The sequence below is a fragment of the Salvelinus alpinus genome, chromosome 24 (assembly GCF_045679555.1).
Source record: "Salvelinus alpinus chromosome 24, SLU_Salpinus.1, whole genome shotgun sequence".
In the NCBI taxonomy this organism is placed as follows: Eukaryota; Metazoa; Chordata; class Actinopteri; order Salmoniformes; family Salmonidae; genus Salvelinus; species Salvelinus alpinus.
Window position 1 is genome coordinate 42,843,291 of NC_092109.1, and position 72,089 is coordinate 42,915,379.

Genomic DNA, 72,089 nt, shown 5'->3' on the forward strand with positions numbered 1-72,089 from the left:
CTTATATAAATGTATTTAAATATTGTATTCATACCCTTGAGATAATACTTTGTAAAAGCACCTTTGGCATTTGATTACAGCTGTGAGTCTTTCTGGGTAATTCTCTAAGAGCTTTATTTAACTAGTCAAGTCGGTTAAGAACACATTTTTATTTACAATGACGGCCTAGGAACAGTGGGTTAACTACCTTGTTCAAAACAACAGATTTTTACCTTGTCAGTTCAGGGATTCGATCTTGCAACCTTTCGGTTATTAGTCCAACGCTCTAACCACTAGGCTACCTGCCTCTAACAGCTAGGCTACCTGCCTCTAACAACTAGGCTACCTGCCTCTAACCGCTAGGCTACCTGCCGCTAGCCGCTAGGCTACCTGCCTCTAACCGCTAGGCTACCTGCCACCCCCAGACATTGTAATTATGTACAAATTAATTCACATACGAAATACGAATGGAACCTTGATACAACTCCTACTGAATGTGTCTGTTAATAGTAAAAGCTTAATTATCTAATTAGAAGTCCTACTGAATATATTTTACATTGACGTCATTGAGCAGACGCTCTTATCCAAAGCGACTTACAGTAAGAAGTGAGTTCATACATGTTCATATTAGTCCCCCCCCGTGGGAATTGAACCCACAACCCTGGCGTTGCCAGGCCCACGCTCTACACACCTGCTGGGCACAGGACAGACAGACCGCCACGGACAGAGTCCCAGCTGGTGGTGGAGTAGTCCGTAACAGGAGCGGAGGACTGATGCAGCTGGTGGTGGAGTAGTCTGTAGCAGGAGCGGAGGACTGATGCAGCTGGTGGTGGAGTAGTCTGTAACAGGAGCGGAGGACTGATGCAGCTGGTGGTGGAGTAGTCCGTAACAGGAGCGGAGGACTGATGCAGCTGGTGGTGGAGTAGTCCGTAGCAGGGGCGGAGGACTGATGCAGCTGGTGGTGGAGTAGTCCGTAACAGGAGCGGAGGACTGATGCAGCTGGTGGTGGAGTAGTCTGTAGCAGGAGCGGAGGACTGATGCAGCTGGTGGTGGAGTAGTCTGTAGCAGGAGCGGAGGACTGATGCAGCTGGTGGTGGAGTAGTCCGTAGCAGGGGCGGAGGACTGATGCAGCTGGTGGTGGAGTAGTCCGTAACAGGAGCGGAGGACTGATGCAGCTGGTGGTGGAGTAGTCTGTAGCAGGAGCGGAGGACTGATGCAGCTGGTGGTGGAGTAGTCCGTAGCAGGAGCGGAGGACTGATGCAGCTGGTGGTGGAGTAGTCTGTAGCAGGAGCGGAGGACTGATGCAGCTGGTGGTGGAGTAGTCCGTAGCAGGGGCGGAGGACTGATGCAGCTGGTGGTGGAGTAGTCCGTAACAGGAGCGGAGGACTGATGCAGCTGGTGGTGGAGTAGTCCGTAACAGGAGGGGAGGACTGATGCAGCTGGTGGTGGAGTAGTCCGTAACAGGAGCGGAGGACTGATGCAGCTGGTGGTGGAGTAGTCCGTAACAGGAGCGGAGGACTGATGCAGCTGGTGGTGGAGTAGTCCGTAACAGGAGCGGAGGACTGATGCAGCTGGTGGTGGAGTAGTCCGTAGCAGGGGCGGAGGACTGATGCAGCTGGTGGTGGAGTAGTCTGTAACAGGAGCGGAGGACTGATGCAGCTGGTGGTGGAGTAGTCCGTAACAGGAGCGGAGGACTGATGCAGCTGGTGGTGGAGTAGTCCGTAGCAGGAGCGGAGGACTGATGCAGCTGGTGGTGGAGTAGTCCGTAACAGGAGCGGAGGACTGATGCAGCTGGTGGTGGAGTAGTCCGTAACAGGAGCGGAGGACTGATGCAGCTGGTGGTGGAGTAGTCTGTAACAGGAGCGGAGGACTGATGCAGCTGGTGGTGGAGTAGTCCGTAACAGGAGCGGAGGACTGATGCAGCTGGTGGTGGAGTAGTCCGTAGCAGGGGCGGAGGACTGATGCAGCTGGTGGTGGAGTAGTCCGTAGCAGGGGCGGAGGACTGATGCAGCTGGTGGTGGAGTAGTCTGTAACAGGAGCGGAGGACTGATGCAGCTGGTGGTGGAGTAGTCCGTAACAGGAGCGGAGGACTGATGCAGCTGGTGGTGGAGTAGTCCATAGCAGGGGCGGAGGACTGATGCAGCTGGTGGTGGAGTAGTCCGTAGCAGGGGCGGAGGACTGATGCAGCTGGTGGTGGAGTAGTCCGTAGCAGGGGCGGAGGACTGATGCAGCTGGTGGTGGAGTAGTCCGTAACAGGGGCGGAGGACTGATGCAGCTGGTGGTGGAGTAGTCCGTAACAGGAGCGGAGGACTGATGCAGCTGGTGGTGGAGTAGTCCGTAGCAGGAGCGGAGGACTGATACAGCTGGTGGTGGAGTAGTCTGTAGCAGGGGCGGAGGACTGATGCAGCTGGTGGTGGAGTAGTCCGTAACAGGAGGGGAGGACTGATGCAGCTGGTGGTGGAGTAGTCCGTAACAGGAGCGGAGGACTGATGCAGCTGGTGGTGGAGTAGTCCGTAACAGGAGCGGAGGACTGATGCAGCTGGTGGTGGAGTAGTCCGTAACAGGAGCGGAGGACTGATGCAGCTGGTGGTGGAGTAGTCTGTAACAGGAGCGGAGGACTGATGCAGCTGGTGGTGGAGTAGTCCGTAACAGGAGCGGAGGACTGATGCAGCTGGTGGTGGAGTAGTCCGTAGCAGGGGCGGAGGACTGCTGCAGCTGGTGGTGGAGTAGTCCGTAGCAGGGGCGGAGGACTGATGCAGCTGGTGGTGGAGTAGTCTGTAACAGGAGCGGAGGACTGATGCAGCTGGTGGTGGAGTAGTCCGTAACAGGAGCGGAGGACTGATGCAGCTGGTGGTGGAGTAGTCCGTAGCAGGGGCGGAGGACTGATGCAGCTGGTGGTGGAGTAGTCCGTAGCAGGGGCGGAGGACTGATGCAGCTGGTGGTGGAGTAGTCCGTAGCAGGGGCGGAGGACTGATGCAGCTGGTGGTGGAGTAGTCCGTAGCAGGGGCGGAGGACTGATGCAGCTGGTGGTGGAGTAGTCCGTAACAGGGGCGGAGGACTGATGCAGCTGGTGGTGGAGTAGTCCGTAACAGGAGCGGAGGACTGATGCAGCTGGTGGTGGAGTAGTCCGTAGCAGGAGCGGAGGACTGATACAGCTGGTGGTGGAGTAGTCTGTAGCAGGAGCGGAGGACTGATGCAGCTGGTGGTGGAGTAGTCCGTAGCAGGGGCGGAGGACTGATGCAGCTGGTGGTGGAGTAGTGACATAGTTTATATCGTTTATATCTACCAAACATATATTTTGAGCGGTAGGTTATGGAACAAATAAGGCTTACAAATTTAAAAATATATATTTCTCAAATGTTATTTTGTCATGTTTTTGCAAAACAAATACAGCCAGTGGATGTTGTTGTTGTCATTTATAGCCAAAGAAAACATAAGCTATGTCAGCTGTCTATGTCAGCTGTCTATGTCATATGTCAGCTGTATCGTGTGTTTATTCCTGGTGGCATAACCTCGGCTGATGAGAGGATATCCTTAGAACAGGGGACTGACTGACTGATGGACTGGCAAGCACAGGTGTGGAGGATGTTCGACTTAATCCAGATAGCCTCCTGGAGCCTGGTTGGCTCCTTCGTAACGTCATTATCGCCAACCTACATGAACTAGCGGTTTGGAATGTAATGCGTAATACTACCAAGAGATGGCGCCACATTCTTGTTTATTTTTGGCTCCCATTTTTCCAATGTCTTGATTTTGTCATTGTGTCTTGACCGCATGGTCCGGTAGACAAAGCAAGGTTGGAGGCTGAGCTCACACTTTGCAGCGGACAGAACAATTCAATAGCTTATGTTTTCTTTGGCTATAAATGACAACAACAACATCCACTGGCTGTATTTGTTTTGCAAAAACATGACAAAATAACATTTGAGATTTTTTTATTTTATTTTAATTTGTAAGCCTTATTTGTTCCATAACATACCGCTCCAAATATATGTTTGGTAGATATAAACGATTATTATTAGCACCCAAGAAATACGTCTCTTCATGTCTTCCTGTTCAGGACAGAAATGCAAGAGATTGAATGTAAAAGCAACAGTTTCTTATGAATTCAACAGAGCGTTTGTCCTGTGTGTGTGTCTGTTCATAGACAAGATGCAGGAGAAAATGAGCTCATCCTCTCGTAATGGGGAGACCTTCAAAGCGGCGGCGCCACCGCGCTTTGTTCACTTTCATTGTCTTTAATTTATTCATTAAATCAGTTTCATCCACGTGGATGAAGAAAAACAGCAAAAACAAGGATCATATAAATACAGAGATGCCCGTTTTACCATGGAGACTGCGTGTTATTGCTTTCATGTTAAAGAGGTGTATCTGATGCAATAGCTGTATGGATTTGACAGCACAAAGAAAATCAGGCACTGATATAAAAAGAAAAAAGAAAATATCATTGTGTGAGAGTATAATTTATCCCACAGTCAGTTGTTTTCTTGACATGTTACAATATAAAAACGTCCATCAGACAAGCACGTGGGTGTGTAGCTCATTTGGTTATTGGCACGCAGAGACCGCTTGTTATTGTGGCAGCAGAACTCTTGGAATGGAGAGGAACAGCCCTTTTACGCAATATTCCACTTCATAAATCAACACATTTCTTTGTTCATGCAACACACGCCCCTACATTTGCATATAGCCTACATAAGGTAACCGTGCTGAACTGTAATCCTATCCGTTAAGAATATGAATGGTTAATAAAATAACCTCATGGTGTAGGCTATTCTGTCTATCTGTTTTTGGAGACAAGTCCCTTTAGGTGAAGGAGAAGGGTCAATATTTCTCCAAACAGCAAGAAAAATCAATAGGCTCATTAATCAAAGTCCGTGTTCTTTAACTACCAGGAGTCACCTTCCAATCAGGGCAGAGAGAAGGCATTATGATATCATCCCTATAGCCAGTCTCCGGGCGAGTTAGACCTGGCTTTGTTTGAGCTGCAGGGAGGGCTACTGTATTTGGAGATGAGGAGAGAAGGAGAAGAAGCATGGTCGTAGGGCGGGGTTTGGGTCTCATGTCTCCTCCCGCCGCCGCCTCTGATAGGATTACAGTTCAGCCCCGTTACCAAGTCGGGGAGCTTTTTCACACAAACAATTAACGCCCACCCACTGAACCGGGAAAGTCGCTTCGAACCAAACAGCGTGCTTCACATTCAACAGTCTATTCAGTAATCGCCCAACGCAAAGGAGCGCTCATTACAGAACAGTTTGAGAGAGTGACAGAGAGAGAAGTTGAATGAACAACACTTTCGTTTGTTTCTCACAGGACTTAAGGATATTTACACTGACTTCTAGTCTTTTTAACAACGTTCTGCAATATTTATATTTTTTCTTCAGTCAAAAAGCCAATTTTGAATTACATTCTCTACATGGGACCGTTACATAAAGTGATTGAAAACGTTTGGACGCGTCATCTCTGAACAATCTCAAGAAAGTGCTGAGTGCGCGCATACATGCCGACGCTTTAGGTTGAACAGGTTAGCTCGGATTTCCGTTAACTATTTACAATTATTTGTGACAGGGCACCGGACAGGCAGACTTTACTTCAGATGCACCTCACATACATGACAGACCCCGTTTAGAGCGCAGAGGAGAGCGAGGAACAAAAAACCTACTGGGTCAAACCAAACAAACCGTTTGTAGTTTGGCAGTTAGAAGCGGTTATGCCAGCCGCTGACTTCGACATGGTGGTTGACAGTCCCCGGTTACACGGGGGTAAAGCCCCCGCCTCTACCCCCAACAACGAGAACGTTGTCCCGGCTTCCCTAAGCAGTCCTGCCGTGGATATCCTGCGGAACTTCTACCATACCAAGCGTGTGGGAAACTACTTGATCGGGAGGAAACTTGGAGAGGGCTCCTTCGCTAAAGTCCGAGAGGGACTTCATGCCATGACCGGAGAGAAGGTAGGCTAGTTGACAGTTCTGGAACTTAGTTAAGTTTTTGTTGATGGATGGATACATTTGAATACATTTGTTGAGCTTTGTTTGGTTCGTTTCTCTAAAGTTACAATAGTGAGATAAATCGTCCCATTTTGCCATGCATGTGGAAATCACTATTTTGGATGTTGAAATGTAAAACACTTGGAATATTTTGCCAAGTGACCAATCTTACTATAGTTACAAGAAGATGTATTAGACATTTTGACAACTTTAGTATCTGCTTAAATTAGACTACTTAATTACCTAATTATAACGGGGCTACAATAGCCTCCTATTAAACACTTAAACATGTAAATAACCACTTTACATTGGAATGTGATGTCATGCCATTGATATTTTCTGTCACGTTTAATGTACTATGTGGAATGGCTAATCGCTGCTGACGTAGATGACGTAGTCACATACATAGTCATCATGTTTTGCCGGGGTCGATAATGATACGTTCCCCAGCAACAACAAAAAAAATGTCGCTGAAACAAAAGAGGGAACTAACAGAGTCACTGACCAACAATCAAAACGAAAAAGGTGGGGTTTTAGGAGGGGTTCTGAATGTTGACTTAGCAACAACAACTGGGACCTAAAAGACACCCACCATGAACATCCACTAAATTTGCCCAAGAAGAGGCAAACAAAAGAACCCCCCCCCCCACACCAAACTTAAAGACAGGAAGCAAACGTAAAAGGGATCGCAAAACAAAATAATATAAAGGATTGCTTTTCTAGAAATCAAAATAGGGAGAGCCAACTAAAAGTGTTGACCCTCCACATCTCTCAAGGCATTAACGAGATGACAACCAGCACAGGTGTAACACATACGGACTAAAGAGGTAACACCAATCGGTGCGCCCTATGTGCTAACGAGCTATTCGTGCTAACGAGCTATTCGTGCTAACGAGCTATATGTGCTAACGAGCTATTCGTGCTAACGAGCTATTCGTGCTAACGAGCTATATGTGCTAACGAGCTATTATTGCTAACGAGCTATTCGTGCTAACGAGCTATACGTGCTAACGAGCTATACGTGCTATCGAGCTATACGTGCTATCGAGCTATACGTGCTATCGAGCTATACGTGCTATCGAGCTATACGTGCTATCGAGCTATACGTGCTATCGAGCTATACGTGCTAACGAGCTATACGTGCTAACGAGCTATATGTGCAACCTCAAAACATCAATGGAAAAACCAAAACCTGTAACAATAACCCGATGCTACCTTATGTCACAACTCTCACAATGACACGAGGTATAATAATAATAATAATGATTCATTATGAATGGTCTCCTATAGTGTCGGGTGGGGACGTTAACCAGCACAGTGGGAGTGAACACACACACTCTCCTGCCCAAAACCCAGCTTGAATATTATCAATATTTACTCTATTGCATGTTCTGTACCATGTGGTGGGTAGTGGCTGTGCTGTGCTGTGTTGAGCTGTGCTGTGTTTTGTGTTGAGCTGTGTTGTGTTGTGTTGAGCTGTGTAGTGTTGAGCTGTGCTGTGTTGAGCTGTGCTGAGTTTAGCTGTGCTGAGTTTAGCTGTACTGTGCTGTGTTGAGCTGTGCTGTGTTGAGCTGTGCTGTGCTGTGTTGAGCTGTGTTGTGTGTTGAGCTGTGTTGTGCTGTGTTTTGTGTTGAGCTGTGTTTTGTGTTGAGCTGTGCTGTGTTGTGTTGAGCTGTGCTGTGTTGAGCTGTGCTGTGTTTTGTGTTGAGCTGTGCTGTGTGGTGTTGAGCTGTGTAGTGTTGAGCTGTGCTGTGTTGAGCTGTGCTGAGTTGAGCTGTGTTGAGTTGAGCTGTACTGTGTTTTGTGTTGAGCTGTGCTGTGTTGAGCTGTGCTGTGTTGTGTTGTGTTGAGCTGTGCTGTGTTGAGCTGTGTTTTGTGTTGAGCTGTGCTGTGTTGTGCTGTGTTTTGTGTTGAGCTGTGTTTTGTGTTGAGCTGTGCTGTGTTGAGCTGTGTTTTGTGTTGAGCTGTGCTGTGTTTTGTGTTGAGCTGTGCTGTGTTGAGCTGTGCTGTGCTGTGTTTTGTGTTGAGCCGTGCTGTGTTTTGTGTTGAGCTGTGCTGTGTTGAGCTGTGTTGTGTTGAGCTGTGCTGTGTTTTGTGTTGAGCTGTGTTGAGCTGTGCTGTGTTTTGTGTTGAGCTGTGCTGTGTTGTGCTGTGTTGAGCTGTGCTGTGTTGAGCTGTGTTGAGCTGTGCTGTCTTTTGTGTTGAGCTGTGCTGTGTTGAACTGTACTGTGTTGTGTTGAGCTGTGCTGTGTTGAACTGTACTGTGTTGTGTTGAGCTTTGCTGTGTTGAACTGTACTGTTTTGTGTTGAGCTGTGTTGTGCTGTGTTGAACTGTACTGTGTTGTGTTGAGCTGTACTGTGTTGTGTTGACCTGTGCTCTCTAGAGAGATCTCCTCCTCTGAAACAGACCGAGACTGTCCTAATGAATAGACCAGCCCATGAGAAAGTGGCTCGGGTACTTACATATGAAATGATGTCTTTGATAAGTGTATGTGTGTTTCGTCGTCAACGCAGGGCTGTGATATGGGCTACCATTGGCCACTGGTTGCCTTTGTCTCTCTGGCCTCTCTGTGCTTTTGAGGTGCAGCCAAATGCATTAGCATATTACAAAAACACATACCCCTTTTCCTCACTGTGTGTGTGCGCGTGTCTGTATGTGTTTTTCACTGTGTGTGTGTGTGTGTGTGTGTGTGTGTTTTTTCACTGTGTGTGTGTGTGTGTGTGTGTTTTTTTCACTATGTGTGTTTGTGTGTGTGTGTGTTTTCACTATGTGTGTGTGTGTGTTTTCACTATGTGTGTGTGTGTGTGTGTGTTTTCACAATGTGTGTGTGTGTGTGTGTGTGTGTGTGTGTGTGTGTGTGTGTGTGTGTGTGTGTGTGTGTGTGTGTGTGTGTGTGTGTGTGTGTGTGTTTTCACTATGTGTGTGTGTGTGTGTGTTTTCACTATGTGTGTGTGTGTGTGTGTGTGTTTTTTCACAATGTGTGTGTGTTTTTGTGTGACCTGAAATTCCTATTTAGAATATTAAAGAAATAGATCCTCCCCGCCTGTACCCCTTTCACTCTGTTGCTGTAGAGAGAGAAAACACTCCTCTCTTTTCTCCTTCCCTTGTTCCCTTTGTATGGATGATGCAAACACTTGGCAATCACAGTCAGGAGAGAGGAGGGGAAGGGAGGGGAGAGGAGGGGAGAGAGGAGAGGAGAGGAGGGGAGAGAGGAGAGGAGAGGAGGGGAGAGAGGAGAGGAGAGAGGAGGGGAGAGGAGCATCGCTGCTCTCTGGGTCGTCTACTACGGGAGGCAGGGGGTGGGGGGGGGAGCGGTATTACATCAGCGGCAGTAGTAAGGAAGGAGCGGTGCTTTGTGATAGGACAGGCACGGCTGTGAGAGACAGAGCAGAGGAGGTTGATACTGAATGGGAAGGGAAAAGGACGGAAGAGGATGGAGGCATCACTGGAAACAACGGCCTTATATGGTGGTGGGGGGGGGGTGTATTTGGGGTCAGTGTCTGGGGTGTAGAGAAACGTGTGGGGATCATATTATTACAACGGAAGGAGGGAGAGGGGGAGGTCAGGGAGAGGACAAGGTCAGGGAGATAACACATGTTGTGTATGAGGAATCTGTTTTGAATGTATGTAACCCACTTTCCCTGCATGACCTCATTCCCCCCTCTTCCACCCCTCCCTTCCCCCTGTGCCTGTCTGAGAGAAGGTAAACAACAGTTGTTCAGATGGCCCCTGGGCTGAGAACCCCCTCCTAGCTCGCCCTGTCTCCCCTCCTCTCCTCCTAGCTCGCCCTGTCTCCCCTCCCCCAGTATACCCCCCTCTCCGTCTCCCCTCCTCCAGTATACCCCTTCTCTCTGTCTCCCCTCCCCCAGTATACCCCTTCTCTCCGTCTCCCCTCCCCCGGTATACCCCCACTCTCCGTCTCCCCTCCCCCAGTATACCCCCACTCTCCGTCTCCCCTCCCCCAGTATACCCCTTCTCTCCGTCTCCCCTCCCCCAGTATACCCCTTCTCTCTGTCTCCCCTCCCCCAGTATACCCCTTCTCCCTGTCTCCCCTCCCCCGGTATACCCCTTCTCTCCGCCTCCCCTCCCCCGGTATACCCCTTCTCTCCGCCTCCCCTCCCCCGGTATACCCCTTCTCTCCGTCTCCCCTCCCCCAGTATACCCCTTCTCTCCGTCTCCCCTCCTCCGGTATACCCCTTCTCTCCGTCTCCCCTCCCCCGGTATACCCCCACTCTCCGTCTTCCCTCACCCAGTATACCCCCACTCTCCGTCTCCCCTCCCCCGGTATACCCCTTCTCTCCGTCTCCCCTCCCCCGGTATACCCCTTACAGGAGGGTATGGAGACAGACCAGTACAGGTTACTATATACAGGAGGGGCTGGAGACAGACCAGTACAGGTTACTATATACAGGAGGGGCTGGAGACAGACCAGTACAGGTTACTATATACAGGAGGGGATGGAGACAGACCAGTACAGGTTACTATATACAGGAGGGTATGGAGACAGACCAGTACAGGTTACTATATACAGGAGGGAATGGAGACAGACCAGTACAGGTTACTATATACAGGAGGGGCTGGAGACAGACCAGTACAGGTTACTATATACAGGAGGGAATGGAGACAGACCAGTACAGGTTACTATATACAGGAGGGAATGGAGACAGACCAGTACAGGTTACTATATACAGGAGGGAATGGAGACAGACCAGTACAGGTTACTATATACAGGAGGGAATGGAGACAGACCAGTACAGGTTACTATATACAGGAGGGAATGGAGACAGACCAGTACAGGTTACTATATACTATATACAGGAGGGTATGGAGACAGACCAGTACAGGTTACTATATACTATATACAGGAGGGTATGGAGACAGACCAGTACAGGTTACTATATACTATATACAGGAGGGTATGGAGACAGACCAGTACAGGTTACTATATACTATATACAGGAGGGTATGGAGACAGACCAGTAGAGGTTACTATATACTATATACAGGAGGGGCTGGAGACAGACCAGTACAGGTTACTATATACAGGAGGGTATGGAGACAGACCAGTACAGGTTACTATATACAGGAGGGAATGGAGACAGACCAGTACAGGTTACTATATACTATATACAGGAGGGAATGGAGACAGACCAGTACAGGTTACTATATACTATATACAGGAGGGATTGGAGACAGACCAGTACAGGTTACTATATACAGGAGGGGATGGAGACAGACCAGTACAGGTTACTATATACAGGAGGGTATGGAGACAGACCCGTACAGGTTACTATATACAGGAGGGGATGGAGACAGACCAGTACAGGTTACTATATACAGGAGGGTATGGAGACAGACCAGTACAGGTTACTATCTACAGGAGGGGATGGAGACAGACCAGTAGAGGTTACTATATACAGGAGGGTATGGAGACAGACCAGTAGAGGTTACTATATACAGGAGGGGATGGAGACAGACCAGTAGAGGTTACTATATACAGGAGGGGATGGAGACAGACCAGTACAGGTTACTATATACAGGAGGGGATGGAGACAGACCAGTAGAGGTTACTATATACAGGAGGGAATGGAGACAGACCAGTAGAGGTTACTATATACAGGAGGGGATGGAGACAGACCAGTAGAGGTTACTATATACAGGAGGGAATGGAGACAGACCAGTACAGGTTACTATATACAGGAGGGGATGGAGACAGACCAGTACAGGTTACTATATACAGGAGGGAATGGAGACAGACCAGTAGAGGTTACTATATACAGGAGGGGATGGAGACAGACCAGTACAGGTTACTATATACAGGAGGGAATGGAGACAGACCAGTAGAGGTTACTATATACAGGAGGGTATGGAGACAGACCAGTAGAGGTTACTATATACAGGAGGGTATGGAGACAGACCAGTAGAGGTTACTATATACAGGAGGGTATGGAGACAGACCAGTAGAGTTACAGGGGGGCTTCTCTCTGTCTCTCCCATCCACCGCTTCGTTCCATGCCTGTTTCACATTTACACCAGTCTCCTGGTCCATTCTCCATGGGTGTGGTTGTTAATGATATCTCACAGAGTGGTCAGGCTGCCCTGTGTCTATAGTCTAGAGACTGATCTTCTTATTTTTTCTCTCTATCCCTCCTTCCATCCCTCCTTCCTTCCCTCCATCTCTCCTTCCCTCTCTCCTTCCCTCCTTCTCTCCTTCCCTCTCTCCTTCCTTCCCTCCCTTCCTTCCTTCCCTCCCTCTCTGCTTCCCTCCATCTCTCCTTCCCTCCATCTCTCCTTCCTTCCCTCTATCTCTCTTTCCCTCCCTCTCTCCTTCCCTCCCTCCTTCCTTCCCTCCCTCTCTCCCAGGTTGCAGTAAAGGTGATAGATAAGAGGAAGGCGAAGAAGGACTCGTATGTGACTAAGAACCTTCGTAGAGAGGGTCATATCCAACAAATGATCAGACACCCCAACATCACCCAGCTGCTGGACATACTAGAGACTGAGAACAGGTACTATACTATACTATACTATACTATACTATACTATACTATACTATACTATACTGGAGACTGAGAACATATACTATACTATACTATACTATACTGGAGACTGCGAACATGTACTATACTATACTGGAGACTGAGAACAGGTACTATACTATACTGGAGACTGAGAACATGTACTATACTATACTATACTGGAGACTGAGAACATGTACTATACTATACTATAATATACTGGAGACTGAGAACAGGTACTATACTATACTATACTATACTGGAGACTGAGAACAGGTACTATACTATACTGGAGACTGAGAACAGGTACTATACTATACTATACTATACTGGAGACTGAGAACAGGTACTATACTATACTGGAGACTGAGAACATGTACTATACTATACTATACTGGAGACTGAGTACATGTACTATACTATACTATACTATACTATACTATACTATACTGGAGACTGAGAACATGTACTATACTATACTGGAGACTGAGAACATGTACTATACTATACTGGAGACTGAGAACAGGTACTATACTATACTATACTATACTATACTGGAGACTGAGAACATGTACTATACTATACTGGAGACTGAGAACAGGTACTATACTATACTATACTATACTGGAGACTGAGAACATGTACTATACTATACTATACTATACTAGAGACTGAGAACAGGTACTATACTATACTATACTATACTATACTGGAGACTGAGAACAGGTACTATACTATACTGGAGACTGAGAACATGTACTATACTATACTATACTGGAGACTGAGAACAGGTACTATACTATACTATACTGGAGACTGAGAACATGTACTATACTATACTATACTGGAGACTGAGAACATGTACTATACTATACTGGAGACTGAGAACATGTACTATACTATACTATACTATACTAGAGACTGAGAACAGGTACTATACTATACTATACTATACTAGAGACTGAGAACAGGTACTATACTATACTAGAGACTGAGAACAGGTACTATACTATACTATACTATACTGGAGACTGAGAACATGTACTATACTATACTATACTATACTAGAGACTGAGAACAGGTACTATACTATACTATACTATACTAGAGACTGAGAACAGGTACTATACTATACTGGAGACTGAGAACAGGTACTATACTATACTATACTATACTGGAGACTGAGAACAGGTACTATACTATACTATACTATACTGGAGACTGAGAACAGGTACTATACTATACTGGAGACTGAGAACATGTACTATACTAGACTATACTATACTGGAGACTGAGAACATGTACTATACTATACTGGAGACTGAGAACATGTACTATACTATACTATACTATACTAGAGACTGAGAACAGGTACTATACTATACTATACTATACTAGAGACTGAGAACAGGTACTATACTATACTGGAGACTGAGAACAGGTACTATACTATACTATACTATACTAGAGACTGAGAACAGGTACTATACTATACTATACTATACTGGAGACTGAGAACAGGTACTATACTATACTATACTATACTGGAGACTGAGAACAGGTACTATACTATACTGGAGACTGAGAACATGTACTATACTATACTATACTGGAGACTGAGAACAGGTACTATACTATACTGGAGACTGAGAACAGGTACTATACTAGAGACTGAGAACAGGTACTATACTATACTATACTATACTGGAGACTGAGAACATGTACTATACTATACTATACTATACTAGAGACTGAGAACAGGTACTATACTATACTATACTATACTGGAGACTGAGAACAGGTACTATACTATACTGGAGACTGAGAACATGTACTATACTATACTGGAGACTGAGAACAGGTACTATACTATACTATACTAGAGACTGAGAACAGGTACTATACTATACTATACTATACTGGAGACTGAGAACATGTACTATACTATACTATACTAGAGACTGAGAACATGTACTATACTATACTATACTATACTGGAGACTGAGAACAGGTACTATACTATACTATACTATACTGGAGACTGAGAACATGTACTATACTATACTATACTAGAGACTGAGAACAGGTACTATACTATACTGGAGACTGAGAACAGGTACTATACTATACTGGAGACTGAGAACATGTACTATACTATACTGGAGACTGAGAACAGGTACTATACAATACTATACTATACTATACTATACTGGAGACTGAGAACATGTACTATACTATACTATACTATACTGGAGACTGAGAACAGGTACTATACTATACTGGAGACTGAGAACAGGTACTATACTATACTGGAGACTGAGAACAGGTACTATACTATACTGGAGACTGAGAACATGTACTATACTATACTGGAGACTGAGAACAGGTACTATACTATACTGGAGACTGAGAACAGGTACTATACTATACTGGAGACTGAGAACATGTACTATACTATACTGGAGACTGAGAACATGTACTATACTATACTATACTATACTGGAGACTGAGAACAGGTACTATACTATACTGGAGACTGAGAACATGTACTATACTATACTGGAGACTGAGAACAGGTACTATACTATACTATACTATACTGGAGACTGAGAACATGTACTATACTATACTGGAGACTGAGAACAGGTACTATACTATACTATACTATACTGGAGACTGAGAACAGGTACTATACTATACTGGAGACTGAGAACAGGTACTATACTATACTGGAGACTGAGAACATGTACTATACTATACTGGAGACTGAGAACAGGTACTATACTATACTATACTATACTATACTGGAGACTGAGAACATGTACTATACTATACTGGAGACTGAGAACAGGTACTATACTATACTATACTATACTGGAGACTGAGAACATGTACTATACTATACTATACTGGAGACTGAGAACATGTACTATACTATACTGGAGACTGAGAACATGTACTATACTATACTATACTATACTGGAGACTGAGAACAGGTACTATACTATACTGGAGACTGAGAACAGGTACTATACTATACTGGAGACTGAGAACATGTACTATACTATACTATACTAGAGACTGAGAACAGGTACTATACTATACTATACTGGAGACTGAGAACATGTACTATACTAGACTATACTATACTGGAGACTGAGAACATGTACTATACTATACTATACTAGACTATACTAGAGACTGAGAACAGGTACTATACTATACTATACTATACTGGAGACTGAGAACATGTACTATACTATACTATACTGGAGACTGAGAACAGGTACTATACTATACTATACTGGAGACTGAGAACATGTACTATACTATACTATACTATACTGGAGACTGAGAACAGGTACTATACTATACTGGAGACTGAGAACAGGTACTATACTATACTGGAGACTGAGAACATGTACTATACTATACTGGAGACTGAGAACATGTACTATACTATACTATACTATACTGGAGACTGAGAACATGTACTATACTATACTATACTGGAGACTGAGAACAGGTACTATACTATACTATACTATACTGGAGACTGAGAACATGTACTATACTATACTGGAGACTGAGAACATGTACTATACTATACTGGAGACTGAGAACAGGTACTATACTATACTGGAGACTGAGAACAGGTACTATACTATACTATACTATACTGGAGACTGAGAACAGGTACTATACTATACTGGAGACTGAGAACATGTACTATACTATACTGGAGACTGAGAACATGTACTATACTATACTATACTATACTGGAGACTGAGAACAGGTACTATACTATACTGGAGACTGAGAACAGGTACTATACTATACTATACTATACTGGAGACTGAGAACATGTACTATACTATACTATACTGGAGACTGAGAACAGGTACTATACTATACTATACTATACTGGAGACTGAGAACATGTACTATACTATACTATACTGGCGACTGAGAACAGGTACTATACTATACTATACTGGAGACTGAGAACATGTACTATACTATACTATACTGGAGACTGAGAACATGTACTATACTAGACTATACTGGAGACTGAGAACAGGTACTATACTATACTATACTATACTGGAGACTGAGAACAGGTACTATACTATACTATACTATACTGGAGACTGAGAACATGTACTATACTATACTATACTGGAGACTGAGAACATGTACTATACTATACTATACTGGAGACTGAGAACAGGTACTATACTATACTATACTATACTGGAGACTGAGAACAGGTACTATACTATACTATACTGGAGACTGAGAACATGTACTATACTAGACTATACTGGAGACTGAGAACAGGTACTATACTATACTATACTATACTGGAGACTGAGAACAGGTACTATACTATACTATACTGGAGACTGAGAACATGTACTATACTATACTATACTGGAGACTGAGAACATGTACTATACTATACTATACTGGAGACTGAGAACATGTACTATACTAGACTATACTGGAGACTGAGAACAGGTACTATACTATACTATACTATACTGGAGACTGAGAACAGGTACTATACTATACTATACTATACTGGAGACTGAGAACATGTACTATACTATACTATACTGGAGACTGAGAACATGTACTATACTATACTATACTGGAGACTGAGAACAGGTACTATACTATACTATACTATACTGGAGACTGAGAACAGGTACTATACTATACTATACTGGAGACTGAGAACAGGTACTATACTATACTATAATATACTATACTGGAGACTGAGAACAGGTACTATACTATACTATACCGGAGACTGAGAACAGGTACTATACTATACTATACTGGAGACTGAGAACAGGTACTATACTATACTATAATATACTATACTGGAGACTGAGAACAGGTACTATACTATAATATACTATACTATACTGGAGACTGAGAACAGGTACTATACTATACTATACCGGAGACTGAGAACAGGTACTATACTATACTGGAGACTGAGAACATGTACTATACTATACTATACTGGAGACTGAGAACAGGTACTATACTATACTATACTGGAGACTGAGAACAGGTACTATACTATACTATACTGGAGACTGAGAACAGGTACTATACTATACTATACTGGAGACTGAGAACAGGTACTATACTATACTATACTGGAGACTGAGAACAGGTACTATACTATACTATACTGGAGACTGAGAACAGGTACTATACTATACTATACTATACTGGACATACTGAAGACTGAAAACAGGTACTATACTATACTATACTATACTGGAGACTGAGAACAGGTACTATACTATACTATACTATACTGGACATACTGAAGACTGAAAACAGGTACTATACTATACTATACTATACTGGAGACTGAGAACAGGTACTATACTATACTATAGACTACTGGACATACTGAAGACTGAGAACAGGTACTATACTATACTATACTATACTATACTATACTGGAGACTGAGAACAGGTACTATACTATACTATACTGGAGACTGAGAACAGGTACTATACTATACTATACTGGAGACTGAGAACAGGTACTATACTATACTATACTATACTGGACATACTGAAGACTGAAAACAGGTACTATACTATACTATACTATACTGGAGACTGAGAACAGGTACTATACTATACTATACTATACTGGACATACTGAAGACTGAAAACAGGTACTATACTATACTATACTATACTGGAGACTGAGAACAGGTACTATACTATACTATAGACTACTGGACATACTGAAGACTGAGAACAGGTACTATACTATACTATACTATACTATACTATACTATACTATACTGAAGACTGAAAACAGGTACTATACTATACTATACTATACTATACTGGGGACTGAGAACAGGTACTATACTATACTATAGACTACTGGACATACTGAAGACTGAAAACAGGTACTATACTATACTATACTATACTATACTATACTGAAGACTGAAAACAGGTACTATACTATACTATACTATACTATACTATACTGGAGACTGAGAACAGTTATCATCAGTTATTACCTGGTGATGGAATCTATCTGTTATCACCAGTTATTACCTGGTGATGGAGTTGTGTCCTGTCATCTGTTATCACCAGTTATTACCTGGTGATGGAGTTGTGTCCTGTTATCATCAGTTATTACCTGGTGATGGAATCTATCTGTTATCACCAGTTATTACCTGGTGATGGAGTTGTGTCCTGTCATCTGTTATCACCAGTTATTACCTGGTGATGGAGTTGTGTCCTGTTATCACCAGTTATTACCTGGTGATGGAGTTGTGTCCTGTTATCATCAGTTATTACCTGGTGATGGAGTTGTGTCCTGTTATCATCAGTTATTACCTGGTGATGGAGTTGTGTCCTGTCATCTGTTATCATCAGTTATTACCTGGTGATGGAATCTATCTGTTGTCATCAGTTATTACCTGCTGATGGAATCTATCTGTTATCACCAGTTATTACCTGGTGATGGAGTTGTGTCCTGTCATCTGTTATCATCAGTTATTACCTGGTGATGGAATCTATCTGTTATCACCAGTTATTACCTGGTGATGGAGTTGTGTCCTGTCATCTGTTATCATCAGTTATTACCTGGTGATGGAATCTATCTGTTATCATCAGTTATTACCTGGTGATAGATTCTATCTGTTATCACCAGTTATTACCTGGTGATGGAGTTGTGTCCTGTCATCTGTTATCACCAGTTATTACCTGGTGATGGAGTTGTGTCCTGTCATCTGTTATCACCAGTTATTACCTGGTGATGGAGTTGTGTCCTGTTATCATCAGTTATTACCTGGTGATGGAGTTGTGTCCTGTTATCACCAGTTATTACCTGGTGATGGAGTTGTGTCCTGTTATCATCAGTTATTACCTGGTGATGGAGTTGTGTCCTGTCCTCTGTTATCACCAGTTATTACCTGGTGATGGAGTTGTGTCCTGGAGGAAACCTCATGAACCGGATCTACGATAAGAAGAAGCTGGACGAGAGAGAGACGCAGAAATACGTACGGCAGCTGGTGATGGCTGTGGAACATCTACACAGAGCCGGAGTGGTGCACAGGTAGACACACACACACACACACACACACACACACACACACACACACACACACACACACACACACACACACACACACACACACACACACAGAGAGAGACATACACACACACACACACACACACACACACACACACACACACACACACACACACACACACACACACACACACACACACACACACACACACACACACACACACACACACACACACACACACACAAACACAGATCTTCAGCAAAGTATCAGCATGTGCCAGTTGTAATAAGATCCTTTAACCAGGGATGTTCTGGACCTCTCTGTGTCTCACAGTTGTAATAAGATCCTTTAACCAGGGATGTGCTGGACCTCTCTGTGTCTCACAGTTGTAATAAGATCCTTTAACCAGGGATGTTCTGGACCTCTCTGTGTCTCACAGCTGTAATAAGATCCTTTAACCAGGGATGTTCTGGACCTCTCTGTGTCTCACAGCTGTAATAAGATCCTTTAACCAGGGATGTTCTGGACCTCTCTGTGTCTCACAGCTGTAATAAGATCCTTTAACCAGGGATGTGCTGGACCTCTCTGTGTCTCACAGCTGTAATAAGATCCTTTAACCAGGGAATTTCTGGACCTCTCTGTGTCTCACAGGGATCTGAAGATAGAGAACCTACTGCTGGATGAACAGGACAACATCAAGCTCATAGGTAACCACCGTTTACCTAACTAACCCCGGCTTTGTCCCTGTGTGTGTGTGTGTGTGTGTGTGTGTGTGTGTGTGTGTGTGTGCGTGTGTGCGTGTGTGTGCGTGTGTGCGTGTGTGTGTGTGTGTGTGTGTGTTTTTTATCTAATCTAAAAGAAAGTCAGCTGCAGAAGGTAAATTCCCACGACAGAAAGAGATAAAGATTTAACTAACCAAACAGAGTCCACAGTAGCTAGGAGTAGAACAGAGCAGTACTTCTTCCAGAGTAGCAGCAGTACCTCTTCCAGAGTAGCAGCAGTACCTCTTCCAGAGTAGCAGCAGTACCTCTTCCAGAGTAGCAGAGTGTTTCAGGGGAGCAGAGTGTTTCAGGGGAGCAGAGTGTTTCAGGGGAGCAGAGTGTCTCAGGGGAGCAGAGTGTTTCAGGGGAGCAGCGTGTTTCAGGGGAGCAGAGTGTTTCAGGGGAGCAGAGTGTTTCAGGGGAGCAGAGTGTTTCAGGGGAGCAGAGTGTTTCAGGGGAGCAGAGTGTTTCAGGGGAGCAGAGTGTTTCAGGGGAGCAGAGTGTTTCAGGGGAGCAGAGTGTTTCAGGGGAGAAGCGTGTTTCAGGGGAGCAGAGTGTTTCAGGGGAGCAGAGTGTTTCAGGGGAGCAGAGTGTTTCAGGGGAGCAGAGTGTTTCAGGAGAGCAGCGTGTTTCAGGGGAGCAGAGTGTTTCAGGAGAGCAGAGTGTTTCAGGGGAGCAGAGTGATTCAGGGGAGCAGCGTGTTTCAGGGGAGCAGAGTGTTTCAGGGGAGCAGAGTGTTTCAGGGGAGCAGAGTGTTTCAGGGGAGCAGAGTGTTTCAGGGGAGCAGAGTGTTTCAGGGGAGCAGAGTGATTCAGGGGAGCAGCGTGTTTCAGGGGAGCAGCGTGTTTCAGGGGAGCAGAGTGTTTCAGGGGAGCAGCGTGTTTCAGGGGAGCAGCGTGTTTCAGGGGAGCAGCGTGTTTCAGGAGAGCAGAGTGTTTCAGGAGAGCAGAGTGTTTCAGGGGAGCAGAGTGTTTCAGGGGAGCAGCGTGTTTCAGGGGAGCAGATTGTTTCAGGGGAGCAGATTGTTTCAGGGGAGCAGAGTGTTTCAGGGGAGCAGAGTGTTTCAGGGGAGCAGAGTGTTTCAGGGGAGCAGCGTGTTTCAGGGGAGCAGCGTGTTTCAGGGGAGCAGCGTGTTTCAGGAGAGCAGAGTGTTTCAGGAGAGCAGAGTGTTTCAGGAGAGCAGAGTGTTTCAGGAGAGCAGAGTGTTTCAGGGGAGCAGAGTGTTTCAGGGGAGCAGCGTGTTTCAGGGGAGCAGCGTGTTTCAGGGGAGCAGCGTGTTTCAGGGGAGCAGCGTGTTTCAGGGGAGCAGAGTGTTTCAGGGGAGCAGAGTGTTTCAGGGGAGCAGCGTGTTTCAGGGGAGCAGCGTGTTTCAGGGGAGCAGCGTGTTTCAGGGGAGCAGCGTGTTTCAGGGGAGCAGCGTGTTTCAGGGGAGCAGCGTGTTTCAGGGGAGCAGCGTGTGTAAATAGACATAATGACATTTGTAATGTCTTTATTCTTTGGGAATTTTTGTGAGTGTAATGTTTACTGTTCATTTTTTTATTGTTTATTTCACTTTTGTTTATTATCTATGTCACTTTCTTTGGCCATGTTAACATATGTTTCCCGTGTCAATAAAGCCTCTCTCCCTCCTTCTTTCCCTTCCTCTCCTGTAGATTTTGGTCTCAGTAACTGTGCAGGGATCCTGGGTTATTCAGACCCGTTCAGTACGCAGTGCGGGAGCCCAGCCTACGCTGCTCCAGAACTACTGTCCCGCAAGAAGTACGGACCCAAGGTGGACGTCTGGTCCATGTGAGTACACAGAACCAAAAGGTTGCATACACAACAGTTTACAACATGTTTCATCCACAACAGTTTACAACGTGTTTCATACACAACAGTTTACAACATGTTTCATACACAACAGTTTACAACATGTTTCATCCACAACAGTTTACAACATGTTTCATACACAACAGTTTACAACGTGTTTCATACACAACAGTTTACAACGTGTTTCATACACAACAGTTTACAACGTGTTTCATACACAACAGTTTACAACATGTTTCATCCACAACAGTTTACAACATGTTTCATACACAACAGTTTACAACATACGTGTTTCATACACAACAGTTTACAACATGTTTCATACACAACAGTTTACAACATACGTGTTTCATCCACAACAGTTTACAACGTGTTTCATACACAACAGTTTACAACATACGTGTTTCATACACAACAGTTTACAACGTGTTTCATACACAACAGTTTACAACGTGTTTCATACACAACAGTTTACAACATACGTGTTTCATACACAACAGTTTACAACATACATGTTTCATACACAACAGTTTACAACATGTTTCATACACAACAGTTTACAACGTGTTTCATACACAACAGTTTACAACATACATGTTTCATACACAACAGTTTACAACATGTTTCATACACAACAGTTTACAACATACATGTTTCATACACAACAGTTTACAACATACATGTTTCATACACAACAGTTTACAACGTGTTTCATACACAACAGTTTACAACGTGTTTCATACACAACAGTTTACAACATACGTGTTTCATACACAACAGTTTACAACATACATGTTTCATACACAACAGTTTACAACGTGTTTCATACACAACAGTTTACAACGTGTTTCATACACAACAGTTTACAACGTGTTTCATACACAACAGTTTACAACGTGTTTCATACACAACAGTTTACAACGTGTTTCATACACAACAGTTTACAACATACATGTTTCTACATGTTGCTGTAAAGACAAACTACTAGATCACTTCTCAACAGGTTGTCTGTGATCGTTTACAGTCAGGTGTTATAGTCTACCAGACAGTGTGTAACGTCCCTGTTTCCATGACAGTGGCGTGAACATGTACGCCATGCTGACTGGCAGCCTCCCCTTCACCGTGGAGCCCTTCAGTCTCAGAGCTCTGCACCAGAAGATGGTGGACAAGGATATGAACCCTCTACCGCCCTCTCTCTCTACAGGTACACACACAGATACACACACACACACACACGTATATACACGCACATACAGAAACACACACACACACACACACACACACACACACACACACACACACACACACACACACACACACACACACACACACACACACACAGACACACACACACACATGTATATACACAAACATACAGAAACACACACACACACGTATATACACGCACATACAGATTACCATGGTGAATTATTGTAATGTTTGTTTATGTACCAATTAATCCCATAAGGGGTTACCTACAGGCGATTTGACACGAAAATAGCATTTCATTAATTTCATTAATTACACACACACACACACACACACACACACACACACACACTCACGCAAACACACACACTCACGCAAACACATATACGCAAAAACTCATGTTGCTCCTCCTTCATCTACGGGGGGGTTTTGATATATGACAGGCCAGAGAGTCTACTCATAATGATGAGTGAATGGAAACTACATGATGTATATTATCAGTGACCCCCCCCCCCCCCCCCCCAAAAGGACCGTTTTACAGTCTACAGTTCATGTTACACCTATAGTGACTTCTCCAACCATCCATTTTAACAACTAATCTTTGAACTAATGTACTTTAACCTATTGCTTTATCCAACGACCTCATCACAACTCCTTAAATCCCAGAGTGTTTTCTAAACCCTCAAAGCCATAGCTAACTTTACACCTGACATTTATCAGCTCTCATTCCCTCTGAGGTCAGGTGGATCCCACACAGTGACATTGATGCTGTAGCGTGTCTCAACATTCATTGGCACCTTGATTCATCTCTTTTTATAATAGAGGTGGGAGCGTGGTGTGTGTGTGTGTGTGTGTGTGTGTGTGTGTGTGTGTGTGTGTGTGTGTGTGTGTGTGTGTGTGTGTGTGTGTGTGTGTGTGTGTGTGTGTGTGTGTGTGTGTGTGTGTGTGTGTGTGTGTGTGTGTGTGTGTGTACCAGTGGAATGCCAAGCCAAGCACATCTGGCATCCCCACTTAATTGCAGGACCAACCGGTTCTCTGTAGCTCCTGCTGTCGCTCATAACTCATACGATTGGCTGTTGTAGTAGTCAAATTTTAATTAGAGGTTTGGAGGGGGCTGGGGGTGAAAGGTTACTGTAATGTTTCACCCCAACCGGTTCCCTTCCTCTAGCTCTTATCGTCCTCATTCCTGGCAAGGGAACAACAATCCCACCGGGCAAAATACTAGTTGAATCAACGTTGCTTCCATGTCATTTCAACCCCCCCCAAAAAATCTATGTGATGAAGCTGAATCAATGATCAATGTGGAAAACGGATTGGATTTGCAATAAGTCATCAACGTAAAAGGGCTTTTTTTATTTTCGTTTTTTTAGCCTCTTGTTGATTTCATGTTGAATTCACGGTTAGTTGACAACTCAACCAAATATAAATCAAAACTAGACGTTGAACTGACGTCTGTGGGAGAAGACTTGAGATGCTGCTAAACCAACCACATCTGATTCCAGTCAACACACACACACACACACACTCACACTCACTCACTCACTCACTCACTCACTCTCACACTCTCACACTCACTCACTCTCTCCCTCTCTCACACACACACACACACACACACACACACACACACACACACACACACACACACCTCTTGATGATGCAAAGTGTGTGAGCTCAGACAGAGTCAGGAGACAGAGTTATGTAAAGAGGAGAGGGGAGGAGAGGAGAGGAGACAGAGTTATGTAAGGAGGAGAGGAGAGGAGAGGAGAGGAGAGGAGAGGAGAGGAGACAGAGTTATGTAAGCAATTATTAATCCAAGCTGGTGACACAGAGCTGTCTTCTCATTCATCTTCTTATGTAAGGAGGGATGAGGAGAGGAGGGGGGAGGGGAGGGGAGGGAGGGGGGAGGGGAGGGGAGAGGAGAGGGGAGGAGAGGGGGGGAGGGGAGAGGAGGCGGAGGGGAGAGGAGGAGAGGGGAGGGGAGGGGAGGGGAGGGGAGGGGAGAGGAGAGAGGAGAGGAGAGGAGAGGAGAGGAGAGGAGAGGAGAGGGGAGAGGGCGAGGAGGGGAGAGGAGAGGGCGAGGAGGGGGGAGGGGAGGGGAGAGGAGAGGAGACCTAAGATTCCAGACACCAGACAGACATTATTCCCTCGTTTCCTAAGGAGAGGGAGAGAGAGAGAGAGAAAGTTGTTATTCTGTAAATAGCCCTGCTCTGAGAGGGACTTGTGTTTCCATCAGCTGAGACACAGTTAGAACTAACAGGAAACTATGAATTGCCAGTCAACAGTCAACAGAAAAGCACAAGGGTCAGACAGACATATGTGTCGTTTAACCTCACGGAGAATGTTGCCAATGGAAGTCTGAACACTGACACAGACACTGGGGTTGGCCGGGTTCACTTCCATATAAAATCCTAGTTCATTGGGCAGATTACACTGAAATTCCAATTGTCCCCAATGCTTTTCAATGAGGAACATTTGGAATGGGAAATTTGAATTTGGTTTACTTTCTGAATTGATTGTAATTTAAATTGAATTGACCCAAACCTTGATACACTCTGTCTGGATTAGTAAGTATTTTACGTCATAGTAAATATTTTAACCAATTCTCTCTCTCCCTCTCTCCCCCTCTGCTCTCCTCTCTCTCCCATCTCTCTCTCGTTCCCTTGCTCTCTCTCTCCCCGATTTCTCTCTCTCCCCCCTCTCCCCTCCTCTCTCTCCCCTCCTCTCTCTCCCCCTCTCCTCTCCTCTCTCTCCCCCTCTCCCCTCCTCTCTCTCTCCCCCCCCCCCCCCCTCTCTCCCCCTCTCCCCTCCTCTCTCTCCCCTCCTCTCTCCCCTCCTCTCTCTCCCCCTCTGCCCTCCTCTCTCTCCCCTCCTCTCTCCCCTCCTCTCTCTCCCCTCCTCTCTCTCCCCCTCTCCCCTCCTCTCTCCCCTCCTCTCTCTCCCCTCCTCTCTCTCCCCCTCTCCCCTCCTCTCTCTCCACAGCGGCCATCTGTCTGTTGAAGAAGCTGTTAGAACCAGATCCAGCTAAGAGACCCAACATCCACCAGGTCATGGTTGATTCCTGGCTTCAACTGGCTAACGCTAACACTGGAGCACCCTACCTCAACAGGTACACACACACACACACACACACACACACACACACACACACACACACACACACACACACACACACACACACACACACACACAGCAACACAGACACAGGTCTGATGGTTAACCTCTCTCTGTCTCTCCAGGATCCACATTGAGGAGATCAACCACATGGTATTACTCCATATGACAGAGAGGATGGGCTACAAACACAGCGAGGTGCTGAGCGCCGTGCTCACCAACAGAGCCTGTCACACCCTGGCCGTCTACTTCCTGCTCAACAACAAGATGAAGAGGCTCTCCAAGGAGTACAGGGTAGGTCGGGTTAAACAACACCACGGCAACCACGGAACTCAGGATGACAACATAATGTCACTGAGGCACCAGAGGTTCTGTCTGACCCAGCTAGGTTCTAACACACAACACATGGAGGATATTATAGACACCCTACATTACACCACCATGGAGAACAGGATATTATAGACACCCTACATTACACCACCATGGAGTACAGGATATTATAGACACCCTACATTACACCACCATGGAGTACAGGATATTATAGACACCCTACATTACACCACCATGGAGTACAGGATATTATAGACACCCTACATTACACCACCATGGAGTACAGGATATTATAGACACCCTACATTACACCACCATGGAGTACAGGATATTATAGACACCCTACATTACACCACCATGGAGTACAGGATATTATAGACACCCTACACTACACCACCATGGAGTACAGGATATTATAGACACCCTTCATTACACTACACCACCATGGAGTACAGGATATTATAGACACCCTACATTACACCACCATGGAGTACAGGATATTATAGACACCCTTCATTACACTACACCACCATGGAGTACAGGATATTATAGACACCCTACATTACACCACCATGGAGTACAGGATATTATAGACACCCTACACTACACCACCATGGAGTACAGGATATTATAGACACCCTTCATTACACTACACCACCATGGAGAACAGGATATTATAGACACCCTTCATTACACTACACCACCATGGAGTACAGGATATTATAGACACCCTACATTACACTACACCACCATGGAGAACAGGTTATTATAGACACCCTACATTACACTACACCACCATGGAGAACAGGATATTATAGACACCCTACATTACACCACCATGGAGAACAGGATATTATAGACACCCTTCATTACACTACACCACCATGGAGTACAGGATATTATAGACACCCTACATTACACCACCATGGAGTACAGGATATTATAGACACCCTACACTACACCACCATGGAGAACAGGATATTATAGACACCCTTCATTACACTACACCACCATGGAGTACAGGATATTATAGACACCCTACATTACACCACCATGGAGTACAGGATATTATAGACACCCTACACTACACCACCATGGAGTACAGGATATTATAGACACCCTACATTACACTACACCACCATGGAGTACAGGATATTATAGACACCCTTCATTACACTACACCACCATGGAGTACAGGATATTATAGACACCCTTCATTACACTACACCACCATGGAGAACAGGATATTATAGACACCCTTCATTACACTACACCACCATGGAGTACAGGATATTATAGACACCCTTCATTACACTACACCACCATGGAGTACAGGATATTATAGACACCCTTCATTACACTACACCACCATGGAGTACAGGATATTATAGACACCCTTCATTACACTACACCACCATGATAATAGAATAGTTGAATATCTCTGTGAATAACGTTGTAATAAGGTCTCTGTCCTCCAGGAGAATAATAGAATAGTTGAATATCTCTGTGAATAACGTTGTAATAAGGTCTCTGTCCTCCAGGAGAAGAATAGAATAGTTGAATATCTCTGTGAATTTACGTTGTAATAACGTCTCTGTCCTCCAGGAGAAGAATAGAATAGTTGAATATCTCTGTGAATTTACGTTGTAATAACGTCTCTGTCCTCCAGGAGAAGGTGTACCAGGAGAAGGAGAAGAAGACCGAGAAGAATGAGTACTTCCAAACCCAGTGGAGGAAACACGTAGAGAAGGTCACCATCCCTCCTAAACAGACTCCTGTCTACCTGGCCGTCAGCAAGGGGCCTAGCAAGGAGAAGAAGCACAGGAATGGTGAGAACACAAACTCGCAGCACTCTGTTCCCTGTCTGTTCCCTCTACGACAGAAATCCTTTCACACTCTGTGTTATCTGGAGAGCTGATTTACTCTCAACAACAACGGCAGATGTCACTATGCTTGGGCGGTGTACCGTGTGTACCGTATTTACCGTATGTACCGTATGTACCGTATGTACCGTATGTACCGTATGTACCGTATTTACCGTGTGTACCGTATTTACCGTATGTACCGTATGTACCGTATGTACCGTATGTACCGTGTGTACCGTGTGTACCGTGTGTACCGTATGTACCGTATGTACCGTGTGTACCGTATGTACCGTATTTACCGTGTGTACCGTGTGTACCGTATGTACCGTGTGTACCGTGTGTACCGTATGTACCGTATGTACCGTATGTACCGTGTGTACCGTGTGTACCGTATGTACCGTATGTACCGTATGTACCGTAAAGCCACGGGATTGTTTTTCAATACTGTCATCACCGTTTAAAATATTTTTTTTATATACATTTGAATATTTGTATTTAATAATTTTTAAGTAAATAGCCGTAGTCAACTTGTGAAATACGTTAGTAGATAAAGTGTGTTTGGTGTTTGTTTACGAGCACACAAGTCATTCACTGTTGTGCAGCGTGCGCCAGGTGATCTAATTCACAACTAAATGTTTGCCAGCTAGATATATCTTATAACTATTACTATTAACTATCAAAAATGTGTTAAATACACTGTAGTCGTGTGTTTGGTGTAGCTAATTTAGTTGCTAGTTAGCTATCTAGCTAAGTGGTTAGCTTCTTCCAAAAATCAAGCGTCGCTTGGCAACAGCAGAGAATCCCCTCCTGTATCCAGAGTCTTGTTGGCTAATATTAGTTTTGTGCAGCAAACTGTGTAGCATTTGTACTTGTACAGTTTAGGTCAGAAACTTTACAAAATGTTTGCGATGCGCTCGTTAGCATTTAGTTGGCATTCTTTATGAGAATTCCTTAGTATCACTCGGGCTCCCAAGTGGCGCAGCGGTCTAAGGCACTGCATCTCAGTGCTAGAGACATCACTACAGACCCTGGTTTGATTCCAGGCTGTATCACAACCGGCCGTGACTGGGAGTCCCCATAGGGCGGCGCACTATTGTCCCAGCGTCGTCCGGGTTTGGGTTTGGCCCGGGGTAGGCCGTCATTGTAAATAAGAATTTGTTCATAACTGACTTGCCTAGTTAAATAAAGGTTAAAAACATTTTTTTTAAAGTATTGGTTAGCATTTTGTTAGCATTTTGTTAGCATTTTGTTAGCATTCTGTTAGCATTTTGTTAGCATTTTGTTAGCATTCTGGTAAGTGACGTTTTTTTGGGGATTATCTTCCTTTGAAAAGAAATAGCGGCCGTTGTGTGCACTGTCGGTAATACCATAAAACCCGGGATGACACGGGCACGATATGAAGATATGGAAATCTGGATACAATCCAACACTAGATGTCATCCCTCCATCCCTCCACCCCTCCATCCCTCCCATCCCTTCATCCCCATAAAACAGGTGAGACCACACACACACACACACACACACACACACACATACAACACAGCCAGCATAGTACTGGGCATACCTTGAAATGGGCCGTTGGCGAGTGTATGTGTTCATATGTACGGTATATCATTATATATATCATACCCCCGGTACCCAAAGGACAAGGACGGTACATTTTCATTTTACGAGAGAGAAGACGTTTTCCTGACATATCTGAGCAGATCAGTTGATGCAGTGTTTAAAATCTGTACAGGCCTGTTCTCTCATCTCCCAGGTCACCCTCCTGTGTTGACCCAATTAACAGAGGAGGGTGACCTGCTCATCTAACATCTCATTCCACAATCATGGGCATTAATATGGAGTTGGTCCCTCCTTTGCTGCTACAACAGCCTCCACTCTTCTGGGAAGGCTTTCCACTAGATGATGGAACATTGCTGCGGGGACTTGCTTCTATTCAGCCACAAGAGCATTAGTGAGGTCGGGTACTGATGTTGGGCGATTAGGCCTGGCTCACAGTCTGCGTTCCAATTCATCCCAAAAGTATTCAATGAGGTTGAGGTCAGGGCTCTGTGGAGGCCTGTCAAGTTCTTCCACAACGATCTCGACAAACCATTTCTGTATGGACCTCGCTTTGTGAACGGGGGCATTGTCATGCTGAAACAGAAAAGGGCCTTCCCCAAACTGTTGCCACAAAGTTGGAAGCACAGAATCGTCTAGAATGTCATTGTATGCTGTAGTGATAAGATTTCCCTTCACTGGAACTAAGGGGCCCGAACCATGAAAAACAACCCCAGACCATTATTCCTCCTCCACCAAACTTTACAGTTGGCACTGTGCATTCGGGCATGTAGCGTTCTCCTGGCATTCGCCAAACCCAGATTCGTCTGGCGGATTCATCACTCCAGAGAACACGTTTCCACTGAGTCCAATGGTGGCGAGCTTTACACCACTCCAGCCGACCGCTTGGCATTGGGCATGGTGATCTCAGCCTTTGACTAAATTTTGAAGAACTGACTTGTGGGAAAGGTGGCATCCTATGATGGTGCCACGTTGTCACTGAGCTCTTCAGTAAGGCCATTCTACTGCCAATGTTTGTCTATTGCATGGCTGTGTGCTCGATTTTATACACCTGTCACCAACGGGTGTGGCTGAAATAGACGAAGAGACTAATTTGAAGGCCATGCTGTATATCTTCCTTTCTCCCTCCTGAGAAATATATTGTTCAACCCCCCTTGTCCTACTCTCTGTCTGTCTGTCTGTCTGTCTGTCTGTCTGTCTGTCTGTCTGTCTGTCTGTCTGTCTGTCTGTCTGTCTGTCTGTCTGTCTCTCTGTCTGTCTGTCTGTCTCTCTGTCTCTCTGTCTGTCTCTCTGTCTCTCTGTCTGTCTCTCTGTCTCTCTGTCTCTCTCTCTCTCTGTCTCTCTGTCTCTCTCTCTCTCTGTCTCTCTGTCTCTCTCTCTCTCTGTCTCTCTGTCTCTCTCTGTCTCTGTCTCTCTCTGTCTCTCTCTCTCTCTCTGTCTCTCTGTCTCTCTCTGTCTCTCTCTCTCTCTCTCTCTCTCTCTCTCTCTCTCTCTCTCTCTCTCTCTCTCTCTCTCTCTCTCTCTCTCTCTCTCTGTCTCTCTGTCTCTCTCTGTCTCTCTCTGTCTCTGTCTCTCTCTCTCTCTCTGTCTCTCTGTCTCTCTCTCTCTCTCTCTCTCTCTCTCTCTCTCTCTCTCTCTCTCTCTCTCTCTCTCTCTCTCTCTCTCTCTCTCTCTCTCTCTCTCTCTCTCTCTCTCTCTCTCTCTCTCTCTCTCTCTCTCTCTCTCTCTCTCTCTCTCTCTCTCTCTCTCTCCGTCTCTCTCCTTTTGCTTACAGGTTGTCTGCGTTCAGTCTCAAAGGAGCTCCTCAAACTCAATCGGTGTATTTATGTTTAGTCTAAAGACATCTACCACACACACACACACACACTCACCCATTTGGAAATTAGTATTTGAAATAAGTATTTGATAATCCTCTTAAATACAAATAACCATTAAAATACTAAAGTAAAAGTACTTGTTTTGGTCTACCCAAATACACAGAAAATAAATACCAGAAACACCAGTATTTGAACCCAGGTCTGGTAGATACATGTCAGCCCAGAGGGTAACACTGTTATAGAATGTGGTCATTAACATATTCTCTCTCTCTCTCTGTCTCTCTCTCTCTCTCTTTCTCTCTCTCTCTCTCTCTCTCTCTCTCTCTCTCTCTCTCTCTCTCTCTCTCTCTCTCTCTCTCTCTCTCTCTCTCTCTCTCTCTCTCTCTCTCTCTCTCTCTCTCTCTCTCTCTCTCTCTCTCTCTCTCTCTCTCTCTCTCTCTCTCTCTCTCTCTCTCTCTCTCTCTCGCTCGCTCTCAGTTCTTCTGCGAGCGGTGACAGGTAACTTCCACCGTGCTTCTCCTCTCGCCCCGTCCGGCACCGTCGCCTCGTCCTCCATGGAATACCTAGAGATCCACCCCCTCTTCCCCCGCACGCCACAGCCAATCAGGCGCCTCGAAACTCTCCAGGCGGCCAATACTAGCCCAGACCACATCCCTGCCCCCCCGGCTCCCTCTCCAATCGGTATGCACTCCTACGACTCCCTCTCCAAAGCCGAGCCAATCGACGACGTTGTGGTTCCTGCCTCGGCCACTCCCTGGTACAAACTGACCAATGGGACCTTCTCACCTCCACGACACGTCTCCGCCTTTCACCCTGACTCCTCCTACTTAAAAAAGGCAACCATCCCCAGCCCCCCCGTCCTCATCGTCAACCCCCAGCCTAAAAAGTCCTCCTCTAACTCGGGTGACTGGTGCGGGTCAGACACCAGCTGTAGCCCCCCCAGCACCTTCGGCAGCCCCCCAGGAGGCTCAGCCTTCTCCCCGCCCAAATCAGCCTTCTCCCCCCTCAACCCGTCATCTGCCTTTAGTCCTCCGTCCGCCGGGGGCAGCGTTGAGTCAGACAGCCCCTATCACCGCGGCAGTAAGTTCCCCTCTATGGGCATCGGTCAGATCCTGAAGAAGAAGACTCCCTTCCAGCCGTTCAGTTTCAGGGCGGAGCAAGCGGTGGAGGAGGATCTGGTGTCTCCTCCCCCTTACCACATGCAGACGCTTCTCTGCGCCTCCGGGGCGCTCAAGACCCTCTGCTGAAGCATTGTGGGTAACGGGACAACGACGATGATCAAAGACCATGTGGAGGATTATGGTCCAAAGTTATTGCCCAATGAAACGAGGGGATAAGATGTCGTCGTTTCAGACAGTTTTGGATCTCGATCCTACTTCCTGCGTCCTGTTTTGGGGCAGGAAGTGGGCGTGGTTCTTCCTGAGCGGCCTTGTAACTTTTGTGAACTTTGACCCTGTGAACTGTCCTCTGCTGAGGCAGTCACCATGACGACACTATGACTCTAGATACACAGAGACACTCTGGCTGTTGGCGTGAAAGACTATAAAATAAAACACTGAAGACTAAAGGTGGTTTGAAATGAAATGAAAATGTCTCTTTGTACTGTCAACGATTGTTTCTGCTGGTGAAAGGCCTTTTTGAAGACACGTTGTGACTCCATTGACTGGAACATGTGAAACTCCTACAGTGTCGGAGTTTCACCTGTCGTTGTTACATATTGTGTTGTGAGAGAGGGCTGAGTGACACACACACACACACACACACACACACACACACACATACACATTCAGGGAAATTAAGATGAGGTTTTTACAGTGGAAGTGGTTGTATAATCTAACTATTGTAAACCATTTCCCTGGAAGACTGTTATGTCATTGTGTTATTCTAGGAAGTCCCTTCAGCTTGACATGACTGTGGTTGTGTACGTTAAGACACATAATTACAGTCGAGCCATACCAACAGCTGCCTGTCAGTCTGTCCTTTCTGCTGTCACATTCATTAAAACAAAAACATTCTAGGACCTGTGGTTAAGATCAGTCCATTACTTATGTGGAATTTCTGCTTTGGTTTCATTCCAACAGAACCTGACCATCAACCGTGCGTTCTACCGTAGAATTAGAACACGTTCTAATTCCACGGTATCCACGGTGAATTGTGTTCCACTGGAACCCAACACTGCAGAATCCTAGTTAATTCTACGGTATCCACAGTGAATTGTGTTCCACTGGAACCCAACACTGCAGAATCCTAGTTAATTCTACGGTATCCACGGTGAATTGTGTTCCACTGGAACCCAACACTGCAGAATCCTAGTTAATTCTACGGTATCCACGGTGAATTGTGTTCCACTGGAACCCAACACTGCAGAATCCAAGTTAATTCTACGGTATCCACGGTGAATTGTGTTCCACTGGAACCCAACACTGCAGAATCCTAGTTAATTCTACGGTATCCACGGTGAATTGTGTTCCACTGGAACCCAACACTGCAGAATCCTAGTTAATTCTACGGTATCCACGGTGAATTGTGTTCCACTGGAACCCAACACTGCAGAATCCTAGTTAATTCTACGGTATCCACGGTGAATTGTGTTCCACTGGAACCCAACACTGCAGAATCCAAGTTAATTCTACGGTATCCACGGTGAATTGTGTTCCACTGGAACCCAACACTGCAGAATCCTAGTTAATTCTACGGTATCCACGGTGAATTGTGTTCCACTGGAACCCAACACTGCAGAATCCTCGTTAATTCTACGGTATCCACGGTGAATTGTGTTCCACTGGAACCCAACACTGCAGAATCCTAGTTAATTCTACGGTATCCACGGTGAATTGTGTTCCACTGGAACCCAACACTGCAGAATCCTAGTTAATTCTACGGTATCCACGGTGAATTGTGTTCCACTGGAACCCAACACTGCAGAATCCTAGTTAATTCTACGGTATCCACGGTGAATTGTGTTCCACTGGAACCCAACACTGCAGAATCCTCGTTAATTCTACGGTATCCACGGTGAATTGTGTTCCACTGGAACCCAACACTGCAGAATCCTAGTGATAGTCTGTTTCTTAGCCAGTCACGTAACCTTCCATACCGCTCTAACTTCCCTATAGCCCTATAAGGTACTGTTCTGAGCCCAACTGTTAACCTGTTATACAATCAGCTTCTATATGACAGTGGAAATATACATCATTCTATATGACAGTTGAACCATTCCTTAGGGTGCGTTCCGAATACTATTCTATTCCCTACATAGCACACTGCTTTTAACCAGAGCCCTATGGACTATAGAATGTGTAGGATACCATTAGGGACTCTGTTAGCAGATCTACCTGTTGAGACAGACAAGTTCTATAAAAGTGTCAAAGGATTACAATGAGTTGCTGAGTGTTGCAACCCTGCCCTGCCTCCGACTGAAACAGGAGGAGGAGGAGGAGGGGGGAGGGGAAGATGAGGGCATAACTTCCACTATCACGGCACGTAAAAGTGATACATTTCATATCGTCTTTAAGTGATACTGACTGTCGTTTGTGCAATATTGCTATATGTGTGTTTTCTGCCTGCCGTAAACGACGGTATTGCCAAGGTGCTTTCTGAACGAATGGACACGATTGTGTTGTAGTGCCGTGACAGTTTGTTGTGTTGTATGATTCCGGGGGTTCTAAAGGTTCTCGATGATGGATTCTAGTGTTCTGTATTCTATGATTTTTTTTTTAACTGTCTTCTTATACATATTGACTGTGACGTTTTGACATTGTCACATTATTGAGTTCACCAGACTGTATTGGACGAGCAAATGCTTCCACTTTACACAATGCTTCTCCCTTTTGACATAGAATGTCTTTCATATCTGTCAACACTTGCATGCAAAACTGTTTTTAATACACGATTTTAATACGAAAATGTCAAAACTTTTGAACTTTTTGAAAATATGAAATGTCTTTGTAAGTCTTTTTTTTCTTTTCGATATTGCGATTGAAATGAACGGACTTGATTCGACGTTCTTTTGTAATAAATAGCTTTTTGCTTTTGAGTGTCGAGATTTTTACGATGGCTTGTAAAATATTTTAAATATTTATACTAAATCCATGAAGTCTCTGTCTGATCCTTTTACTGCACCTGCTGCCCTGTGTGTGTGTGTGTGTGTGTGTGTATATATATATATATATATATATATATATATATATATATATACGATACTCAAATACTTTGCCAATATAAATCAGATAATCAAATGTATACATGGTAAACCATCAAACTATACATTGATCAAATATTACATTAGTAAGTCCTAAACAAAGACCTGTGTCTCTTCATCTAAAGAAGAATGTGAACTATCTCCCTCCCAGCAAGATGGACGCCAAACCATCCCTATACACACCCTACACACACACCCAACACATGGTGTATCCATTTCCAACAAGACAGCTGTGGTAGTCATGAACACCAACACGACAGCTGAATGACCCCTTCGTAATGCCACACACAATCACGCACTCACACAATTCACACACACACACACACACACTGTTAATCCACTCAACTATGGTACCCGGGTCTCGTCCGTAAACCGTTCTCCGTAACACCCCGCCCTCTGACCAGACAAAGAACAGGGGTCCTCAAAGCTCTGTGAGACATACACGTCACACACAACAACAAAGCCCCCTGCTGTGGGGCGAGAGAGGAGGGGGGAGGGGAGGAGGAGAGGAGAGGGGGAGGGGAGGAGAGGGGGTGAAGTGTATTAAAGGCCTTTGTTTACCAGAGACAGGGCATAAGTCCAAAATAGCACCCTATTCCCTATGTGGTGCACTACCTTTTCTACAGAGCTCTGTGGGCCACGATCAAAAGGAGGGTGCAATTTGGAACGCAGTGTGGGCAGTTAGAGCCAAGTCCCCCCCGTAGCACCAGAGAGACAAACAGACTATGACACAGACCCCTCTAGCGTAACCACGAACCCGGAGAGAAAGGGTGATACACACCAGAGGCCAGCTGGAACAATAACTCCAGTCAACAAGCCTGAAAGTGTACATCCACGTCTACTGTATATGGATCTTTCCAGAAGCTACGGTACCAGTGAGCATTTCCTACACTGGACAACTTGTTACAGCCGTTGATAAGTCATTGATAATAATATGCAAATAAATTTTTATGTCATTACATTTAAGATATATAAAGGGGGGGAATCATAGATACAGTGGGGAGAACAAGTATTTGATACACTGCCGATTTTGCAGGTTTTCCTACTTACAAAGCATGTAGAGGTCTGTCATTTTTATCATAGGTACACTTCAACTGTGAGAGACGGAATCTAAAACAAAAATCCAGAAAATCACATTGTATGATTTTTAAGTAATTAATTTGCATTTTATTGCATGACATAAGTATTTGATCACCTACCAACCAGTAAGAATTCCGGCTCTCACAGACCTGTTAGTTTTTCTTTAAGAAGCCCTCCTGTTCTCCACTCATTACCTGTATTAACTGCACCTGTTTGAACTCGTTACCTGTATAAAAGACACCTGTCCACACACTCAATCAAACAGACTCCAACCTCTCCACAATGGCCAAGACCAGAGAGCTGTGTAAGGACATCAGGGATAAATTGTAGACCTGTACAAGGCTAGGATGGGCTACAGGACAATAGCCAAGCAGCTTGGTGAGAAGGCAACAACTGTTGGCACAATTATTAGAAAATGGAAGAAGTTCAAGATGACGGTCAATCACCCTCGGTCTGGGGCTCCATGCAAGATCTCACCTCGTGGGGCATCAATGATCATGAGGAATGTGAGGGATCAGCCCAGAACTACACGGCAGGACCTGGTCAATGACCTGAAGAGAGCTGGGACCACAGTCTCAAAGAAAACCATTAGTAACACACTACGCCGTCATGGATTAAAATCCTGCAGCGCACGCAAGGTCCCCCTGCTCAAGCCAGCGCATGTCCAGGCCCGTCTGAAGTTTGCCAATGACCATCTGGATGATCCAGAGGAGGAATGGGAGAAGGTCATGTGGTCTGATGAGACAAAAATAGAGCTTTTTGCTCTAAACTCCACTCGCCGTGTTTGGAGGAATAGAAGGATGAGTACAACCCCAAGAACACCATCCCAACCGTGAAGCATGGAGGTGGAAACATCATTCTTTGGGGATGCTTTTCTGCAAAGGGGACAGGACGACTGCACTGTATTGAGGGGAGGATGGATGGGGCCATGTATCGCGAGATCTTGACCAACAACCTCCTTCCCTCAGTAAGAGCATTGAAGATGGGTCGTGGCTGGGTCTTCCAGCATGACAACGACCCGAAACACACAGCCAGGGTAACTAAGGAGTGGCTCCGTAAGAAGCATCTCAAGGTCCTGGAGTGGCCTAGCCAGTCTCCAGACCTGAACCCAATAGAAAATCTTTGGAGGGAGCCGAAAGTCCGTATTGCCCAGCGACAGCCCCGAAACCTGAAGGATCTGGAGAAGGTCTGTATGGAGGAGTGGGCCAAAATCCCTGCTGCAGTGTGTGCAAACCTGGTCAAGAACTACAGGAAACGTATGATCTCTGTAATTGCAAACTAAGGTTTCTGTACCAAATATTCAGTTCTGCTTTTCTGATGTATCAAATACTTATGTCATGCAATAAAATGCAAATTAATTACTTAAAAATCATACAATGTGATTTTCTGGATTTTTGTTTTAGATTCCTTCTCTCACAGTTGAAGTGTACCTATGATAAAAATTACAGACCTCTACATGCTTTGTAAGTAGGAAAACCTGCAAAATTGTCAGTGTATCAAATACTTGTTCTCCCCACTGTATATTAAATTACATTCACAAGTTAAATTAAATTGTATGTTTAACCCTTTGTCATGGTTGGTTTCTTGATGGACTTGCATGTATGGCAGTGTAAGTTTGTGGTTATATTAAGCATTAATCAGTTGAAACCTGTAAGAATCGTGGATCTAGCTGTTTTTTTTGTAAAGATATCTCCGAAATGCAGTGTAAATGTAACATTTTGTTGTCTCATGTTAAGCGGCGAAAACTGTTTTCATTGGCACACAAATCCAAAATAATAATAACTGCAATTGAAAAATCGAATGCTTCTAACCGAAAAAGTCACCTTAACTTGATACTTACAAACCTGAATCGATACTCATTAATAATTATACATAATAATTGTTGGAATGCGCATTTGGTGAAAAGCTGTTGAATTACTCCATGATATTTTCACAGTTCACAAGTCATCATCTGATCCAGGAAGTAATTTTCTGAATGACAGTCAAGTGTTGAACCGCTGCTGTGATAGCAACAACAGCCCAAGTGTTTGAGAGAAATGTTCCAGAATATTTTGATGTCTCATTTGTTACGCCGGTAAATATTATTTACCGGCGTTACCGTCTTATTTACAATGACGGCTTACACCGGCCAAACCTGGACGACGCTGGGCCAATTGTGCTCTGCCCTATATGGGACTCCAAAATCACGGCCGGTTGTGATACAGCCTGGAATCGAACCAGGGTGTCTGTAGTGACGCCTCAAGCACTGAGATGCAGTGCCTCAGACCGCTGTGCCACTAGGGAGGCCAACTCGTTGTGCCTGGATCAACATTGGATCTAACATCCCTAGAGAAATCAAATCAAATCAAATCAAATTAGTCACATGTGCCGAATACAACAGGTGTAGTAGACCTTACAGTGAAATGCTGAATACAACAGGTGTAGTAGACCTTACAGTGAAATGCTGAATACAACAGGTGTAGTAGACCTTACAGTGAAATGCTGAATACAACAGGTGTAGTAGACCTTACAGTGAAATGCTGAATACAACAGGTGTAGACCTTACAGTGAAATGCTTACTTACGAGATCCTTAACCAACAATGCAGTTCAAAAAAATACGGATAAAAAAAAGTAACAAGTAATTAAAGAGCCCCTTTTTCTCTTCCTCCTCTTCACGCAAATCACGGGGATCTGGGCCTGTTCCCGAGAAAGCAGTATATCGTTCGCGTCGGGCTCGTCAGACTTGTTAAAGGGAAAAAAAGGATTCTGCCAGTCCGTGATGAGTAATCGCAGTTCTGATGTCCAGAAGTTATTTTCGGTCATAGGAGACAGTAGCTGTATATTACTGTAAATTACTGTATAATACTTTATAATGCTGTATATTACTGTATATCTCTAATACTGTATAATATTTTATAATACTGTATATTACTGTATAACTCTAATACTGTATAATACTGTATATTACTGTATATTACTATATAATACTGTATATCACTGTATATTACTGTATATTACTGTATAACTCTAACACTGTATAATACTTTATAATACTGTATATTACTGTATAACTCTAATACTGTATATTACTTTATAATACTGTACATTACTATATTACTGTATAATACTGTATTGCACTGTATAATACTTCATAATACTGTATATTACTGTGTATTACTGTATAATAGTGTATATCACTGTATATTACTGTATAACTCTAATACTGTATAATATTTTATAATACTGTATATTACTATATTACTGTATATTACTGTATAATACTGTATATCACTGTATATTACTGTATAACTCGAATACTGTATAATACTTTATAATACTGTATATTACTATATTACTGTATAATACTGTATATTACTGTATACTACTTTATAATACTGTATATTACTGTATATTCCTGTATAACTCTAATACTGTATATTACTGTACGATACGGTATATTACTATATTACTGTATAACTCTAATACTGTATAATACTGTATAACTCTAATACTGTATAATACTTTGTATTACTGTGTATTGCTGTATAATAGTGTACATCACTGTATATTACTGTATATTACTGTATAACTCTACTACTGTATAATACTTTATAATACTGTATATTACTATATTACTGTATAATACTGTATATTACTGTATACTACTTTATAATACTGTATATTACTGTATATTACTGTATAACTCTAATACTGTATATTACTGTACAATACTGTATATTACTATATTACTGTATAACTCTAATACTGTATAATACTGTATAACTCTAATACTGTATAATACTTTGTATTACTGTGTATTACTGTATAATAGTGTACATCACTGTATATTACTGTATATTACTGTATAACTCTAATACTGTATAATACTGTACAATACTGTATATTACTATATTACTGTATAACTCTAATACTGTATAATACTGTATATTACTGTATAACTCTAATACTGTATAATACTTTATAATACTGTATATTACTATATTACTGTATAATACTGTGCATTGCCGTGATTTTTTTTGTTGAGTTAAATGTTATTTAATTATGCAGACAATCTGGATTTTTCATCAATATTTCTCATAAAAACAATAAAGAAAAGTAGTCTCCTTTCTCGTCAACCCTCAACCAGGACAGACTATCATGCATGTTGTTGATGTCAGTTCTGTGTGGGCAGTTAAGGGCAAGGTGTGCTGCTCTGTTCTGAGCCAGCTGCAGTTTTTCTAGGTCTTTTTTTGCTGCACTTGACCGTATTACCAGACAGTAATCAAGATGGGACAAGATCAGAGTCTGAACAACTAGTACAGTTGATATTTGTGTCAAAAACACAGAGCGTCTTTTTATAAAAGACATACCTCTCCCAGTCTTCACAACAACTTGCTCAATGTTAAAACCCTTTTATGCACAACTTAATGTTAGAGAGAGAATCAGTGAGAGACAGAGAGACAGAGGAAGAGAGAGACAGAGGAAGAGAGAGAGACAGAGAGAGACAGAGCGAGAGTGAGAGACACAGAGAGACAAAGGGACAGAGAGAGAGAGAGAGAGAGAGAGAGAGAGAGAGAGAGAGAGAGAGAGAGAGAGAGAGAGAGAGAGAGAGAGAGAGAGAGAGGAAAAAAAGAGACTGACTGACTTTCCCAGCTTTAATGCTAACATAGCTAGGTCATCATTAGTGTTAAACACTGGCCACTAACCACTTACTGTGTACCAGACCAGACCTGGCTTCTCATCTGTCAATCTGTTCAGGCTTAAAACCCAACCACACTAATCCTGTTTTCAGTCATCTCTCCATCTCTGTCTCTCTCATTCTCTCTCTCTCTCTTTCTTGTTTTTCTCTCTCTCCATCTCTCTCTCTCCGTCTCTCTCTCTCTCCATCTCTCCATCTCTCTCTCTCCGTCTCTCTCTCTCTCTCTCTGTCTCTCTCTCTCTCCGTCTCTCTCTCCGTCTGTCTCTCTCTCTCTCCCTCTATCTCTCTCTTTGTCTGTCTATATGTCTGTCTCTCTCTCTCTGTGTATCTCTCTCTCTGTCTTCTCTCTCTCTCTCTGTCTCTCTCTCTCTCTCTCTCTCTCTCTCTCTCTCTCTCTCAGGGCTGGGCAGGGCGACAAAGCGGCTGGGACTAACTGCCTTTGTGTCTGAGAAAAATGTATGATTAACCTACTGTATGCTGACACACACACACACACACACAGACACACACACACACACACACACACACACACACACACACACACACACACACACACACACACACACACACACACACACACACACACACACACACACACACACACACACACACACACACACACACACACACACACTAGGGACTCTCTTACAGACAAGCACACGCGCACACACGTCTAATGATAATCAAAGGAAGATTTAGGTACTTTAGAGATTCAGTAGAAAACGGATAAGATCAGTGTGGAGCAGCCTGGAGTCATTTATAATGGAATGATTACTATAGTGTCACCCAGGGGACTGATATTTAGAATCAACTAGTAGTGGGGTTTTGGATAATCAACTGAAAATGATGTTTAACATACAGTCACCAGTTTAACAGTCACCAGTTTGGACACAGCTACTCATTCAAGGGTTTTTCTTAATTAAAAAAATAAATAATTACATTGTAGAATAATAGTGAAGACATCAACACTATGAAATAACACATATGGAATCATGTAGTAACCCAAAAAAGTGTTAAACAAATCAAAATATATTTTTGATTTTAGATTCTTCAAAGTAGCCACCCTTTGCCTTGATGACAGCTTTGCACACTCTTGGCATTATCTCAACCAGCTTCATGAGGTAATCACCTGGAATGCATTTCAATTAACAAGTAGAGTAGAATCTCAAATCTCAAATATATTTTGATTTGTTTAACACTTTTTTTGGTTACTACATGATTCCATATGTGTTATTTCATAGTTTTGATGTCTTCACTATTATTCTACAATGTAGAAAATAGTAAAAAAATAAAGAAAAACCCTTGAATGATTAGGTGTGTCCAGACTTTGCCTCGTACTGTATGTCTGTATATGTATGTGTGTGTGTGTATGTATGTGTGTGTATGTGTATGTGTGTATGTACGTGTGTGTATATGTATGTGTATGTGTGTGTATGTATGTGTGTGTGTATGTACAGTGGGGAGAACAAGTATTTGATACACTGCCGATTTTGCAGGTTTTCCTACTTACAAAGCATGTAGAGGTCTGTCATTTTTATCATAGGTACACTTCAACTGTGAGAGACGGAATCTAAAACAAAAATCCAGAAAATCACATTGTATGATTTTTAAGTAATTAATTTGCATTTTATTGCATGACATAAGTATTTGATCACCTACCAACCAGTAAGAATTCCGGCTCTCACAGACCTGTTAGTTTTTCTTTAAGAAGCCCTCCTGTTCTCCACTCATTACCTGTATTAACTGCACCTGTTTGAACTCGTTACCTGTATAAAAGACACCTGTCCACACACTCAATCAAACAGACTCCAACCTCTCCACAATGGCCAAGACCAGAGAGCTGTGTAAGGACATCAGGGATAAATTGTAGACCTGTACAAGGCTGGGATGGGCTACAGGACAATAGCCAAGCAGCTTGGTGAGAAGGCAACAACTGTTGGCACAATTATTAGAAAATGGAAGAAGTTCAAGATGACGGTCAATCACCCTCGGTCTGGGGCTCCATGCAAGATCTCACCTCGTGGGGCATCAATGATCATGAGGAATGTGAGGGATCAGCCCAGAACTACACGGCAGGACCTGGTCAATGACCTGAAGAAAGCTGGGACCACAGTCTCAAAGAAAACCATTAGTAACACACTACGCCGTCATGGATTAAAATCCTGCAGCGCACGCAAGGTCCCCCTGCTCAAGCCAGCGCATGTCCAGGCCCGTCTGAAGTTTGCCAATGACCATCTGGATGATCCAGAGGAGGAATGGGAGAAGGTCATGTGGTCTGATGAGACAAAAATAGAGCTTTTTGCTCTAAACTCCACTCGCCGTGTTTGGAGGAATAGAAGGATGAGTACAACCCCAAGAACACCATCCCAACCGTGAAGCATGGAGGTGGAAACATCATTCTTTGGGGATGCTTTTCTGCAAAGGGGACAGGACGACTGCACCGTATTGAGGGGAGGATGGATGGGGCCATGTATCGCGAGATCTTGACCAACAACCTCCTTCCCTAAGTAAGAGCATTGAAGATGGGTCGTGGCTGGGTCTTCCAGCATGACAACGACCCGAAACACACAGCCAGGGCAACTAAGGAGTGGCTCCGTAAGAAGCATCTCAAGGTCCTGGAGTGGCCTAGCCAGTCTCCAGACCTGAACCCAATAGAAAATCATTGGAGGGGGCCGAAAGTCCGTATTGCCCAGCGACAGCCCCGAAACCTGAAGGATCTGGAGAAGGTCTGTATGGAGGAGTGGGCCAAAATCCCTGCTGCAGTGTGTGCAAACCTGGTCAAGAACTACAGGAAACGTATGATCTCTGTAATTGCAAACTAAGGTTTCTGTACCAAATATTCAGTTCTGCTTTTCTGATGTATCAAATACTTATGTCATGCAATAAAATGCAAATTAATTAATTAAAAATCATACAATGTGATTTTCTGGATTTTTGTTTTAGATTCCTTCTCTCACAGTTGAAGTGTACCTATGATAAAAATTACAGACCTCTACATGCTTTGTAAGTAGGAAAACCTGCAAAATTGTCAGTGTATCAAATACTTGTTCTCCCCACTGTATGTGTATGTATATGTATGTGTATGTATGTGTGTGTGTGTATGTATGTGTGTGTGTATGTATGTGTGTGTGTGTGTGTATGTATGTGTGTGTGTGTGTGTGTGTGTGTGTGTGTGTGTGTGTGTGTGTGTGTGTGTGTGTGTGTGTGTGTGTGTGTGTGTGTGTGTGTGTGTGTGTGTGTGTGTGTGTGTGTGTGTGTGTCTCTTATCCTTTTTTAACACACAGAATCCAAGACAATGTATTGCTGGTTGGTTCCAGCAACAAAACATGGATGAACATACCTCCTATTCTTTACCGCTAAAATCACTACAACAGAACCAGCCAATAACACAACATCACTACAGACGTGTAGATGAACATACCTCCTATTCTTTACCGCTAAAATCACTACAACAGAACCTGATGATATGGTTTGTTGCAGCCAATAACACAGCAGGTGTCATCATAACACAGCAGGTGTCATCATAACACAGCAGGTGTCATCATAACACAGCAGGTGTCATCATAACACAGCAGGTGTCATCATAACACAGCAGGTGGCATCATAACACAGCAGGTGTCATCATAACACAGCAGGTGGCATCATAACACAGCGGGTGTCATCATAACACAGTGGGTGTCATCATAACACAGCAGGTGGCAGTCACTATCTGATGACATCACTACAGACGTGTTTAATACGACAAATGTCTACCTTTCACTAGTTTGTGTAGCACCGTAGGTCTGACAAATGTTCTATACCAATTGAATTCGTTATTATTATTATTATTATTATTATTGTTGTTGTTGTTACCATCAGATATCTTCCTTCAATAACAACATCAGAAAGCTTAACAAAGAGGATGGATGCAGCCAATAGGAGTGTACTGTTAGACCACAGCCAATAGGAGTGTACTGTTAGACCACAGCCAATAGGAGTGTACTGTTAGACCACAGCCTATAGGAGTGTACTGTTAGACCACAGCCAATAGGAGTGTACTGTTAGACCACAGCCAATAGGAGTGTACTGTTAGACCACAGCCAATAGGAGTGTACTGTTAGACCACAGCCAATAGGAGTGTACTATTAGACCACAGCCAATAGGAGTGTACTGTTAGACCACAGCCAATAGGAATGTACTGTTAGACCACAGCCAATAGGAGTGTACTGTTAGACCATAGTGCACTACTTTAGACCAGAGTCCTATGGCACCCTATTCCCTATATAGTGCACTACTTTAGACCAGGGCCCTATGGTGAATAGAGTGCTATTTGGGATACAGTCAGTCTATGAGCTCACAGGTGGCGCTTCCTCGGATACTTTCCCTCAAAAACACCAGCTGAAAGCCAAATCAGAGAGCAGCTCGCTCTCAGCCAATGGCTGCTCAGCGTCTGATGGTAACCGTACTGCCAGACCTGGCTGTGATTGGCCAGGTGTTACAGGCAGGATAGGCTGTGATTGGCTGGCGGGGAGCAGTTGCTTCCGTAGCTCCATGGCAACATTGCTTCAGAAGGTGAACGGAGGGAGGGAGGAAAGGAGGAATGGCTAGTTTCACTCAGACACCACCTCTGCATTATTCATCCTGTGTCCCTGAGCATTCCCCAAGTGTGTGTGTTGACTGGTGGGCTGGGGCGAGGCGTGGGGGGGGAAACCTCTGCAATAATTGCATCTCACAGTGCAATTCAGCCCTCTCTCTCTCTATATATATAACACAGTCCCAACGAGCTCACTGACACACACACACACACACACTAAAACACACATACACTGACACACACACACACAGAGACAGCGAGAGAGACAGACAAACAGCGAAAGAGACAGAGAGAGAGAGAGAGAGAGAGAGAGAGAGAGAGAGAGAGAGAGAGAGAGAGAGAGAGAGAGAGAGAGAGAGAGAGAAGAGAGAGAGAGAAAGAGAGAGAGAGACAGAGAGAGACAGAGAGAGAGAGAGAGAGAGAGAGACACAGAGAGAGAGAGAGAGAAAGAGAGAGAGAGAAAGAGAGAGAGAGAGAGAGAGAGAGATAATAGGCCTTTACAACACAACAACCAAACAGGATTATATTTTTCCATAAAGCCCTTTGGCGCTGAGGTCATAACAGATCACATCTGTCCAGGCGGGCCAGCTTCCACTCCCTCCACCAGTACCCCTCTCCCCGGCCGGTCTGTACCCCAGACAGATCAGCCTCCACTGGGGGAGCAGAGAGGAAACGAGATCCCCGCTGGGACAACGCGGCCACATAGCGGTTGTTGTTGTGCCTTAACCCGGCGATAGAGGGATTAGAGTTTGAGAGAGGAGAGGGAGGAGAGGAAGGAGAGATGGAGAGAGAGGAGAGGGAGGAGAGGGAGGAGAGAGGAGAGGGAGGAGAGGGAGGAGAGAGAGGAGAGAGATGAGAGGAGGGAGGGAGGATGGAGAGGGAGGAGAGGGAGGAGAGGGAGGAGAGATGGAGAGAGAGGAGAGGAGAGGGAGGAGAGAGAGGAGAGATGGAGAGATGGAGAGAGAGGAGAGGAGAGGGAGGAGAGAGAGGAGAGAGATGAGAGGGAGGAGAGGGAGGAGAGATGGAGAGGGAGGAGAGAGAGGAGAGATGGAGAGAGCGGGGGATGAAGGGTTTGAAGAAAGAGAAAAACACCCTGCTATCTTTAGGTGGATTAGGTGTCAGGCTCGGCGAGGGAGGAGGAGGGGGGGTAGACTCTTCTAGACTCCTCCCCCCTACCCTTCTGAGTTCGTGTAGAGCGCTAACGCCAGCCAGCTGGCTGGCTCCTGTCGCCGTGGAAACGCTGAGGAGATGGATGGCAACAGGCAGCACGTGCTCCTTTGTTGCTGTAGCAACCTGCCCCTGGATGTGGGCGGATACAGCATGCTGGTTGGACCGCCTTGCCGTCCTCTAGAATCTAGCTGTTGTTATGGTAGCAGACACACTGGAACCTCGTGGTAGGGGAGGGAAAGAGGGTGATGGGGGAGGTGTGAGGGAGGATGAGGAGGAAAGGGAAAGAGGGTGATGGGGGAGGTGTGAGGGAGGGTGAGGAGGAAAGGAACGAGGGTGAGGGAGGATGAGGGGTTTAGGCTGTTGTTGTTATGATAGAGGGGTGAGGTGTTGTCAGGGATGTTGTGTAAAAGAGGCTTCCTGGGGCCTGTTGCACAAAAGTAGAATTAAGACATCCGGGATAAATGACTCAGCTGAGCTCAATGAAGCCAAAACATGTGCGTCCAGGCTTAATTGGTTGCACAAAGACCAAGCCAGGATGAGCAGACACGGATTCATTAAGCCAGGTGAAACCAATCCTGGATAGGTGCGCGCTCACGGCTCACTCAAATAGACCCCGCCACAGATCACAGATTAACTGATTTACCATGGCAACTAGAGCCGCGTACTTTTCCCCGTCGGAAGCACAAATCCTCATGGAGGCATACGAGGAGGTAAAATATATAATTAAGAAGAAAGGCAACACCGCCACAGTGATAAAGCAAAGAGAAAAAGCGTGGCAAAGTATTGCAGACCGCCTGAATGCGTAAGTAGTGCACAATTACACACTCACCGCTCCGCTGAAACATCACAATTACAATTCAAATATTTAATTCACATCTCCAAAAATGCAGTTGTACTGTAATTATGAAACGGTTAAATTTTTAATTGAAATGCACTGCAGATATGAGTGAAATTGTGTAAAGTAACTCCATCACACTGTATAAAGCTATGATAAATGTTTTGATATTTTTACTGAAAACAAGACAAAAATACCAAGTAATTTTTTGCAGTGTGACTCCATTAAATGTGTGTGTGTGTGTGTGTGTGTGTGTGTGTGTGTGTGTGTGTGTGTGTGTGTGTGTGTGTGTGTGTGTGTAGATTAAACATGAACGGGCCAAAACGGACATGGCAGCAGGTCAAAATCAAATACAAGAACATTCTGCAGAATGGTATGGTCCCTGACTAATATTTAACAAAGCACAAGCATATATTGTACCCAGAAGGTGCCTGCTCACACATTGTCTGTACTGTTTTAGCAGTGAAAAAGAATACCCACAGACAAGGCACGGGTGGTGGGTCACCAAAGGCTGACCTTACCCCAGCAGAGGACATGGCCTTGGAGCTAAATAAAGGCAGGCCCGTCTTAGAGGGGATCCCTGGGGGGAAAGAGACGAGCATAGGTTCCTCCCAAGATGCCACCCGCTTCATTCAAGGTATGTCCTTCCATCTCTACATGGGATACAACCACATTCATATTGAATCAATTTGGACTGTCTGACTTTGGTTTACCTATTGCCTTGCAGTGTCTGGCAGCACTGTGTTCCTGTTAGAGCCACCAGCACAAGCACCAGACGATGCTGATCCAGTGAGTACTCCATCAAAGGCATACTGTAGGCCTGGCATGTCTTGTCTACTAGCTTCAATATGAATCCGATTAAATGTGATAGGGTGAAGGCCCCAGTGCAGCAGCAACAGCACATGATGGAGACGATGATGAGGAGGAGACCATCTCTCTGGATTCCAGAAGGCATGAGGTATCATGTTAAGACTGTGAAAGTACTATTTACTCTACAATGGTGAGGAGTCCTCATCAAAATCAAAAAATCTAATTTCTTTTACAGGACCCAGATGCTATACAGTGGGAAAACCAGCCTGGCAACATAGTGCGTATTAATAAAAGGACACCACATCCTGCCAAATTCCAGCTGCGCTAATTGTATTGTGTTCACAGAGCTCACAAGCTATCAGAAAGTTGTATGGCAACCACCTCCGGCGCCAAATAGAACTGGCAGACATAGACATTCAGTACAAGAAAAAAAAGATGGAAAATCTTGCACTGGAGTCCGAAATAAAAAAGAGGACAATTAGGAAACTGGACCTTGAAATAAAAAAACTTGAGAGGGAGGTGAGATATGCCTTCAATGTACACTGTATGCTAACTGTAACACAAATGTATTAATCATTATTTTTCTTTCCTCCCCCAGCTCCAAGAAGATGACACAGCTCAAAATAAAAATTAGGTATATTCTCGTAAAGTCAAGTGAGCCATGACATATGAGCTCTTATTGTGAGCACACAGGACGGTGGCATCTTTCTAAGGTTTTTTTTATTTTCCCAGCAATCAGTACAACCAAGTCATCGTTATAAGGCATCGCCCTCTTTTGCCCACCCCCCCAGCACCAGGTGTGGCCACTAGCCTATATGAAGGCCCAAAATTGTGTGTTCCTTTCTGCTCTGACAATGGCATACCCATTCGTGCGAGATGTGGTGGATGAAGAAGCACTTGTGCTGAGGAGAGCCTTCAGGCGAGAAAGGGTCTTCAGGGACCGGTTGGACCCACTGGCCTTCCCTGATGACCATCTATATGAAAGATACAGGTTTTCTGCAGATGGCATCAGGTATCTATGCAGACTACTGGGTCCCAGGATTAAGCACCGCACTGCACGGAGCCATGCACTGAGTGTGGAGCAAATGGTTTGTGTGGCCTTGCGCTTTTTTGCTAGTGGAGCCTTCCTGTACTCAGTGGGGGATGCAGAACAGCTGAACAAGGCCACAATTTGCCGCACAATAAGGAGTGTGTGTCTGGCTATCAAAGCATTAGCAGATGTCTTCATCTCCTTCCCTGGCCACAGAAGACTCTGTGACATCAAAGAGGAGTTCTATAGGATTGCAGGTAAGAGGATCTACAAATTACAGGACAACTGTTAACACATAGTAGGATACTCATTACTTTGTGTGACAGGTTTCCCCAATGTCATTGGTGCAGTGGACTGCACACACATAAGGATAAAAGCCCCCTCAGGTGCCCATGAGGCCGATTTTGTGAATAGGAAATCCTTTCACAGCATTAATGTTCAGGTGAACATAACTTTTTGATATTGTCCATTGACGAACACTCTGCATTGCCAGTGATGTGCATTGATTGGTGTAATATTCCTCATCTTATGATTTCAGATGGTCTGCAATGCTGACTGTGTGATCAGCAATGTTGTGGCAAAATGGCCTGGCTCAGTCCATGACTCCAGAATCTTTCGGGCCTCTGAAATCTATCAGTGCCTATCACAAGGTAAGCCACACAACCCCTATTTATAACCATCATGGCTGTGTCAAGAATATCACTGTGTTTATGAGGTAGTAATGATGAGATTTTGTGTTGACAGGTGAATTCTCTGGTGTGTTGCTGGGAGACAGGGGGTATGGCTGCCAGCCTTTTCTCCTGACACCTTTCACAGACCCCCAGGAAGCACAGCAGGCCTACAACCATGCCCATGCCAGGACCAGGGCCAGAGTTGAAATGACCTTTGGCCTCCTGAAGGCACGCTTTCACTGCCTTCACAAATTAAGGGTCAGCCCTGTTAGGGCATGTGATATTACTGTGGCTTGTGCTGTCCTCCACAATGTGGCCTGCCTGAGGAAGGAGAGGGCCCCCAGAGTGCCACCAGCCATGGACTGGGACAATCCGGCAATCTTCCCTGATGACGACAGTGGTCGGCTGCTGAGGGACCAATATGTGTTGAATTATTTTAGTTAGTATGTGTGCTTTCAATTTTGGTTAAATATGTCCTGCGGTGGCAGAGGAATTTGGGTTTTTTTGGGTTCGTTTTTTGACGAATTTGGCCTCTTATGATGTTTGTGCGGTATACTGTGTGTAATACAAGGCTGCAGGGAGGCTACTGCATCCATTCATTTGTCTGTTCAGTTGATGTGTATGGATTTGTCCTGCATTTATTTTAGTGTGCAGACATGCAGGGTGTGTTATATACAGACCTTTGAATGTGTATGTATCATTTTGTATAATATGCTTGGATTCTGTGCTTTCCATCTTGTAGAGTCACTGTGACTTCAGTTTCGAAAGGAGCTGATGGTTTACCTGCTTTGTTTTGTCCTTATTCAATAAAGGAACATAATGTTACACATTGTGTTTTTATATTCATATGGAATGTGTATTTGTTTATATGACAGAGTACTAGGGCCACACTGAAGAAAAAGGATAAAGTCATAAATTTATGAGGCTGGTTCTTTCTGCAGAAAAGCTACATATTGTTTTTACAGTTTTGATACTTATGACAATGTGATACTTAATATTCTGGCACATCAGCATGTCTTTGTTTATGAAACCATACTGAAGTACAATTTCACGAAATGCCCCACATCTGTCATTTTAACAACTGTCCTCCTTTAAAACAACTGGTTACAATATTATGACTTGTGTTTTTTTCCCCTCTGTGGCCCTAATATTCTATCATTTTATATATAGCCTTATAGTCTATGGGAAACTGTAAATTATCTAATGATAGCAACATCATCTAAAAATCATTTTTTATCCAAAATCATTGAAATTAATGATCACAAACGTTTAAATAATAACAGTGGGTCTAGTTATATGTGATAACAATGTATAGTGAGCAGTGAAATAACTATTGGTTTCCATTTGTGGTGACTGCTGACTGACATTAGGGATGAGATTAAATAGATCCTGGAATTTAGCCTGGTCTGGAGCAGGCTAGCTCCACAGAATAAATCTCCATGGTAATTTATACCATAACATATCCTCCTGCCCCCTATCCATCTTTAGTGCAACCGGATTACGGATCAATTGAGCCAGGATCACCAAGATATCCTGGCTTAATCCCTTATCCTAGTTTTGTGCAACAGGCCCCTGGTAGGAAGTGTTGCTAGGCACATTAGAGAGCTGTTGGTAAACAAACGTCAACAACCCTAGAAGACCCTGTTCGCCGTCTGACTCCGCCCTACACACGTCTTTCAGTCCCTTAAAAGCTACTTTTTAATGTCAACTTTAAATACATATTTAATTAAAAATAAATATCAAACCAAAACAGCATATATGTTAGTGTGGATGTTAGTGTGGATGTTAGTGTGGATGTTAGTGTGGTGTGGATGTTAGTGTGGATGTTAGTGTGGATGTTAGTGTGGATGTTAGTGTGGATGTTAGTGTGGATGTTAGTGGGGATGTTAGTGGGGATGTTAGTGGGGATGTTAGTGTGGATGTTAGTGTGGATGTTAGTGGGGATGTTAGTGTGGATGTTAGTGGGGATGTTAGTGTGGATGTTAGTGGGGATGTTAGTGTGGATGTTAGTGTGGATGTTAGTGGGGATGTTAGTGGGGATGTTAGTGTGGATGTTAGTGTGGATGTTAGTGGGGATGTTAGTGGGGATGTTAGTGGGGATGTTAGTGGGGATGTTAGTGTGGATGTTAGTGTGGATGTTGGTGTGGATGTTAGTGTGGATGTTAGTGTGGATGTTAATGTGGATGTTAGTGGGGATGTTAGTGTGGATGTTAGTGTGGATGTTAGTGTGGATGTTAATGTGGATGTTAGTGGGGATGTTAGTGTGGATGTTAGTGTGGTGTGGATGTTAGTGTGGATGTTAATGTGGATGTTAGTGTGGATGTTAGTGGGGATGTTAGTGGGGATGTTAGTGTGGATGTTAGTGTGGATGTTGGTGTGGATGTTAGTGTGGATGTTAGTGTGGATGTTAATGTGGATGTTAGTGGGGATGTTAGTGTGGATGTTAGTGTGGATGTTAGTGTGGATGTTAGTGTGGATGTTAGTGGGGATGTTAGTGTGGATGTTAGTGTGGATGTTAGTGTGGATGTTAGTGTGGATGTTAGTGTGGATGTTAGTGTGGATGTTAGTGTGGATGTTAGTGTGGATGTTGGTGTGGATGTTAGTGTGGATGTTAGTGTGGATGTTAGTGTGGATGTTAGTGTGGTGTGGATGTTAGTGTGGATGTTAATGTGGATGTTAGTGGGGATGTTAATGGGGATGTTAGTGTGGATGTTAGTGTGGATGTTAGTGTGGATGTTAATGTGGTGTGGATGTTAGTGTGGATGTTAGTGTGGATGTTATGTTAGTGTGGATGTTAGTGTGGATGTTAGTGTGGATGTTAATGTGGATGTTAGTGTGGATGTTAGTGTGGATGTTAGTGTGGATGTTAGTGTGGATGTTAGTGTGGATGTTAGTGTGGATGTTAGTGGGGATGTTAGTGTGGATGTTAGTGTGGATGTTAGTGTGGATGTTAATGTGGATGTTAGTGTGGATGTTAGTGGGGATGTTAGTGTGGATGTTAGTGGGGATGTTAGTGTGGATGTTAATGTGGATGTTAGTGTGGATGTTAGTGGGGATGTTAGTGTGGATGTTAGTGGGGATGTTAGTGTGGTGTGGATGTTAGTGTGGATGTTAGTGGGGATGTTAGTGGGGATGTTAGTGTGGTGTGGATGTTAGTGTGGATGTTAGTGTGGATGTTAGTGGGGATGTTAGTGGGGATGTTAGTGGGGATGTTAGTGTGGTGTGGATGTTAGTGTGGATGTTAGTGGGGATGTTAGTGGGGATGTTAGTGTGGTGTGGATGTTAGTGTGGATGTTAGTGTGGATGTTAGTGGGGATGTTAGTGGGGATGTTAGTGTGGTGTGGATGTTAGTGTGGATGTTAGTGGGGATGTTAGTGGGGATGTTAGTGTGGTGTGGATGTTAGTGTGGATGTTAGTGTGGATGTTAGTGGGGATGTTAGTGGGGATGTTAGTGTGGTGTGGATGTTAGTGTGGATGTTAGTGGGGATGTTAGTGTGGATGTTAGTGTGGATGTTAGTGGGGATGTTAGTGTGGATGTTAGTGTGGATGTTAGTGGGGATGTTAGTGTGGATGTTAGTGGGGATGTTAGTGGGGATGTTAGTGTGGATGTTAGTGGGGATGTTAGTGTGGATGTTAGTGTGGATGTTAGTGGGGATGTTAGTGTGGATGTTAGTGGGGATGTTAGTGTGGATGTTAGTGTGGATGTTAGTGTGGATGTTAGTGTGGTGTGGATGTTAGTGTGGATGTTAGTGTGGATGTTAGTGTGGATGTTAGTGTGGATGTTAGTGTGGTGTGGATGTTAGTGTGGATGTTAGTGTGGATGTTAGTGTGGATGTTAGTGGGGATGTTAGTGTGGATGTTAGTGTGGTGTGGATGTTAGTGTGGTGTGGATGTTAGTGTGGATGTTAGTGTGGATGTTAGTGGGGATGTTAGTGTGGATGTTAGTGGGGATGTTAGTGTGGATGTTAGTGGGGATGTTAGTGTGGTGTGGATGTTAGTGTGGATGTTAGTGTGGATGTTAGTGGGGATGTTAGTGTGGATGTTAGTGTGGTGTGGATGTTAGTGTGGATGTATGACCGTTACCTCCAGCCCCAACAACCTCTGTCCCAGAGACAGTCACCCCTTGATCTAGAGAGGGAGGGAGGGAGGGAGAGGGGATGAGAAGAGGGAGAGGTCATTAATTTTACAAGACCCCAAAACCCAAACAAGTGTCTCTCTCTACCTCTCAGACAGAATACATTAAGAAACAAGTGTCTGAGACAGTTGGACCAACACACACACACACACACACACACACACACACACACACACACACACACACACACACACACACACACACACACACACACACACACACACACACACACACACACACACACACACACACACACACACACACACACACACACACACACACACACACAGAGAAAACATTAAAGAGCAACCGAAAAAAGAAAAAAAAATGTATCCTTTTGAAAACGGTTTATGTGGCATCGATGAGTCAGAAATGTTGTGTTTTTTTGTGTCAAAATTGACTACAAAATGTAAATAGGATCATTTTGGTCATGAAGTCAGTATCACCCAAAAACTTTCTTGGGTTCGGTTTGTTTAAATCCTGCCCACAGCAGACAAGATATCATCAACCCTGCCCACAGCAGACAAGATATCATCAACCCTGCCCACAGCAGACAAGATATCATCAACCCTGCCCACAGCAGACAAGATATCATCAACCCTGCCCACAGCAGACAAGATATCATCAACCCTGCCCACAGCAGACAAGATATCATCAACCCTGCCCACAGCAGACAAGATATCATCAACCCTGCCCACAGCAGACAAGATATCATCAACCGTGCCCACAGCAGACAAGATATCATCAACCCTGCCCACAGCAGACAAGATATCATCAACCCTGCCCACAGCAGACAAGATATCATCACCCCTGCCCACAGCAGACAAGATATCATCACCCCTGCCCACAGCAGACAAGATATCATCACCCCTGCCCACAGCAGACAAGATATCATCACCCCTGCCCACAGCAGACAAGATATCATCAACCCTGCCCACAGCTGACAAGATATCATCACCCCTGCCCACAGCAGACAAGATATCATCAACCCTGCCCACAGCTGACAAGATATCATCACCCCTGCCCACAGCAGACAAGATATCATCAACCCTGCCCACAGCAGACAAGATATCATCAACCCTGCCCACAGCAGACAAGATATCATCAACCCTGCCCACAGCAGACAAGATATCATCAACCCTGCCCACAGCAGACAAGATATCATCACCCCTGCCCACAGCAGACAAGATATCATCAACCCTGCCCACAGCAGACAAGATATCATCAACCCTGCCCACAGCAGACAAGATATCATCAACCCTGCCCACAGCTGACAAGATATCATCAACCCTGCCCACAGCAGACAAGATATCATCAACCCTGCCCACAGCTGACAAGATATCATCAACCCTGCCCACAGCAGACAAGATATCATCAACCCTGCCCACAGCAGACAAGATATCATCACCCCTGCCCACAGCAGACAAGATATCATCAACCCTGCCCACAGCAGACAAGATATCATCACCCCTGCCCACAGCAGACAAGATATCATCAACCCTGCCCACAGCAGACAAGATATCATCAACCCTGCCCACAGCAGACAAGATATCATCAACCCTGCCCACAGCAGACAAGATATCATCAACCCTGCCCACAGCAGACAAGATATCATCAACCCTGCCCACAGCAGACAAGATATCATCAACCCTGCCCACAGCAGACAAGATATCATCAACCCTGCCCACAGCAGACAAGATATCATCACCCCTGCCCACAGCAGACAAGATATCATCACCCCTGCCCACAGCAGACAAGATATCATCACCCCTGCCCACAGCAGACAAGATATCATCACCCCTGCCCACAGCAGACAAGATATCATCACCCCTGCCCACAGCAGACAAGATATCATCACCCCTGCCCACAGCAGACAAGATATCATCACCCCTGCCCACAGCAGACAAGATATCATCACCCCTGCCCACAGCAGACAAGATATCATCACCCCTGCCCACAGCAGACAAGATATCATCACCCCTGCCCACAGCAGACAAGATATCATCACCCCTGCCCACAGCAGACAAGATATCATCACCCCTGCCCACAGCAGACAAGATATCATCAACCCTGCCCACAGCAGACAAGATATCATCAACCCTGCCCACAGCAGACAAGATATCATCAACCCTGCCCACAGCAGACAAGATATCATCAACCCTGCCCACAGCAGACAAGATATCATCAACCCTGCCCACAGCAGACAAGATATCATCACCCCTGCCCACAGCAGACAAGATATCATCACCCCTGCCCACAGCAGACAAGATATCATCACCCCTGCCCACAGCAGACAAGATATCATCACCCCTGCCCACAGCAGACAAGATATCATCAACCCTGCCCACAGCAGACAAGATATCATCAACCCTGCCCACAGCAGACAAGATATCATCAACCCTGCCCACAGCAGACAAGATATCATCAACCCTGCCCACAGCAGACAAGATATCATCACCCCTGCCCACAGCAGACAAGATATCATCACCCCTGCCCACAGCAGACAAGATATCATCACCCCTGCCCACAGCAGACAAGATATCATCACCCCTGCCCACAGCAGACAAGATATCATCAACCCTGCCCACAGCAGACAAGATATCATCAACCCTGCCCACAGCAGACAAGATATCATCAACCCTGCCCACAGCAGACAAGATATCATCAACCCTGCCCACAGCAGACAAGATATCATCAACCCTGCCCACAGCAGACAAGATATCATCAACCCTGCCCACAGCAGACAAGATATCATCAACCCTGCCCACAGCAGACAAGATATCATCAACCCTGCCCACAGCAGACAAGATATCATCAACCCTGCCCACAGCAGACAAGATATCATCAACCCTGCCCACAGCAGACAAGATATCATCAACCCTGCCCACAGCAGACAAGATATCATCAACCCTGCCCACAGCAGACAAGATATCATCAACCCTGCCCACAGCAGACAAGATATCATCAACCCTGCCCACAGCTGGCAAGATATCATCAACCCTGCCCACAGCAGACAAGATATCATCAACCCTGCCCACAGCAGACAAGATATCATCACCCCTGCCCACAGCAGACAAGATATCATCAACCCTGCCCACAGCAGACAAGATATCATCAACCCTGCCCACAGCTGGCAAGATATCATCAACCCTGCCCACAGCAGACAAGATATCATCAACCCTGCCCACAGCAGACAAGATATCATCAACCCTGCCCACAGCAGACAAGATATCATCAACCCTGCCCACAGCAGACAAGATATCATCAACCCTGCCCACAGCAGACAAGATATCATCACCCCTGCCCACAGCAGACAAGATATCATCAACCCTGCCCACAGCAGACAAGATATCATCAACCCTGCCCACAGCAGACAAGATATCATCACCCCTGCCCACAGCAGACAAGATATCATCAACCCTGCCCACAGCAGACAAGATATCATCAACCCTGCCCACAGCAGACAAGATATCATCACCCCTGCCCACAGCAGACAAGATATCATCAACCCTGCCCACAGCAGACAAGATATCATCAACCCTGCCCACAGCAGACAAGATATCATCAACCCTGCCCACAGCAGACAAGATATCATCAACCCTGCCCACAGCAGACAAGATATCATCAACCCTGCCCACAGCAGACAAGATATCATCAACCCTGCCCACAGCAGACAAGATATCATCAACCCTGCCCACAGCAGACAAGATATCATCACCCCTGCCCACAGCAGACAAGATATCATCAACCCTGCCCACAGCAGACAAGATATCATCAACCCTGCCCACAGCAGACAAGATATCATCACCCCTGCCCACAGCAGACAAGATATCATCAACCCTGCCCACAGCAGACAAGATATCATCACCCCTGCCCACAGCAGACAAGATATCATCAACCCTGCCCACAGCAGACAAGATATCATCACCCCTGCCCACAGCAGACAAGATATCATCAACCCTGCCCACAGCAGACAAGATATCATCAACCCTGCCCACAGCAGACAAGATATCATCACCCCTGCCCACAGCAGACAAGATATCATCAACCCTGCCCACAGCAGACAAGATATCATCAACCCTGCCCACAGCAGACAAGATATCATCAACCCTGCCCACAGCAGACAAGATATCATCAACCCTGCCCACAGCAGACAAGATATCATCAACCCTGCCCACAGCAGACAAGATATCATCAACCCTGCCCACAGCAGACAAGATATCATCAACCCTGCCCACAGCAGACAAGATATCATCAACCCTGCCCACAGCAGACAAGATATCATCAACCCTGCCCACAGCAGACAAGATATCATCAACCCTGCCCACAGCAGACAAGATATCATCAACCCTGCCCACAGCAGACAAGATATCATCAACCCTGCCCACAGCAGACAAGATATCATCAACCCTGCCCACAGCAGACAAGATATCATCAACCCTGCCCACAGCAGACAAGATATCATCAACCCTGCCCACAGCAGACAAGATATCATCAACCCTGCCCACAGCAGACAAGATATCATCACCCCTGCCCACAGCAGACAAGATATCATCAACCCTGCCCACAGCAGACAAGATATCATCAACCCTGCCCACAGCAGACAAGATATCATCAACCCTGCCCACAGCAGACAAGATATCATCAACCCTGCCCACAGCAGACAAGATATCATCAACCCTGCCCACAGCAGACAAGATATCATCACCCCTGCCCACAGCAGACAAGATATCATCACCCCTGCCCACAGCAGACAAGATATCATCACCCCTGCCCACAGCAGACAAGATATCATCAACCCTGCCCACAGCAGACAAGATATCATCACCCCTGCCCACAGCAGACAAGATATCATCAACCCTGCCCACAGCAGACAAGATATCATCACCCCTGCCCACAGCAGACAAGATATCATCAACCCTGCCCACAGCAGACAAGATATCATCACCCCTGCCCACAGCAGACAAGATATCATCAACCCTGCCCACAGCAGACAAGATATCATCAACCCTGCCCACAGCAGACAAGATATCATCACCCCTGCCCACAGCAGACAAGATATCATCAACCCTGCCCACAGCAGACAAGATATCATCAACCCTGCCCACAGCAGACAAGATATCATCAACCCTGCCCACAGCAGACAAGATATCATCAACCCTGCCCACAGCAGACAAGATATCATCAACCCTGCCCACAGCAGACAAGATATCATCAACCCTGCCCACAGCAGACAAGATATCATCAACCCTGCCCACAGCAGACAAGATATCATCAACCCTGCCCACAGCAGACAAGATATCATCAACCCTGCCCACAGCAGACAAGATATCATCACCCCTGCCCACAGCAGACAAGATATCATCACCCCTGCCCACAGCAGACAAGATATCATCAACCCTGCCCACAGCAGACAAGATATCATCACCCCTGCCCACAGCAGACAAGATATCATCAACCCTGCCCACAGCAGACAAGATATCATCACCCCTGCCCACAGCAGACAAGATATCATCAACCCTGCCCACAGCAGACAAGATATCATCACCCCTGCCCACAGCAGACAAGATATCATCAACCCTGCCCACAGCAGACAAGATATCATCAACCCTGCCCACAGCAGACAAGATATCATCACCCCTGCCCACAGCTGGCAAGATATCATCAACCCTGCCCACAGCAGACAAGATATCATCAACCCTGCCCACAGCAGACAAGATATCATCAACCCTGCCCACAGCAGACAAGATATCATCAACCCTGCCCACAGCAGACAAGATATCATCAACCCTGCCCACAGCAGACAAGATATCATCAACCCTGCCCACAGCAGACAAGATATCATCAACCCTGCCCACAGCAGACAAGATATCATCAACCCTGCCCACAGCAGACAAGATATCATCAACCCTGCCCACAGCAGACAAGATATCATCAACCCTGCCCACAGCAGACAAGATATCATCAACCCTGCCCACAGCAGACAAGATATCATCAACCCTGCCCACAGCAGACAAGATATCATCAACCCTGCCCACAGCAGACAAGATATCATCAACCCTGCCCACAGCAGACAAGATATCATCAACCCTGCCCACAGCAGACAAGATATCATCAACCCTGCCCACAGCAGACAAGATATCATCACCCCTGCCCACAGCAGACAAGATATCATCAACCCTGCCCACAGCAGACAAGATATCATCAACCCTGCCCACAGCAGACAAGATATCATCAACCCTGCCCACAGCAGACAAGATATCATCAACCCTGCCCACAGCAGACAAGATATCATCAACCCTGCCCACAGCAGACAAGATATCATCACCCCTGCCCACAGCAGACAAGATATCATCAACCCTGCCCACAGCAGACAAGATATCATCAACCCTGCCCACAGCTGGCAAGATATCATCAACCCTGCCCACAGCAGACAAGATATCATCAACCCTGCCCACAGCTGGCAAGATATCATCAACCCTGCCCACAGCTGGCAAGATATCATCAACCCTGCCCACAGCAGACAAGATATCATCAACCCTGCCCACAGCAGACAAGATATCATCAACCCTGCCCACAGCAGACAAGATATCATCAACCCTGCCCACAGCAGACAAGATATCATCAACCCTGCCCACAGCAGACAAGATATCATCAACCCTGCCCACAGCAGACAAGATATCATCAACCCTGCCCACAGCAGACAAGATATCATCAACCCTGCCCACAGCAGACAAGATATCATCAACCCTGCCCACAGCAGACAAGATATCATCAACCCTGCCCACAGCAGACAAGATATCATCAACCCTGCCCACAGCAGACAAGATATCATCAACCCTGCCCACAGCAGACAAGATATCATCAACCCTGCCCACAGCAGACAAGATATCATCAACCCTGCCCACAGCAGACAAGATATCATCAACCCTGCCCACAGCAGACAAGATATCATCAACCCTGCCCACAGCAGACAAGATATCATCAACCCTGCCCACAGCAGACAAGATATCATCAAACCTGCCCACAGCTGACAAGATATCATCAAACCTGCCCACAGCAGACAAGATATCATCAACCCTGCCCACAGCAGACAAGATATCATCAACCCTGCCCACAGCAGACAAGATATCATCAACCCTGCCCACAGCAGACAAGATATCATCAACCCTGCCCACAGCAGACAAGATATCATCAACCCTGCCCACAGCAGACAAGATATCATCAACCCTGCCCACAGCAGACAAGATATCATCAACCCTGCCCACAGCAGACAAGATATCATCAACCCTGCCCACAGCAGACAAGATATCATCAACCCTGCCCACAGCAGACAAGATATCATCAACCCTGCCCACAGCAGACAAGATATCATCAACCCTGCCCACAGCAGACAAGATATCATCAACCCTGCCCACAGCAGACAAGATATCATCAACCCTGCCCACAGCAGACAAGATATCATCAACCCTGCCCACAGCAGACAAGATATCATCAACCCTGCCCACAGCAGACAAGATATCATCAACCCTGCCCACAGCAGACAAGATATCATCAACCCTGCCCACAGCAGACAAGATATCATCAACCCTGCCCACAGCAGACAAGATATCATCAACCCTGCCCACAGCTGGCAAGATATCATCAACCCTGCCCACAGCAGACAAGATATCATCACCCCTGCCCACAGCTGGCAAGATATCATCAACCCTGCCCACAGCTGGCAAGATATCATCAACCCTGCCCACAGCTGGCAAGATATCATCAACCCTGCCCACAGCAGACAAGATATCATCAACCCTGCCCACAGCAGACAAGATATCATCAACCCTGCCCACAGCAGACAAGATATCATCAACCCTGCCCACAGCAGACAAGATATCATCAACCCTGCCCACAGCAGACAAGATATCATCAACCCTGCCCACAGCTGGCAAGATATCATCAACCCTGCCCACAGCTGGCAAGATATCATCAACCCTGCCCACAGCAGACAAGATATCATCAACCCTGCCCACAGCAGACAAGATATCATCAACCCTGCCCACAGCAGACAAGATATCATCAACCCTGCCCACAGCAGACAAGATATCATCAACCCTGCCCACAGCAGACAAGATATCATCAACCCTGCCCACAGCAGACAAGATATCATCAACCCTGCCCACAGCTGACAAGATATCATCAACCCTGCCCACAGCAGACAAGATATCATCAACCCTGCCCACAGCAGACAAGATATCATCAACCCTGCCCACAGCAGACAAGATATCATCAACCCTGCCCACAGCAGACAAGATATCATCAACCCTGCCCACAGCAGACAAGATATCATCAACCGTGCCCACAGCTGGCAAGATATCATCAACCCTGCCCACAGCAGACAAGATATCATCACCCCTGCCCACAGCTGGCAAGATATCATCAACCCTGCCCACAGCAGACAAGATATCATCACCCCTGCCCACAGCAGACAAGATATCATCAACCCTGCCCACAGCAGACAAGATATCATCAACCCTGCCCACAGCAGACAAGATATCATCAACCCTGCCCACAGCAGACAAGATATCATCAACCCTGCCCACAGCAGACAAGATATCATCAACCCTGCCCACAGCAGACAAGATATCATCAACCCTGCCCACAGCAGACAAGATATCATCAACCCTGCCCACAGCTGGCAAGATATCATCAACCCTGCCCACATCTGACAAGAATTCATCAAACCTGCCCACAGCGGGCAAGAATTCATCAAACCTGCCCACAGTTGGCAAGATATCATCAACCCTGCCCACAGCTGGCAAGATATCATCACCCCTGCCCACAGCTGACAAGATATCATCAAACCTGCCCACAGCTGGCAAGATATCATCAACCCTGCCCACAGCTGGCAAGATATCATCACCCCTGCCCACAGCAGACAAGATATCATCAACCCTGCCCACAGCTGGCAAGATATCATCAAACCTGCCCACAGCAGACAAGATATCATCACCCCTGCCCACAGCAGACAAGATATCATCAACCCTGCCCACAGCTGGCAAGATATCATCAACCCTGCCCACAGCTGGCAAGATATCATCACCCCTGCCCACAGCTGGCAAGATATCATCAACCCTGCCCACAGCTGGCAAGATATCATCAACCCTGCCCACAGCTGGCAAGATATCATCAACCCTGCCCACAGCAGACAAGATATCATCAACCCTGCCCACAGCTGGCAAGATATCATCAACCCTGCCCACATCTGACAAGAATTCATCAAACCTGCCCACAGCGGGCAAGAATTCATCAAACCTGCCCACAGTTGGCAAGATATCATCAACCCTGCCCACAGCTGGCAAGATATCATCAACCCTGCCCACAGCTGACAAGATATCATCAAACCTGCCCACAGCTGGCAAGATATCATCAACCGTGCCCACAGCTGGCAAGATATCATCACCCCTGCCCACAGCTGACAAGATATCATCAAACCTGCCCACAGCTGGCAAGATATCATCAAACCTGCCCACAGCTGGCAAGATATCATCACCCCTGCCCACAGCTGACAAGATATCATCAAACCTGCCCACAGCTGGCAAGATATCATCAACCCTGCCCACAGCTGGCAAGATATCATCACCCCTGCCCACAGCTGGCAAGATATCATCAACCCTGCCCACAGCTGGCAAGATATCATCAACCCTGCCCACAGCTGACAAGATATCATCAAACCTGCCCACAGCTGGCAAGATATCATCAACCCTGCCCACAGCTGGCAAGATATCATCAACCGTGCCCACAGCTGGCAAGATATCATCACCCCTGCCCACAGCTGGCAAGATATCATCAATCCTGCCCACAGCTGGCAAGATATCATCAACCCTGCCCACAGCTGGCAAGATATCATCAACCCTGCCCACAGCTGGCAAGATATCATCACCCCTGCCCACAGCTGACAAGATATCATCAAACCTGCCCACAGCTGGCAAGATATCATCAACCGTGCCCACAGCTGGCAAGATATCATCACCCCTGCCCACAGCTGACAAGATATCATCAAACCTGCCCACAGCTGGCAAGATATCATCAAACCTGCCCACAGCTGGCAAGATATCATCACCCCTGCCCACAGCTGACAAGATATCATCAAACCTGCCCACAGCTGGCAAGATATCATCAACCCTGCCCACAGCTGGCAAGATATCATCACCCCTGCCCACAGCTGACAAGATATCATCAAACCTGCCCACAGCTGGCAAGATATCATCAACCGTGCCCACAGCTGGCAAGATATCATCACCCCTGCCCACAGCTGACAAGATATCATCAAACCTGCCCACAGCTGGCAAGATATCATCAAACCTGCCCACAGCTGGCAAGATATCATCACCCCTGCCCACAGCTGACAAGATATCATCAAACCTGCCCACAGCTGGCAAGATATCATCAACCCTGCCCACAGCTGGCAAGATATCATCACCCCTGCCCACAGCTGGCAAGATATCATCAACCCTGCCCACAGCTGGCAAGATATCATCAACCCTGCCCACAGCTGACAAGATATCATCAAACCTGCCCACAGCTGGCAAGATATCATCAACCCTGCCCACAGCTGGCAAGATATCATCAACCGTGCCCACAGCTGGCAAGATATCATCACCCCTGCCCACAGCTGGCAAGATATCATCAATCCTGCCCACAGCTGGCAAGATATCATCAACCCTGCCCACAGCTGGCAAGATATCATCAACCGTGCCCACAGCTGGCAAGATATCATCACCCCTGCCCACAGCTGGCAAGATATCATCAATCCTGCCCACAGCTGGCAAGATATCATCAACCCTGCCCACAGCTGGCAAGATATCATCAACCGTGCCCACATCTGACAAGATATCATCAACCCTGCCCACAGCTGGCAAGATATCATCACCCCTGCCCACAGCTGGCAAGATATCATCACCCCTGCCCACAGCTGGCAGCACCCAATAAATTATACATTTAGAGCGCAGCTGCACATGGCCCTGATTGTAATGCCCACTAGCACGTGGATACAGATTGGTTTAAATAAATTGATAATAAAAATATTGTGGAAGCTGTACTGTTAGATTTCAGTGCAGCCTTTGATATTATTGACCATAACCTGTTGTTGAGAAAACATGTTTTATGGCTTTTCAACTTCAGCCATATCGTGGAATCAGAGCTATCTATCTAATAGAACTCGGAGGGTTTTCTTTAATGGAAGCTTCTCTCTTAAACATGTAGTGTGGTGTACCGCAGGGCAGATCTCTAGGCCCTCTACTCTTTTCCATTTTTACCAATGACTTGCCACTGGCATTTAACAAAGCATGTGTGTGTCCATGTACACCGATGGATGATTCAACCATATACCAATCAACAACCACAGCTAATGAAGTCACTGAAACCCTTAACAAAGAGTTGCAGTCTATTTTGGAATGGATGGCCAGTAATAAACTGGTCCTGAACATCTCTAAAACTAAGAGCATTGTATTTGGTACAAATCATTCCCTAATTTCTAGAACTCAGCTGAATCTGGGAATGAATGGTGTGGCTGTTGAACAGGTTGAGGAGACTAAATGACTTAGTGTTACCTTAGATTGCAAACTGTCATCAAAACATATAGATTCAATGGTTGTAAAGATGGGGAGATGTTTATCTGTAATAAAGAGATGCTCTGTTTTTTTGACACCAAACTCCACAAAGTTCTGCAGGTTCTAGTTTGATCTTATCTTGATTATTGTCCAGTCATACGGTCAAGTGCTACAAAGAAAGACCTAGTTAAACTGCAGCTGGCCCAGAACAGAGCGGAACGTTTTGCTCTTCATTGTAATCAGAGGGCTAATATACAGTTGAAGTCAGAAGTTTACATACACCTTAGCCAAATACACTTAAACTCAGTTTTTCACAATTCCTGACATTTAATCCTCGTAAAAAGTCCCTGTCTTAGGTCAGTTAGGATCACCACTTTATTTTAAGAATGTGAAATGTCAGAATAATAGTAGAGAGAATGATTTATTTCAGTTTTTTTTTTCTTTCATCACATTCCCAGTGGGTCAGAAGTTTACATACACTCAATTAGTATTTGGTAGCATTGCCTTTTAATTGTTTAACTTGTGTCAAATGTTTCGGGTAGCCTTCCACAAGCTTCCTACAATAAGTTGGGTGAATTTTGGCCCATTCCTCCTGACAGAGCTGGTGTAACTGAGTCAGGTTTGTAGGCCTCCTTGCTCGCACACGCTTTTTCAGTTCTGCCCACAAATTTTCTATAGGTTTGAGGTCAGGGCTTTGTGATGGCCACTCCAATACCTTGACTTTGTTGTCCTTAAGCCATTTTACTTTGGAAGTATGCTTGGGGTCATTGTACATTTGGAAGACCCATTTGCGACCAAGCTTTAACTTCCTGACTGATGTCTTGAGATTTTGCTTCAATATATCCACAATTTTCCTACCTCATGATGCCATCTATTTTGTGAAGTGCACCAGTCCCTCTTGCAGCAAAGCACCCCCACAACATGATGCTGCCACCCCCGTGCTTCACGGTTGGGATGGTGTTCCTCGGCTTGCAAGCCTCCCCCTTTTTCCTCCAAACGTTACGATGTTCATTATGGCCAAACAGTTCTATTTTTGTTTCATCAGACCAGAGAACATTTCTCCAAAAAGTACGATCTTTGTCCCCATGTGCAGTTGCAAACCGTAGGCTGGCTTTTTTATGGCGGTTTTGGAGCAGTGGCTTCTTCCTTGCTGAGCGGCCTTTCAGGTTATGTTGATATAGGACTCGTTTTACTGTAGATATAAATACTTTTGTACCTGTTTCCTCCAGCATCATCACAAGGTCCTTTGCTGTTGTTCTGTGATTGATTTGCACTTTTCGCACCAAAGTACGTTCATTTCTAGGAGACAGAACGCGTCTCCTTCCTAAGCGGTGTGACGGCCATGTGGTCCCATGGTGTTTATACTTGCGTACTAATACATACTATTGTTTGTACAAATGAACGTGGTACCTTCAGGCGTTTGGAAATTGCTCCCAAGGATGAACCAGACTTGTGGAGGTCTACAATTATTTTTCTGAGGTCTTGGCTGATTTCTTTTGATTTTCCCATGATGACAAGCAAAGAGGCACTGAGTTTGAAGGTAGGCCTTTAAATACATCCAAAGGTACACCTCCAATTGACTCAAATTATGTCAATTAGCCTATCAGAAGCTTCTAAAGCTATGACATCATTTTCTGGAATTTTCCAAGCTGTTTAAAGGCACAGTCAACTTAGTGTATGTAAACTTCTGACCCACTGGAATTGTGATACAGTGAATGATAAATGAAATAATCTGTCTGTAAACAATTGTTGAAAAAATGACTTGTGTCATGCATAAAGTAGATGTATATGCTATGCATGCCAGTCACTCTCTTGGATAAGCGTTGAGGAAAGACTGACTGCGTCACTTTTTGATTTTATAGAAAAACACGAATGTGTTGAAAAATCCCAAATTGTTTGCATAGTCTATTTACACACAGCACTGATACACACACTTACCCCAGTATATATGCCACCAGGGGTCTTTTCACAGTCCCCAAGTCCAGAAAAAATTCAAGGAATCGTACAGTATTATACAGAGTCACGAGTGCATGGAACTCCCTTCCATCTAATATTGCTCAAAGGAACAGCAAACCTGGTTTCAAAAAACAAATAAAGCAACACGCCTCACGCCTCTCCTCCATGTGACCTCCATGTTGTGTGTAACGCCTCTCCCTACCCAGACAACCTTTTGGTAAAGAATACAGTGATGAGTAATTAAACTGTCTGAAGGGCGCTGTGATAAACACCATCCAGGGGGTTAAGAGTAGAGGCAGCTGCACTTTGATAAATAATATCTCCATAATCAACAACAGGTAGAAACTTTGATAAATAGTATCACCATTTAAAAATATATATCTATATTTATCATTTATTTAACTAGGCAAGTCAGTTAACGTTGTATTTAGGAGGTATGCGCAAACACACACACACACACACACACACCACCCTGTGAAATAAATCACAGTTTGCGTGTAGACAGGTCTCATCTAGTTATGGTAAGATATTATTTCCTTGATCCAATCAGATGGTTCTAAAATCTCTACAGCAAAAACACCAGCAGTGAGAATTGATTCCGTTCTCATATAAATTAACTGATTGGGATTTGATTCAGTTCTCATATAAATTAACTGATTGGGATTTGATTCAGTTCTCATATAAATTAACTGATTGGGATTTGATTCAGTTCTCATATAAATTAACTGATTGTGATTTGATTCAGTTCTCATATAAAACCAATCATTACAGAGCATAACCATGGTACTGTAAGGAGAGTTGCAAAACTTTGTAAAAATGTTACTTCCTGGTTAGAAGATTCCTGGAGTTTCAAGGGAATAACAGGAAAACTAGGAATACTCAACCCAGGATTTCTGGAAAACCAAATTTTGGGGAAATTTGACTGACTTTTGCAACCCTAATGGTAAAAAATAAATCTATCATCAGAAAATGAACAACTGTAAGACAAATCTATCATTGGAGAGTTAACTAAGTTAAAATAGAAGACTTCACTCTAGTAGAATTAGACCAAACACGGTCGGTGGCAAGCAGGAATAAACACAACAGGCTAAAACAAGCTAAATCAAATTATTAATATAAAAAAAATCATTTAAGCTTTTTTCAGCTTTAATACTGCAGATAGATTGTAGCTTTCATCAATGTAATTGTCTGCATAATTTTCAAATCACCCATATATTTTTTCTTAAATATAAACTCAGCAAAAAAAGAAATGGCCCTTTTTCAGGACCCTGTGTTTCAAAGACAATTCGTAAAAATCCACATTGTAAATGGTTTAAACACAGTTTCCCATCATGCTTGTTCAATGAACCATAAACAATGAATGAACATGCACCTGTAGAACGGTCATTAAGACACTAACAGCTTACAGACGGTAGGTAATTCAGGTCACAGTTATGAAAACTTAGGACACTAAAGAGGCCTTTCTACCGACTCAAAAACACCAAAAGAAAGATGCCCAGGGTTCCTGTTCATCTGCGTGAAAGTGCCTTAAGCATGCTGCAAGGAGGCATGAGGACTGCAGATGTGGCCAGGGCAATAAATTGCAATGTCCGTACTGTGAGACGCCTAAGACAGCGCTACAGGGACAAGACGGACAGCTGATCGTCCTCGCAGTGGCAGACCACGTGTAACAACACCTGCACAGGATCGGTACATCTGAACATCACACCTGCGGGACAGGTACAGGATGGCAAGAACAACTGCCCGAGTTACACCAGGAACGCACAATCCCTCCATCAGTGCTCAGACTGTCCGCAATAGGCTGAGAGAGGCTGGACTGAGGGCTTGTAGGCCTGTTGTAAGGCAGGTTCTCACCAGACATCACCGGTAACAACGTCGCCTATTGGCACAAACCTACCGTCGCTGGACCAGACAGGACTGGCAAAAAGTGCTCTTCACTGACGAGTCGCGGTTTTGTCTCACATGGGGTGATGGTCGGATTCGAGTTTATCGTCGAAGGACTGAGCGTTACACTGAGACCTGTACTCTGGAGCGGGATCGATTTGAAGGTAGAGGGTCCGTCATGGTCTGGGGCGGTGTGTCACAGCATCATGGGACTGAGCTTGTATTCATTGCAGGAAATCTCAACGGTGTGCGTTACAGGGAAGACATCCTCCTCCCTCATGTGGTACCCTTCCTGCAGGCTCATCCTGACATGACCCTCCAGCATGACAATGCCACCAGCCATAATGCTCGTTCTGCGTGTGATTTCCTGAAAGACAGGAATGTCAGTGTTCTGCCATGGCCAGCGAAGAGCCCGGATCTCAATCCCATTGAGCACGTCTGGGACCTGTTGGATCAGAGGGTGAGGGCCATTCTCCCCAGAAATGTATTGCAGGTGCCTTGGTGGAAGAGTGGGGTAACATCCCACAGCAAGAACTGGTAAATCTGGTGCAGTCCATGAGGAGATGCACTGCAGTACTTAATGCAGCTGGTGGCCACACCAGATACTGACTGTTACTTTTGATTTTGACCCCCCCCTTGTTCAGGGACACATTATTCAATTTCTGTTAGTCACATGTCTGTGGAACTTGTTCAGTTTATGTCTCAGTTGTTGAATCTTGTTATGTTCATACAAATATGTACAAATGTTAAGTTTGCTGAAAATAAACACAGTTGACAGTGAGAGAATTTAAAGAATATATATATTATATATTATAAATTTTTTATTTAACCTTTATTTAACTAGGCAAGTCAGTTAAGAACAAATTCTTATTTACAATATATATATATATATATAGTACCAGTCAAAAGTTTGGACACATCTACTCATTCAAGGGTTTTGTTTATTTGTATTATTTTCAACATTGTAGAATAATAGTGAAGACATCAAAACTACACATACTCAAAGCTGTCATCAAGGCAAAGGGTGGCTACTTCGAAGAATCTCAAATATAAAATACATTTTGATTTGTTTAACACTTTTTTTGGTTACTACATGATTCCATATGTGTTATTTCATAGTTTAGATGATCCATCTCTTTATCTATCTTTATCCACCTCTTCACCTCTTTATCTCTCTGTATCCATCTCTTTATCTATCTTTATCCATCTCTTTATCTCTCTGTATCCATCTCTGTATCCATCTCTTTATCTATCTGTATCCATCTCTTTATCTCTCTGTATCCATCTCTTTATCTCTCTTTATCCATCTCTTTATCTCTCTGTATTCATCTCTTTATACATCTCTTTATCTCTCTGTATCCATCTCTTTATCTCTCTGTATCCATCTCTTTATCTCTCTGTATTCATCTCTTTATCTCTCTTTATCCATCT

At 44.9% G+C, this 72,089-nt stretch overlaps 2 protein-coding genes across 5 annotated transcripts; both read left to right on the forward strand.

The window, feature by feature from the left end:
• Positions 1 to 5,042: 5,042 nt before the first annotated feature.
• On the forward strand, positions 5,043 to 36,129 carry LOC139552860 (hormonally up-regulated neu tumor-associated kinase homolog A-like). The gene is made up of 10 exons (XM_071364961.1): positions 5,043 to 5,929; positions 12,330 to 12,472; positions 19,446 to 19,595; positions 20,224 to 20,279; positions 21,986 to 22,121; positions 23,219 to 23,346; positions 26,331 to 26,457; positions 26,588 to 26,756; positions 28,462 to 28,621; positions 32,515 to 36,129. The coding sequence occupies exons 1-10, from the start codon at positions 5,690 to 5,692 to the stop codon at positions 33,282 to 33,284; spliced, it is 2,079 nt and encodes a 692-aa protein (XP_071221062.1). The 5' UTR covers positions 5,043 to 5,689; the 3' UTR covers positions 33,285 to 36,129.
• An 11,997-nt stretch (positions 36,130 to 48,126) lies between these two features.
• Positions 48,127 to 51,934, forward strand: LOC139552861 (putative nuclease HARBI1). 4 transcript variants are annotated; one of them, XM_071364963.1, is made up of 9 exons: positions 48,127 to 49,212; positions 49,303 to 49,364; positions 49,447 to 49,533; positions 49,621 to 49,904; positions 49,984 to 50,019; positions 50,118 to 50,672; positions 50,742 to 50,857; positions 50,954 to 51,065; positions 51,160 to 51,934. In XM_071364963.1, exons 6-9 carry the CDS (start codon positions 50,201 to 50,203, stop codon positions 51,528 to 51,530), a joined length of 1,071 nt encoding a protein of 356 aa, XP_071221064.1. In that variant the 5' UTR covers positions 48,127 to 49,212; positions 49,303 to 49,364; positions 49,447 to 49,533; positions 49,621 to 49,904; positions 49,984 to 50,019; positions 50,118 to 50,200; the 3' UTR covers positions 51,531 to 51,934. The 4 variants fall into 4 exon arrangements, with proteins under 4 accessions (XP_071221064.1, XP_071221066.1, XP_071221065.1 ...); XM_071364965.1 differs by having other exon boundaries at positions 49,621 to 49,662; positions 49,731 to 49,904; positions 49,984 to 50,672; XM_071364964.1 differs by having other exon boundaries at positions 48,127 to 48,948; positions 49,036 to 49,212; positions 49,984 to 50,672.
• Positions 51,935 to 72,089: the final 20,155 nt, after the last annotated feature.

Bases quoted from the DNA above. Each gene is read 5' to 3' on its own strand.
- LOC139552860 (XM_071364961.1), top strand. From the start codon at position 5,690: ATGCCAGCCGCTGACTTCGACATGGTGGTTGACAGTCCCCGGTTACAC. The intron at 5,930-12,329 runs GTAGGCTAGTTG...CCTCTCTCCCAG, and splicing joins ATGCCATGACCGGAGAGAAG to GTTGCAGTAAAGGTGATAGA. The intron at 19,596-20,223 runs GTAGACACACAC...TGTGTCTCACAG, and splicing joins AGAGCCGGAGTGGTGCACAG to GGATCTGAAGATAGAGAACC.
- LOC139552861 (XM_071364962.1), top strand. From the start codon at position 50,201: ATGAAGGCCCAAAATTGTGTGTTCCTTTCTGCTCTGACAATGGCATAC. The intron at 50,673-50,741 runs GTAAGAGGATCT...TTTGTGTGACAG, and splicing joins GGAGTTCTATAGGATTGCAG to GTTTCCCCAATGTCATTGGT. The intron at 51,066-51,159 runs GTAAGCCACACA...TTGTGTTGACAG, and splicing joins CTATCAGTGCCTATCACAAG to GTGAATTCTCTGGTGTGTTG.